Below are 72,089 nucleotides of genomic sequence, written 5' to 3' on the forward strand. Positions count from 1 at the left end.
CCTCAGACTGCGGGATTATCACTATATCTGTTATATTAACTCCAAAAGATAATATTAAGTCTAACGTATGACCTGCTTTATGTGTGGATCCTACAACACACTGATATAACTGCTCATCTTCTGGGATTTTCATGCACAACAGTCTCCAGAGTTTACTCAGAATGGTGCAATAAAGAAAAAACATCCAGTGAGCAGCAGTTCTGCGGACAGAAACACCTTGTTGAGTGTTTCAAGCCGACAGAAAGTCCACAGTAACTGAAATAACCATTCTGTACTATTGTGGTGAGCAGAAAAGCATCTCAGAATGTACAACACGTTGAACCTTGAGGCAGGTGGGCTAAAACAGCAGAAGACCATGTCAGGTTCCAATTCTGTCAGCCAAGAACAGAAAGCTGAGGCTGCAGCTGGCACAGGCTTCTGCCTGGTCCGAAGAATCTTGATCTCTGCTGAGGCACACAGATGGTAGGGTCAGAATTTGGCACAACAGCATGAATCCATGGACCCACCCTGCCTTGTGTTAGCTGTCCAGGCGGTGGAGGTGGTGTAATGGTGTGTGGATTCTATTCTTGGCACATTTTAGGCCAAATAATACCAATCAATCATCACATGAATGCCACAGCCTATTTGAGTATTGTTGCTGACCATGTGCATCCCTTCATGGCCACAATTTACCCAGCTTAATGGCTACTTCCAGCATGATAATGCACCATGTCACAAGTTGTCTCAAACTGGTTTCATGAGCATGACAATGAGTTCAATGTTCTTCAGTGGCCTTCCCACTCATCGGATCTGAATCCAATAGAATACTTTTGGGATGTGGTAGAACAGGAGATTTGCAGCATGAAAATGCACCAGAAAAATCTGCAGGAATTGTGTGATGCAATCGTGTCAACCTGGACCAGAATCTCAAAGGAAAGGAATGCTTTCAACATCTTGTGGAATCCATGTCACAACGAATTGAAGCTGTTTTGTGAGCAAAGGGAGGCCCTACCCAGTATTAGTAGTGTTCCTAATAAAGTGCTCAGTGAATGTATGTGCCAATGATAACATTTTATTTGAGAGTTACAACTGAAAGTATTTTTTGTAACATTCAAATGCATGGTGCTTTCAACCCATTACATGAGTGGCAGCTTGGTAAAACCCAAGAATTTAGATTTTCTATCATATTGCAAACTGCACTGAAATATTTTTCAAGAATCTTTTGGGTTACCCCCAAAAGTGAAAAAGAAGAACATTGCATTTAAAGATTCCATTCCAATTCACAAACAATGGGAGCCACTGGAACCAACCACTATACTAATGTATTTCACTATATTCAGTAGCATTAGATTTCACATAAAATTTAAAATATCTAGTAACACATCATCTGTCTGGAATTCTGAATATCTGGTGCTTGAAATATTTTGTCCAACACCAACACTTGGTGTGTTTTTAGTTTTTGTCTAGATACATCATAGTTTTTGTCTAGATACAACATAATGTTTCATTAAATCTTCCTCTTATTCTTTCGGCTTTTCCCTTCAGGGGTCGCCACAGCGAATCATCACTCTCCACCTATCACTATCTTCTGCATCCTCAACACTTGCACCCACTAGCTTCATATCCTCATTTATTACCTCCATATACCTCCTCTTTGGCCTTCCTCTTTGCCTCCTGCCTGGCAGCTCCATGTCCAACATTCTCCTACCAATATATTCACTCTCTCTCCTCTGAACATGTCCAAAACATCTTAATCTGGCCTCCCTAACTTTGTCACCCAAACGTCCAACATGAGCTGTCCCTCTGATGTACTCGTTCCTAATACTGTCCAACCTTGTCACTCCCAAAGAGAACCTCAACATCTTCAGCTCTGCTACCTCTAGCTCTGACTCCTGTCTCTTCCTCAGTGCCACTGTCTGTAAACCATACAGCATGACCGGTCTCACCGCTGTCTTGTACATCTTCCCTTTGATTCTCGCTGATATTTTTCTATCACACAGAACTCCCGACACCTTTCTCCACCCATTCCAACCTGCCTGCACTCGCTTCTTTACCTCTTTCCCACATTCTCCATTACTCTGGACTGTTGACCCCAAGTACTTAAACTACTGTACCTTCTTCATCTCTTCACCCTGTAATCTTACTGTTCCACTTCCCTCCCTTTCATTCACACACATGTACTCAGTCTTACTACGACTGACTTTCATTCCTCTTCTCTCCAGCGCAAACCTCCACCTCTCCAGGTTTTCCTCCACCTGCTCCCTGCTCTCACTACAGATCACAATGTCATCCGCAAACATCATTGTGTAAACACTCCTGTCTGACCTCCTCTGACAACTGGTCCATCACCATAGCAAACAGGAAAGGGCTCAGAGCCGATCCCTGATGCAGTCCCACCTCCACTTTGAACTCCTCTGTCTGACCTACAGCACACCTCAAAACTGTCCTGCTCCTCTCACACATGTCCTGCACCACTCTGACATTCTTCTCTGCTACTCCTGACTTCCTCATACAGTACCACAGCTCTTCTCTTGGCACCCTGTCATACGCCTTCTCCAAGTCTACAAACACTGACCATCTGACCATCCCTATACTTCTCCATCAAAATTCTCAGAGCAAAAATTGCTCTTTCAGGGCATGAAGCCATACTGCTGCTCACAAATTTCCACTACCTTCCTTAACCTAGCTTCCACAACTCTTTCCCATAGCTTCACTGTATGGCTCATCAACTTTATCCCCCTATAGTTGCTGCAACTCTGCATGTCACCCTTATTCTTAAAGATCGACACTAATACACTACTTCTCCATTCCTCGGGCATCTTCTCACTCTCTAAAACCCTGTTAAACAAACTAGTTAATAATTCCACTGCTGCCTCTCCTAGATACTTCCAGACCTCCACCGGGATGTCATCAGGACCAACTGCCTTACCACTTTTCATCCTCTTCAAAGCCTTCCTGACTTCATCCTTTCTAATCTTATCTACTTTCTGTTCCACAGAGGTCACCCCTTCTACTCTTTTTTCTCTCTCATTTTCCTCATTCATCAGCTCTTCAAAGCACTCCTTCCATCTCCTCTGTACACTCTCCTCACTTGTGAGCACCCTTCCATCTCTATCCTTAATAACTCTAACTTGCTGCACATCCTTCGCATCTTGATCCCTCTGCCTAGCTAGCCTGTATAAGTCCTTCTGTCCTTCTCTAGTGTCTAACCTAGTGTACAACTCGCCATATGCCTCCTGCTTGGCCTTAGACACCTCCCTCTTCACTCTGCGCTGTAGCTCCTTGTATTCCTGTCTATTCTCTTCAGTCCTGTCCATGTCCCACTTCTTCTTGGCTAATGTCTTCCTCTGGATACTATCCTGAAATCCCTCATTCCACCACCAAGTCTCCTTATCTTCTTTCCTCCTTCCAATGACACACCCAGCACCTTTCTTCCTGTCACCCTGATCACTTCTGCTGTAGTTTCCTAGTCATCTGGCAGCACTACCTGACCACCCAGAGCCTGCCTTAACTTCTGTCTAAAGTCCTCACAACAATCCTCCTTTTCCAGCTTCTACCACTTGGTTTTCTTCTCTATCTCTATCTTTGACCTTTTCTTCTTACAGACCATCAAAGTCATCCTACACACCACCATCCTATGCTGTCTGGCTACACTCTCTCCCACTACCACTTTACAGTCACTAATCTCTTTCAGATTGCCTCTTCTACATAGGATGTAGTCTACCTGTATGCTCCTACTCTTGTAAGTCACTCTATGCTCCTCCCTCTTCTGAAAATAAGTGTTAACCACAGCCATGTCCATCCTCTTAGCAAAGTCCACTACCATCTGACCTTCAAGGTTCCTTTCCTTAACTCCAAACTTGCCCATCACCTCCTTATCACCTGTGTTCCCCTCACCAACATGTCCATTAAAATCTGCTCCTATCACCACTCTCTCACCCGTGGGAATATTCTCTATCACCTCATCTAATTCACTCCAGAATCTCTCTTTCTCCTCTAACTCACAACCTACCTGTGGGGCATAACCACTAACAACATTCAACATCACCACTTCAATCTCTAACTTCAGACTCGTCACCCTGTCTGACACTCTCTTCGCCTCCAGAACATTCCTCCCAAACTCCTCCTTCAAGACCACAATTACCCCATTTCCCTTACTATCCACACCATAATAAAACAGCTTGAATCCTGCTCCTATACTACGAGCCTTGCTACCCTTCCACCTGGTCTCCTGTACACACAGTATATCCACCTTCCTTCTCTCCATCATATCAGCCAGCTCTCTACCTTTCCCTGTCAGAGTACCAATATTCAGAGTTCCTATTCTCAGTCCTACACTCTTACCTTTCCTCTTCTCTCTCTGTCTACTCACTCTCCTCCCTCCTCTACTTCTTCGACCTTCAGTAGCCCAATTGACGATTCGCATGTTTAAATTTGGCAATGTTTTATGCCGGATGTCCTTCCTGACGCAACCCTCTCTATTTATCCGGGCTTGGGATAGAAGTCACTGGACTGTGACCCCCATGGCTAGATTATGTTTCATTAAATCAGTACCAATAATCACTTAAACACCCAAATACCAAGGAATATACATACTTCTCGCCAGCTCACAATACACATTCCTGCATCGATTTTTGTTTTTCTACCTGGCAACTCAATTATACTAAATACAGTACATCAAACACACAAATCCACTCTATTACAATCAACAAGCACTCTCCAGTGATTTTCACCTGGAATTGAAATCACTCGCAAAAGACAGTCTCAACACATCATTACTCAAAGATCTGGAAACTCCACCAACATTAATATTAGAAATTGGTAAACCTGTGCTAAGAGGAATAATAATTAGAATTAGAAAGTTTGACGGTAAACAACCCCACAGAAACACCAAAAACAAATTGAAAGTTAAACTCAAACATAATGACCCTGTAAGCAAAAACTTCCCTCAATTCCTACTACAAAGACCCAGGCATGAAAACTTTGAATATAATAATAAATCTGGAAAATTCCTAGCTAAACTTATTACACGAAATAAAGAAAGAACAACAATCATCAAGAACTCAGCAGGAAAGACAATAAAACCCCTGGAGAAAATTATTAGTACATTTGGAACTTTCTATCAAAGCCTAGACTCTTCACATGAGGACCCTGACACAGAAGATATCAACAACTTACTAAACAATATAAATCTACCAAAATTAACTGAGGAAAGAGAAAATTCCATAGACAAACCAGTAGAACCCGAAGAGATCTATAATGTCCTTAACCATATGCCCAATAATAAAGCACCAGGTCCTGGTGGCTTTCTTGCTGAATTGTATAAGCACTTCTGGACTATCCTAGCACCAGTGTTTAATAGATTAATAATCAAAATAAAATAGAACATGAGACTACTTACAGAAATGAATACCACTACTATGTCACTACACCTAAATCCCAACAAAGACTCCACCTTACCCTCTAGTTATCGCCTATTATCACTCATCAACACAGAGACAAAATTATAATCAAGACCCTAGCTACCATAATAGAAATCTTTATATTCCTTCACCAATCCACCCCAGTCAAAAATTGGGGTCAAAAAATTGGGGCTTTATTAAAAACAAACAATCTACCACCAAAATGTGCCGACTTAATACATTATATATCGCATAAAATCTGGTATCAAAAATAGTGACACTTGACACGGAGAAGGCCTTTGACAAAGTCCACTGGAAATTTTTATTTGCCACATTAAATAAATTAGGCTTTGAGGAATAATTTTTCAATAGATTAAAATTCTCTACACTTCACCCAAGGCAACAGTTGTCACTAATGGACTAATGTCACAAAGTTTCACACTGCACAGAGGCACCAGACAATAATGCCCACTCTCCCTGTCCCTATTTGCCATTTTTATCAAACCACTAGCTCAGTTCAATTCAATATTATTTATAATTGACTTTAACAGTAATCATTGACACAAAGCAGCTTTACAGAAATCTGAATATAGATTTAAATTTATCCCTAATAAGCAAGCCAGAGGCGGCAGTGGCAAGGAACCAGACTCAAAAGGGAACCCACATGAGTAGGATAATGCATCAGTCTAGCATATATACATATTTACATATTTACAAACAAAACCATTCATTCTTTCAGTTTCAATCTGATATGATTAAATCCATGTGAATAAAAAAGACACAGTCCTGCTGGGGAGCATTGCATACACACATTCAGTTCACCATCCCAATGAACATTGCACAAAATCTCACCAACACACCATGTTCTCTGTCTCAGAGAGGAGAGCATCAGTAATATGCTCCTGCTCTCCTGCCAAACTCCACTGGCATTAGTAACTTTCCATGAAGAAAAATGCTGGAATAGCACATTTCCGTGACTGTCCACTTTTCCTGCACTATGACAAGGCCTTTTTCACCTACTAAAATAAAAACAGTGTCAACATAGCATTTGAGGATTCCTGTAGTGGAATAACCTTTCCACGGGCCAGAGGAGTGAACTGGCTCCACAGATGTTAAAGGAGACAGGTTGAGTCCATACAATTCCAGTCTTTTTAAACCAAGGCATAAAAGTCTGTAAGTTCTGACAGATGCAGGCTTTCAGTGTCTGTGAAGAAGAACTGTTGATCCAGCCTCATGTCTCTAGCTTCTTCATGTACTGCAGTTGGTATTGAAAAATAATAAGCAGAGAATGAAAAAACAGGAAATCTAACAGTCTAATAAACAGTGCCTGTCTGTCAGCCTCGGAGGCCATGGCACCCTGCACACACACAGCAAATACACCTCACTTATACCTGTGCTTGCACTATCCAGTTGAAGAAAGGAAACAATAAAAAAAAGTAGGAAAGTAGGAAGTTTGTCGAGAAAAATAATAAGCAGAGAATGAAAAAAGTGCTCTCAACGCTTTCCCTCCACACACAACGCATGTGCAGAGAGAGAGAGACAGCAAGATAGCAAGAGAGAGTGACTTTTTTTTACTTTAAAGATGCCTTTAATGCATCAGTCTAACATATTTACTTATTTGCATATTTACATAAACATACAATTCAACTTCCCACCTGAAAACCCAAACTGTATGAAAGACTAATTATCACAGCAAAGCTAAAAGGGAAAGCCAGATGGTAACACAGACATGAGGGCTCCCTGGGACATAAAGCAGCTAGCCACTCCACCGTCAACAAACCTGAGTTGTTCAACCAAAGGTTCACTCAGGTACTGTGTCGAGAGACCATTCAGAGCTTTATAAATCATTAGTAGTATTTTATAATCAATGTGAAATTTTACTGGGAGCCAATCCAGTGTGGATAAGATGGGGGTAATGTGTTCATATCTTCTGGTTCGAATAAGGACTCTGGCTACTGCATTCTGGCTAACTGGAGCTTTTTAGAGAGAAGAAAAGCCTTTACTTGTCACACATAAATCATATTGAAATTCTTTTCTTTACATATCCCAGCTTGTTAGGAAGTTTGGGTCAGAGTGCAAGGTCAGCCATGATATGGCACCCCTGGAGCAGAGAGGGTTATGGGACTCACTCAAGCGCCCAACAATGGCAGCTTCACAGTGCTGGGGGTTGAACCCCCAACCTTTTGATCAGTAACCAGAACCTCAACCATTGATCCACCACTTGCCCAAGCTTGTTTATACACCTACTAGAACATCCAGACAGCAATAGCCCAACTTACAGGTAACAAAAGCATGAACTAGTTTTTCTGCATCATGTAGTGACATTATATTTCTTATCTTGACAATATTTCTGAGATTAAAAAAAAGGCTATCCTAGTATTATTATCTACATGAGCTTCAAATGAAAGACTGGAGTCAATAACCACACCAAGGTCTACTGCTGGACATGATATAACTGAAAGACCATCCACAGTTACTATCTAATCAGAAAGCTTGCTTCTAGCTGCCTGTTGTCCTGTACAGTATTTCCTGTAGAAATACTTCTGTCTTGTCAGAATTAAGTGGCAGGAAGTGGAGGAGGTGTGTCTTATCTGGTTTTGTTGAAACACATAACTGTGTGTCATCACAGTGGACGTTAATACTATGCTTAAGAATAATTGTACCCAGAGGTAGCATTGTGGAACACCAAACTTTAATTTAGTATGTATAGAGAAGTCACCCTTTACATTTACAAATTGATAATGATCAGTCAAATAAGACCTGAGCCTGGCTGAGCCTGACTGGGCCATTCCCTTAACTCTATCAAGGAGATTAGGTCTATCAAGGAGAATATAACGATCGATGGTATCAAAAGCTGCACTGAGGTCAAGCAACACAAGCAACAAGACACAACTCTGATTAGAGGATAGTAGTAGGTCAATTACCACTTTAGCCAGTTCTGTCTCAGTACTGTAATGAGGCCTAAATCCTGACTGATAGATTTCATGAATGTTATTCCTATAGAAGTATAAGCCTAACTATAACCTTTTCTAGGATCTTGGAAATAAAGGGGAGATGGGATATTAGCCTATGGCTGGACAGCTGACAGGGCTCAAGGGTGGGTTTTTAATCAGGGGCTTGATAACTGCTAGTTTAAAGAATTTAGGTACATAGCCAGGGCTAAGGGAAGACCTGATTATTTGTTTTTTTAGGTTCAGTGGCTTGTGTGAGTATCTGTTTGAGGAAATGTGTAGGAAGGGGATCCAGTACACAAGTTGATAATTTTGAAGAGGAAATTAGTTTGGCCTTTTGGAGGGGATTAAAGGATTCTAATCTCTGATCTGATGTGATTATATTGTCATCTACAGGGTTGTTATCAAATTGGCTGATTTTAAGTTAATAGTCGTAATTTTTTCCCGAATAATTTCAATTTTGAATTAATAATTTTCAAAATTCATAAAATCATTGCAATTACTTACTTGTGGTATGTATGCTTCTGTGGAAGTCTTTTCCTAGTTATTTATTAAATAGGAATCTGGGATTATTTTTGTTTGGAAAGGGTGTGGAAAGGGTTAAAACCCCCTGACACAAAGGAAACTCGGAGTCTCATCCAACACATCTCTGCAGGAATCTCATCCAATCCATCTTTGAGAGAGTCCAACACATCGTTGCAAGAGTCTCCATCCACATCTGAAGGAAGTCTCATCAACCAAGAGCTTTAGAAGTTCATCACGAGGAGATCACGCTTGCTCCGAGACTCAGCATCCAGACTGGTTCTTGCAAAGCTTCCAACTCTCGCCTTCGCACCTCTGTGAACCATTCATCAGAGTTTTGCAACCCGTCTACGAGACTCCCCTGGGTTCGCGCCTCACTCTGTTTATCTTCCCCATTGGTCTTTCGAGACACTACATAAGACCAACCAGACCGACGACCAATCAACATCGCCAGAAACTCCTTCCAAACGACAACGCGATGAGGGAATCCCTGGTAACACAAACGCAAGTATAGTACCTCCAGATTTTCGCTGAACTGGTGCATTTAATACAAGTTTAAAGCCCTTCTAAACGAAGCGAATGTTAAATTAAACTGATAAGTTGACGGTTCATTCGGGTCATGGTCTGAGAAACTGCTAGAAACTTGGAATTTCATTCACTATCTTTTCAAAGCCATTTTCACCCCTGTTTACGTGTGTGTGTGTGTGTGTTAGATTAGTTTCTGTGTTTTAGAATAGTAATAAAGTCTCGTCTGATTTTTAAAGGCCAGTGTCCTGTGTCCTGTGTCTCTGTGCTTCAAATTTATTGCCTTAAACTGCCGATCTTGTTACTGTGCTCTTAATATAGTGTTTCACTATATTTAGGATATTGTTGCCGGTGGCCATTAATAAATACACTCGTTTCAACTTATCGCTGGACGAATAGTTGATCAGCTATTAAAATATTAAGTGTACAAATTTCCCCTTCTGAGCTGATCTGCTAATCTCGTACATATTTTGGTGGAGAATACATCAGCATACATTATAAACGATACAATTTTTATTATTATTAACCCCCCCCCCCCCCCCCCCCCCCAGCATACATTATAAACAATACAATTTTTATTATTATTAACACTTTTTTTCTGTAGGTTATTTTATAATATACAGTGTAGGTTATTTATAAATTGAAGAGTGTTGGATTCTAACAGTACACCAACAAGAGCATGAATTGCTTATGTCCTCTCTGATGTCCAGGGAGAGAGCAGAACATAGAACTTCATGTCTTAAAACTGTTCACCATTGCACTGCCAGACAATGTTTGCTATTATTACTCTATACATTCTCAGATAAAGGAGTGATAATAGTGACTGTATGGGGCGGTTAAAATTATATAGTTCCAATTTGTCACATTTTTTCCCCCTCACGCTGAGCACTGCATGCAGAAGCTCTCAGCATGCATAGCACCTTGCAGCCTATGGCGCATACTTCCGGGTTTTCATGTGTCTGTTGTGTCATCGCCTGACCTCCGCCTGTTTACTGTTTACGTCTCCTGACTCATGTTTCAGATTTGTTGGCCAATGCCTTTTAAATAAAAAGCTAAACCGCTTCGGCCTCTCCTTCTTCACAGATTACTTCGCCACTACATGGATGCAGCAGGAAAAACGAGAGGGGATCCCCGTAGACACCCCGGCTACTTTTGAAGTCACTGGATTCCTGCTACAGCCTGGTGAACCCCAAGCCAGAAGAGAGGGAATGGCTGAGGTTCATGTTGTCCCGATACACCAACCAAGCACTTCAATGGGCAAAGAACCTGGTCGTCCAAGGTCACCCGAGTCTGGAAAAGCCTCCTGAGAGGGGTGTTCTGGTGGACCGAGGATGAGCGCCCCCTAGGAGTTTTTGACAGTAGACAGGCAGTTACTCTAGGAGAGCTGGAGAGGGCCGTAGAAGGTCCTTAACCCATCACTGGAATCTGCTCCTTTGTGCAAGGAGGAACAGGATAAGCACTGCCAGAGCCCTACAAAATGACCTCCAGCAGGCCACTGGTGTGAATGTCTCTGACCAAACAATCAGAAACAGACTTCATGAGGGTGGCCTGAGGGCCCAACATCCTCTAGTGGGCCCTGTGCTCACTGCCCGGCACCGTGGAGCTTGATTGGCATTTGCCATTGAACACCAGAATTGGCAGGTCCGCCACTGGTGCCCTGTGCTTTTCACAGATGAGAGCAGGTTCACCCTGAGCACATGTGACAGAAGTGAAAGGGTCTGGAGAAGCCGCGGAGAACGTTATGCTGCCTGTAACATCGTTCAGCATGACCGGTTTGGTGGTGGGTCAGTGATGGTCTGGGGAGGCATATCCATGGAGGGATGCACAGACCTCTACAGGCTAGACAATGGCACCCTGACTGCCATTAGGTATCGGGATGAAATCATTGGACCCATTGTCAGACCCTACGCTGGTGCAGTGGGTCCTGGGTTCCTCCTGGTGCACAACAATGCCCGGCCTCATATGGCGAGAGTATGCAGGCAGTTCCTGGAGGATGAAGGAATTGATACCATTGAATGGCCCCCAACGCTCTCCTGACCTAAATCCAATAGAACACCTCTGGGACATTATGTTTCGGTCCATTCGACGCCGCCAGGTTGCACCTCAGACTGTCCAGGAGCTCAGTGATGCCCTGGTCCAGATCTGGGAGGAAATACCCCAGGACACCATCTGTCGTCTCATTAGGAGCATGCCCCGACATTGTCAGGCATGCATACAAGCACGTGAGGGCCATACAAACTACTGAATACCATTTTGAGTTGCTGCAATGAAATTTCAGCAAAATGGACTAGCCTGCTGCATCATTTTTTCACTTTGATTTTTGGGGTGTCTTCAGGTGAATTCAGCCCTCTGTATGTTGAAAATGTTCATTTCCATCAAATGATGTGGCATCCTTTCGTTCCTAACACATTACCAAGTCCATATCAGTATAGATATCCAGCATGATATTTTTCCCCATTGAGATCTGATGTGTCTTCAAAGTGTTCCTTTAATTTTTTTAACAGTGAATATATATATATATATATATATATATATATATATAATGTGTGTGTGTGTGTGTGTGTGTGTGTGGCAGATATGAGCCTGTGCCCTGGGATCTAGTGATGACAAGATGCAGGAATTGGAATATCGTTCTTTTCGTTAGAGAATTCAATGAGCATGCTTGCCATATGCTCATTGTTTCAGGGGAAGAAGAAAGCAGAGGATAAAAGTGTAAGCAGGTATAAGGCCCTTCAATATGTTCAAAGTCCTGTAAATTACTGTAAAATTACTGTATACAAGTATTTAATGGGGCCAATTTTAGATCAAAGTCATTTGGGCAGAAGAGAAAGATACAGATAACAGAGAGTGAAAGTACGAAACACAGTGGGATATCCAGGCATTGTAAAACTGTGCTATTTTGGCTTGCAATTATAAAACGTTCTAAATGAAAACAGAGGAAATAGGGAAGAACAATGACAAATATTCCCTTACATAATACAGAAAATTGAAATCTGAGCTGCACAGCCAACCACAAATAATTTCCATTAAATTGGATTCATGTTTCATTCACTTTACGAAGCCCAGCTGAAATAGACTGTCTGGGAGGTGTTTGCTTCTTTTCCCCTCAAACTGACTTTGAAGTGATATTTTCTCCCTCAATGGCATGGGCAGGAGGGAGTTACACAGTGGGCATGTGCCATGGAGCAGGGCTGGCATGGGACATGTGCTCTCACCTTGGGCATGGTACAGTCGGTCAGGCTAAAGGGAGCTCCTTTTTCTCTGCTGCTGTCCTGTGCCATCTGGGCTAAGTCAGCCATCCCCCAGGAGGAGCAAACCTGAGCAGGCTCACGCTGAGAGATGCATCCGCCACCCCAGCCCACCAACAATGCAACCACACAATGAAGAGACAGAGTGCATAAGCCAAACCCAAGAACACTGAGAAAAGCCACATAGTACTTACACATGGAGTAAAAAAAAAACCCAATAAGATTAAATATCAAGTTGGTCTCTATTCCATCTGCGTTTCATTAAAAAGTAACAAATTACAATAGCTTAATAGCAACCACCAAACAAATTAATTGTCCCACCCATGGTCTTGCATACTAACATAAATATAACATGACTTTGTCACTGCTTTTGAAATTTATTGAATTTGCATTTGCAAATTAAGCATTCCAATTTATGAATATTTTAGCACATACGCACTCTGTGGGACATTTATCACCAGCATTGCTATTATAAACAGAATAAATGAGCAGTCAAGCTGCCACACAGCCGGACGTTTCTGTGGGCTGATTAATGAGAGTGAGTGAGAGAGAGAGAGTAGTTGTGGGTTGGGTGGAGGATGTGCAGAAAGATCTCAGCTCCTTCCATCACACCTCTCCTCATTAGCAGTCACTCTCCCAGTCAACACCACTGCACCACTACCCCAGAGCTCAAACAAAAAGTCAACAGAATCCAAAGAGAAATTGCTGAGATGATCCAGGGTGACTAAACCAAACTTACTAGAGATGTTTCATTTAAGGCCAGTTCTAGGTCCCATTTCCAGCTGATTTCCTCTGCATGCTTGACAGGCCACTCTGTTCGACTGGCTACTCTTTCCACATATCAATGTGAATCTTTCAACATGGGGCCAAGTCTCTCCATTACAACAATAAGTTGCTGTTTTTAAATGTACAAACTGGGCAGAATGCTCTGATGTTTAGAACATTTATTTGGATGTTCTTGATGGTCCTATGAAATCATACATCATAAATTGCCTGCCACAGATTAACAATATGTCTACACCCAGAGTGTTCATTCAGAATTGCATACCTTGTTTCAAATGCCCCCATCTAGAAAATAGTGAGATCATTTAGTTATGGTTAGTCGTAAGATTCACATCTTGGCTGCTTTCCCAATTCCTGTCTGAGTCTCACCACATGCTCACCACAAGTGTCATCCACTAGGCTGTGTGTCTACAGGGGGACTCAAAGAGAACATAAGAGAAAGAGAGCATTTGGAGGTGATAATTATTTCTGTGGCTGTGTGGCTCTGATCAGCCCTGGAATTACAAGTAGTTTTGAAATCTTATGGCTGTGTTCACTCACCTGGCTTCATACCAGGGCCAAAACACACACACATACATATCAGGGTCTACATTATTGAGCAAGATGAGAATGTCTCTCCATTCATCTGGATCTGCCAGGCTTTTCATAAACACTGGCAGCTGCTGTGGCAATTAGCCATGCACTCTGTATTTTTACAACAATGCAATCCTCCATGATCCCCACAATTAGCTCCTTAATTGGATCTAAACAACCAAGGTGGAACAAATAAATCAAATGGCACAGAGCATGTCAGGGATGGGCTACTGTAGTTTGGAAAGCTGCACATTCTCCCTGTGTAGCCTTTGATATTTTACCATCATGGTTGATGGCAAAGAAAAACTTCAAGGATGAACAAAGGTGAAGTGATGGCTCTAACATCTCATATTCAGACCGAAATTGACAAATCTGTGCCCTTTATTCTATTGCCTAACCATCAATTCTGTGAAATGCTAACATTTGGTGTGACAGTGGGTGGTACATAATGGGACTACTGGGGGCCTTACAGAAGGGCAATATTCAATTCAATTCAATTTTATTTGTATAGCACTTTTAACAATGGACATTGTCACAAAGCAGCTTTACAGAAATAAATGGATTCACAAATATATATATATATATATATATATATATATATATTGTAAATATGTGAATTTATCCCTAATGAGCAAGCCAGAGGCGGCGGTGGCAAGGAAAAACTTCCTGAGATGATATGAGGAAGAAACCTTGAGAGGAACCAGGCTCAAAAAGGAACCCATCCTCATCTGGGCGCAACGGATAGTGCAATTATAAATAAATCTCTTCTATTATTGTATACTATATGTATGTACTATATGTATACAAATAGTGCAATTGTGCAACCAATAAATTCATCACAGTTTTTGCAAGAAGTCCAGTTGGTTAAAATCTATCACCGTCCACTGATGGAGTCCTGAGTACGAAGGTGTTTGTATCAGGATGGGTCAGGCAGCGAGGAGGAGCAGAAGGGGTCAGAATCACTGGCATCTCAGAAGTAGCATGTGTAGCTCGACAGAGAGTGAGGGGGAGATAGAGAAATGGAGAGACAGGGAGAGATTGTTAGGTAAGCTTTTGTCCTCTAATGGTTAAGGTAATGATTACTTTGCGTGCAGAGTGCAAGCTGGGACTCCGGCAGGACTAGCTATGACAGCATAACTAAAAGGGAGAGCCAGAAGCTAACACAGACATGAGGGCACCCTGGGACATAAGTCAGCCAGCCACTCCACCCTCAACAAACCTGAGTGAACGCGTGAGAGTGGGGGGGCGACAGCATCCAAACATCCCAGTTCACCACAACACTCTATGCCTGTGAACCCTCCAGACCTTCCCCTGTACCTAAGAAAACTATTCACTAAAGGCTTGACTAAACAAATATGTTTTCAGCCTAGACTTAAACACTGAGACTCTGTCTGAGCCCTGAACACTAAGTAGAAGGCTGATCCATAACTGTGGGGCTTTGTAAGAGAAAGCTCTACCCCCCAGCTGTAGCACGCACTATTCGAGGTACCAACAAATAGCCTGCACCTTTTGATCTGAGTAGGCGTGGCGGATCTTAAAAGACCAAAAGTTCACTCAGGTACTGTGGCGCGAGACCATTTAGTGCTTTATAGGTCAATAGTAGTATTTTATAATCAATACGAAATTTGATTGGGAGCCAATGCAGTGTCGATAAGATAGGAGTGATGTGGTCATATCTTCTGATTCTAGTAAGGATTCTTGCTGCTGCATTATGGACTAACTGGAGCTTGTTTATGCATCTACTGGAGCATCCAGACAGTAAGGCATTACAATAATCCAACCTAGAGGTAACAAAAGCATGAACTAATTTTTCTGCATTGTGTTTTGACCATATATTTCTTATTTTAGCAATATTTCTGAGATGAAAGAAAGCAATCCTAGTGATATTATCTACATGAGCTTCAAAAGAAAGACTAGAGTCGATAATCACACCAAGGTTTTTTACTGCTGCACACGATGAAACAGAAAGGCCATCCAGAGTTATTATGTAATCAGAAAGCTTACTTCTAGCTGCATGTGTAGTACAAGTACTTCTGTCTTGTCAGAAATAAGTAAGAGAAAGTTAATAAGCATCCAGTTTCTAATGTCTTTTACACATTCCTCAACTTTATTAAGCTGGTGTCTGTCATCTGGCTTTGCTGAAACATACAACTGTGTGTGGAAGCTAATACTATGTTTACAGATAATTTTGCCCAGAGGTAGGCTAAAATAAAGAAAAGAGCAATGGGCCTAAAACAGAACCTTGTGGAACACCAAACTTTACCTTAGTATGTGAAGAGAAGTCGCCATTTACGTTTACAAACTGATAACGATCAGTCAAATAAGACCTCAGCCAGGAAAGGACAGTTCCCTTAATGGCTACTACATTTTCCAGTCTATCGAGGAGAATAGCATGATCAATGGTATCAAAAGCTGCACTAAGGTCAAGCAGCACAAGCAAGGAGACACAACCCTGATCAGAGCCCAGTAGTAAGTCATTTACAACTTTTACCAGTGCTGTCTCTGTGCTATGATGAGGCCTAAATCCTGACTGATACATTTCATGAATGTTATTCCTATGTAAGTATGAGCATAGCTGCTGTGCTACAACCTTTTCTAGGACCTTGGAGATAAAGGGGAGGTTTGATATTGGTCTATAGTTAGACAGCTGACAGGGGTCAAGGTCAGGTTTTTTAATCAAGGGCTTGATAACTGCTAATTTAAAAGATTTAGGTACATAGCCAATGCTAAGGGAAGAATTGATTATCTTTAAAAGAGGTTTAATTATTACAGGAATTATCTGTTTGAGGAAACAAGTAGGTAAAGGATCTAGTATACAGGTTGATGATTTTGATGATGAAATTAGTAAAATTAGTTCAGTCTCTTCAAGGGGAGTAAAAGATTGTAATTGTTGATCTGATATTATTATATTATCATCTACAGGGTTATTTATAAAACTGTCCGGTTTTAAATTAATAGTCTGAATTTCTTGATATTTTCAATTTTACAGCATTTTCTGTTGTCTCAGGAACACCATCACTGTTTTGTTCATTTGGGAGGCAAAGTAGATAGTTTCACTGTTGACCCTCTCTCCCACCACTAACAGTACCTCCTCCACTTGTGCTCCACTGTCTGGCACACACCTGATGCCATGCCTAAGAGACAGCGTCTCCCTGCTGGCCTCTGTGGCCATGGCGTTCCACTCACTCTCACTCGCTCTCAGCTTTTTACAACTTGTGTAGTTCATTTATATCTGTCGTTCACTGTTTTTTAAAGTAAAGGAAAGAACAAAAAACAAGCAGAAGCACAATGCTGGAGAGTGAGAGAGACAAAGTGAGAGAGAGATAGAGAGAGAGAGAGATAGAGAGAGAAAATAGCCTACGTGCTCCAACTACTGCTTTATTTAAACAAAGCCAATGAAAAATTTAGGCTGTAGTGCTTTGGTTAGGATCAATTACCTGAATGCTAATCATGATGGCTTTAGGTGAAGCCTACTAAATGATTATAATACGACTTTAATTGACTAACATCCAGAAAAATAAACACCAAAAAATATATAACATTTTAAAGCCCTGAAATACTACAGTCTCTGTGCGAATTGCCCAACCTCTCAAAGTGATTACAAAGAGAAATCATTAGGCCTATCCAAGTGGTGCTGAGGCAAAACAGAGCATTAAGAATGAGTCTACTGTTTCACTGGTATGTTATACTGTGAGACAAACACAAGCTTGGTGTCTGAATCCCATCCAGCAGACATTAGTAATGCTCTTTTGAAGTCATTCAAAACGGCAGAGATAAATTGCCAGGAAACTTCCAGTGATGTGTTTTCCTAAGTCTGTTTCTGTAAGAGGATCAATGACCAGAGTAGGATTTCACAAGAAAAACAGTAATACTCGGACATCCCACCCCAGACAAATGGAGGTTCATGGAGGTTGCCCTTTCCCGACCCATCCCTGGCCCCTTGAAATTTTAATGAAGCAATGACATTTTATGTAGAACAAAATTATTATTTAAAGACTATCTGTATCTATCTGAATTCTGGCTTTGTTACAGACCATGCTAAATGCACTTTCTACATCAGAATTTGGTAGCGCCAAAAGCAACTTCATCAAATGGCAGAGTTCCCTGAATCTCAACTGCCCTATGCTTGTAGATTTTACTTTGGACAGCTTCCCCAGAATTCATCAATTGGTATACTTTTATAGTTTGGGACAAGTCCCTCAAGGTTAGTTGACAAGTAATCCAAGACTTCCAAATGGAGATGTTCTCTGCATTCTTTCATCATGTTTGGAAATCGTTCAGCCATAGTCACAGTCTGCTCTGGGCTCACTTCTTCTTGGCTCTCTGTATTGACCACTGAAAGATTTTTCAAGATCTGCTCTAAGATTTTTTGAAAGCCTTTCACATAGAGTACTCTGGCATTTTTGAAGAACTGCTGTATCTTGTGAGGGGGATCTCTTGTGCATCCTTGTTTGTTAATTATCCAGCCAGATACCTGATAAAAAGCTTTTCATCTGGGCAGTGAATTTCAGGGTTGCTCATGTCTATCTCCAAATTATTTTGTTCTCTTAAAACCTTTGTGTCAATAAATATTCTCACTATGTTATGCATAAGCTCTCCTATCCCTTCATCCAACCTGTGGAGGACAGATGCCTTGTTTTGAAAAATTAAATTATTATTTGTCAAAACATTGTGTGACATTGTGTGTCTTACTCTTGGTCTCAAAATATGGCAGAAAGGCTGGCCACTGGTGTAGTAAGTGTTTCTATCCTTTGCCTAAAAAAAGTCAGCATTTAGGACAATGTTTTTGTACTCTCTGCTGAGCAACCCTGCAGAACTCTTGAAAAACTTTAAGATCTTTGTTTAGAACTTTGCTCAAAGTAGTAATGTGACTGTGACTATGGCACATTCCTTCTCACACATTATATCATTGCTCTCATATACCATAATTGCTTTTTTTTCGGTACAGATGTACTTGTACAACTATGTGCCTTATTGACTATGGCTGCTGACTATTGGTTGTTGAACAAGCATAGTGTTTGGCTATATCAGAGTTAGGAAACATTTTCCTAAACAGCTTTCCGGTGTGTTTGCACACCTGAAAAGGCAGATTGTGCTCAACAATAAAAGATGTGAAGTGCACCTCTGGTCTTGTCACCTTTTCTGTCAGACTGATGAAAAAACTGTGAAATACTAGAGCACCCTTCCCTGCGCTTGACCTCCCCAGCACACTGTAGTACAAATAACAAACAGCATGCATTGTACCAAGTTGTATTCTTCATTGTCTTGCCTTATGTATAAATATTCGTTCAGTGGTTATTTATTTTATTTTATCAGATGTTTTGTTTCTATAAAGCTCCTTGCATATGCATAAAATGTGTTATTATTATTATTATTATTATTATTATTATTATAGGCACATATTGTAATCATTAGTGTTCCTATTATTATTAGGAGGCCAAGCACCAAAGGTGCATAGGCACCCTATTGTTATTCTATGTTTCTTCTTCTTCTTAATATTATTATGCTTCTTCTTCTTCTTATTATTATTATTATTATTATTCTGCTTCTAGCTCTTGAGTCTATAGCAGCCCATAGAACCATACATAGGAATGTTATGAAATTTGGCACACAGCTAGGGGACAGTCTGAAATGTTACCATAGCAAATTTGGAGCTGCTGTCTCAAACCCTATAGTGCCACCAACAGCTCAAAATTGTTTATGCTAATACCTTTTGAACTGTATGGGCTAGAAACAAAATTCCTTTTTCCGAATACATACCATGGTTTCAATTTCCACCCGATCAGATTTTCTGCCATTTTGAATTTTCTGAAAAGCATACTTATGAAATTCCTCATAGACTATTCGTCCGATTTTCATCAAAATCGATTCAGTTCATCTTCGGACCATGCCGACAAAAAATTATGGATTTCAAGTTGATTAGTCAAACTGTTCTCGTATAATGTGCAAACAAATTCGACAGCGAGTATGCTGAAATAGCTGTGAGGCTATATCTCTGTGACCCTTTAGCATATTCAGACCAAACTTAGTATGTCATGGGCATCATGACTTGAGAGTACCTGCACAGTTTCGGAACAGCATCACCTAGTGCTCATGAGATATGAAGAAAGCATATTTGTGCTTGATATATATATATTTTTTTTTTCCGACAAAGGTTTGCATGTTTTGCTATGATAATCGTTTGTCGTAAAATAATGAAACTGGTCTCTTTAGATTTTGTGGGGCATACAGAATCAAATATGATATGAAATTTTCCTGTGTTGGCCATTTTGGGTGTCTGCCATTTTGAACTTAGAAGTAAAATGCTGTATTTTACGAATGTTTTGGGGTGTCATTATGAAAACCGGTACGTGCCATTGGCACAATTCCCTGAACGTAAAGTTTCAACTCAAAAATTATAATACAATTTCAAAAAAATTTGTAATAGCTTTTTACTAATTTTGCTAATTGTCACGAGCCTGGTCTTAATAAATTCCTTGGGTCATGCCGAGAACAATGATGCCAATTATGCTATGGTTGGCCAAACCTGCTGTCAGCCATTTTGAATTTTCTGAGAAAAAAAAAAAAAAACTACTTTTTCGAATTCCTCCTAGATTTTCATGAAAATCAAAAGCCATCATTTTCAGACCACGCTGATAAAAAGTTATGGAATTCAAGTTGATCAGTGAAACTGTTCTGGAATAATGTGCAAATGAAAATCTCCTTAACGCTTTAGCCTATTCAGACCAAACTTAGTATATGTCATAGCCATTGTAATTTGAAGGTACCTGCACAGTTTCGGAACAGCGCCAAAAATTATAATGCAATTTTAAAAAATGCTAATAGCTTTTGACTCCTTTCGCCTACAGTCATGAGAATGGTCTTAACTGATTCCTTGGGTCTTGCCAAGAACAATGATACCAATTGTGCCATGGTTGGCCAAACCTGCTGTCCGCCATTTTGAATTTTCTGAAAAACATTCTTTTTCAAACTCCTTCTAGTTCATTCGTCTGAATTTTAATGGAAATTAGATCATCTTCAGACCATGCCGACAAAAACTTAACAAAGTAAAGTTGATTAGTCAAACCGTTCTTGAATAACGCGCACACGGAATTGACAGTGAGCACACTGAAATGGACGTGAGGTTATATCTCTGTAACGCTTTAGCCTATTCAAACCAAACTTAGTATGTATCATAGCCTTCAGGACTTGAGGGTACCTGCACAGTTTTGGAACAGCACCACCTAGTGCCTATGAGATATGAAAAAAGCATATTTTTGCTTTTTGGACAGTTCACCAAATTCAATTCAGATCATCTTGTGTCCATGCCAGCAATAAGTTATGGATTTCGTGTTGAAAAAACCTTTTGATATCTCAAACTGCTTCCATATAATGCATCGTCAAAGTTTACATACGCGCCTCATAGTGTTCTATGCAATACACTACTGCCTAATGCACTGAAACTTGATGTGTAAAATCATCTGATAAAATCTCTGATGCTTGCTTAGTTCCTTACTTTCCCTCTGTAGTGTTTGGCCCAATAATTGCTGCTTGCAGCTATATTTATTATTATTATTATTGTTATTATTATTATTATTATTATTATTATTCTGCCCTAAAACTGATCATGCAGACAAACCATAAGTCCTAGAGATCTGAAAATTTGAGGGTTGGTAGTATTCCATCGGTCTACAATGGTGCAAAGCCTCACCCCGATCGGCCATACGGTAGCACTACAGTGTTCAAAACAAACAAAAAAAAGTACAAAAATGGCCATAATTTTTGAACCGCTTGTGACAGACTCAGATTCATTTCCACCATATTAGATTTTTTGCAAAACCTACTTTCGCAAACTAGTCCTAGGCCGTTCGTCCGATTGGCAAAAATATTCTCTGTACATGGCACACAGTATTCATATCATATGTTACATCTCCTCATTCTGAACAACTTGCCTTATGAACCACTGATGTCAATCAAATTGTTCATTAAATATTTGAGATTATTTAAAAAAAACACTAGTCCTAGGTTTTTTACTCAATCACAACAAAACCAGTGTAGTACAATTCTCTGGACTCTCTAGGTCAATAATTAAACAAAAAAAATATGTTGAACTTTTTTATTTAGATAATTTAGGATTTAGGGTTATTTACAAAAATGAGTGTGGCTTAGTGAACCCAAAGGCCAACAACTCCTAAAGGAAAACTCAACAGTGCTGAAATTAATTACGCACATGTAATATTATATAATTCCAGCATTTAAAAGTTAATGGAGTCCATACAATAGATGGCACTACAATTGTCTAAATGTTTAAAAATGCTATTTATTTATGGTAAATTATGGTAAATTAATTTCTTTAAAATTAATCTTGCTTTTTTTCTGATTTAGGTGCTTACAGGCTTGCACAATATTAAGTTATACCTTTTTACGTGTGTCCTTAAAGGCCCTAAAGTCCTTGAACCCTGATAATTGCTGCTTACAGCTACATTTAGATGCAGAAACTCTATTATTTTGCAAGAATTATTATTATTATTATTATTATTATTATTATTATTATTATTATTATTATTATTCCCTAAAACTGATTGTACAGACCAAACTGTAAGGCCTAGAGACATGAAACTTTGAAGGATGGTAGTACTCCACCAGTCTACAATGGTGCAAAGTCTCGCCCTGATCAGCCACATGGTGGCGCTACAGTGATCAAAACAAAAAAAAATTACAAAATTGGCCATAACTTTTGAATCGTTTTTCGCAGACTCAAGTCTTTTATATCATTGGACTCCTTAAGATGAACAAAACATAACTCATTTCTGCCCTGAAAATATTCTGCCATATTGGATTTTTTGCAAAACCTACTTTTGCAAACTAGTCCTAGGCCGTTCTTCCGCTTGGACCCAAACTAGTGCAGAAAGATCTTCTGGAGTCCCATTATCGATAATTATTAAAAAAATGCTGAACTTTTGATTTGACCTCGCGACAGCACTCTTGAACGCAATGAGATATTTTCTCCAAAATTGACACACTTATGTATGGGCCCAATCTGAGAACACGTAAAAAATTACTGAGCAGGGTGGCTCTATAACAGGAAAAAAAAAAAAAAAGAAATTGGCTTTAACTACAGACCCATTGGTCCAATTGACTCGAAAATTTGCATGCAGTGTCTTTGTCAAAGGTCCAATCAATATTTATGAGGACAGTCACATATCTCGAAAAACATGTCTGCCATCGGCCAATTAATTTTCAGCAGCTATTAGACAAGGTTAACAAAAGCTGATCGGAATGAAACTTGGTGGACTTGCTTGACTCTTGGCTCCAGAGGTCGGTGAGAAATTTGAAACTAATTGGCCATTGGGAGGCACTATCAAGTTTTTTTTAATGGATTTATATACTGCAGTGTTTCACACAAACACAGGTAATTCTTCATTCTGGACAGCTTCTCATTCTGAACAACTTTGCCTCAAGAACCATTGGAGACAGTCAAATTGTTCATCAAATATTTGCAATTACTTAAAAAAACATATTTTTGCAAACTAGTCCTAGGTTTTTCGCTCTACTAAAATAAAACCAGTGCAGGACAATCGTTTGGACACCTTAGATCTATAATTATCAAAAAACTTTTGATTCATCGCCATGACAGCATGCAAAAATGTTTGAATAGGGCATGGCCACTTTTACTGAAATGGCTATAACTCTTGAATGGACTGAGATGTGTTCACCAAACTTGGCAAAATTATGTATAGGCTCAATCTTAGGTCATGCACAAAATGGTGGCGCTTTGCCACGTGGTGGTGCTATAACAGGAAAAAACATGAAATCGGAGCTATATATGGAACTATTGGTCCAATCAAAGTGTCTCTGCCCAAGGTCCCATCAGTGTCTATGAGGACAGTTGTGAATCTTGAAAAATCTGGCCACCATCGGCCAATCAGTGTTCAGCAGCTATTAGACAAGGTTAACGCAGGCCGATCAGAACAAAACTTGGTGGGCCTGTTTGACTCCCTGCCCCAGAGGTCCATAAATTTTTTTTTTTTTTAAATTGGCCACCAGGAGATACTATCAGATTGTACATGTGTAAATTATTGAATATTATGTGCACACGGTATTCATATCATGTTAGATCTCTTCATTCTGAACAACTTTGCCTCATGAACCACTAGTGTCAATCAAATTGTTCAGTAAACATTTGAGATTATTTAAAAAATCCACTTTTGTGAACTAGTCCTAGGTTTTTCACTCAATCACAACAAAACCAGTGCAGTGCAATTCTCTGGACTCTCTAGGTCAATAATTAATCAAAAAAATATGTTGAACCTTTTTTATTTAGATAGTTATAACAAGTTATTTACAAAAATTAATGTGGCTTAGTGTACCCAAAAGTCAATAACTTCTGAAGGAAAACTCAACACTGCATGAAATTAAGTAAGCAACATATGTGATTTTTAAGAAGCATGCAAAATTTAATGGAGATCGTACAATAGATGGCGCTACAACAGTTTAATTGTTTAAAAATGCTATTTCTTTATGGTAAATTACCATATATTTCATTAAATTATTCTTGCTTTTTCTCTGATTTAAGTGCTTATAGGCTTGGATTATATTAAGCAATATCCTTTTATGGATGTCCAGAAAGGCCCTAAAGTGCTTGAACCCCGCTAATTGCTGTATTAGATGGATTGGTAATCCACTAGTAATAATAATAATAATAATGATTATTGTTATTGTTATTATTATTATTATTATTATTGTTGTTGTTGTTGTTGTCAGACCAATTAAGTTCTATTGCAACTTGAAGAAGTCTACAGTGGACTGAATAATAAGTAGACTGAATAATATAATAATATTATATATAATAATAAATAATATAATAATGTCTCGTTATATAGACATACGACTATGCGCTGTACCGTGCTGTAGCTCTCTTTGTAGTTTCTCTTTGACAACTCTGTAGAAGCCCACTGGTTTAATTATTAACATTAGCTAGCTATCAGTGATGCGTTTTGAACTCAACTCAACATGTCTTTTGCGGTCATTTAACCAACCAGGGGCTATGGAAAAATCGCTGTTGAAAATGGCGCAACGAGCAACATTTTTATTTTATTTTATTTTACTACCGCAACAAGACATGGGTGCACTTTTGCATAGTCTGACGAAAGGTGTGCTTTATATTTTAGGTTTTTTGACATCTCCGCAACTGCGCAGCGCAACAACCACTAACCGAGCCTTTAACCAAGAGAATGACAGAGGTTGAACGTGTAAAGCCCGCCCAGAAAGGAAACTTGCAGGTTGCGTTAGGCTATAATAGAATGAATATTCATCACAAAATGATGGACATGAGCCTTGTTCAAGGATAGGCTACGATCTCGTCTAATCTCGCGAGTAGATGCGAACTTGGTGCGGACCAATCAGAAACGTGAAATCGTACGTCGCGTTAAAACATGGCCGCGCGGCGAGAGAATGTTTATACCGCAACAAAGCTAGATAGCTCATTAAATAATAAGTAAAAACGTAAAGCAAAAGCTTGAACTCAATGAATCGAATGTTTATTATTAATATTGTGCAGTGTATGTCTAATAAATAAGCATGACAGACAAGAATGCCATCGATACCCGACCTACAGCAGATGAGACCAAAGAAATTCGGAGCCGAGTTTCTAAGGTTTCGCAGAACAAATTCAAAACAAATAATAAATATAGACGAAAACAAACACGCTCTCCATCATTGAGTGCCTCGCTGTGTTATGGAAAAGGTAAGCTGAAATTATTATTATTATTTTTTTCCAATGGGCGTTTAAAATTCAGCTAGCCAGTTTACAAATGATCTGATTACAACGCCATTATGGCTGCACTTTTGAGCCTAACTCCAAAGTAACTGCATTTTATAGTCTCTTAAAGGAAATTTAAATGATGTGCGTGTGTGAGTGTCAATCCCAGACCTGGACTGCCAAAACCCTATAGATATGTGTGTTTTACCACTTTGCACTTGATTTTCAGGCCTTGTAATTTGTTGATACGATCGTAAACTCGGCAGTAATTGTTTTCTTTTTGTGTAGGATGGCTTAAAAAGGCTTGAATGTCCTCTGATGTCGATACCTAATACAGCTTACGATTGCATGCATTAAAATCAGTGCATTTCCATAGCGAAATGAAATCTACACATGAAGCACACTTGTTGAGTCACACTTGACTATTTCAGTTCTCTCTTTACTAACAGATGTGGGAACCCCAAAACATAAATCAAGGATAAGATTTAATGGTTGCAGCAATAGTGATTCCCCAAGTGAGGCAGAAGCTCTGCAGGACATCATCTGGGATCCTGCTTCACCACCTCCAATGAGGGATGGTGAGTATCTTAGAACTTGTTTACAGCTGACCATTTCATTGGTCTGGTATTTGGATTGCATCTTGATAACATTGTAAATACATCCATTTACACACAGCCAAACGTCTCTCCACAGTTTGTTTATTGTGTACACCAAATATGGGTATCTTCAATGATTTTGGATTTTTTTTAACCGTATTCTCTGGAGGTATGGGAGATTACTTTTATCTCCATTCCCACATACATGTCATGAAATTCCCAGACTGGAACCACAAAATTACTGGTACATAGACACATGACATATCGAAACACTTGGCTGACTGAGGAGAATTGAGTTATCTGTATTTTAGTGACGTTATGTGTGTATCACGTGCACGTCAACCCCCAAAATAAGTGGAATCACGAAACTACCGCAACATAGAAACGCTTGGCTCAATGACGTGCATGTGCATTGCTTATCTGGGGAAGAGTTAACACCAGGGTGCATTATGGGAAGAAGGCAAGCCAGCGGAGGCAGTGTGATGCTCTGGGCAATGTTCTGTTGGGAAACCTTGGGCCCTTTCATTCATATAGATGTTACTTTGACACATATCACCTACCTAAACATTGTTGCAGACCAAGCACCCCTTCATGGCAATGGTATTGCCTAATTGTAGTGGCCTCTTTCAGCAGGATAATGCACCCTGCCACGCTGCAGCAATTGTTCAGGAATGGTTTGAGGAACATGACAAAGTGTTAAAGGTGTTGACTTGGTCTCTACATTCCCCAGATCTCAATCTGATTGAGCATCTGTGGGATGTGGTAGACAAACAAGTCCGATCCATGGATGCCCCACCTCGCACCTTAAAGGACTTAAAGGATCTGCTGCTAATTTCTTGGTGCCGGAAACCACAGCACACCATCAGAGGTCTTGTGGAGTCCATGCCTTGAAAGGTCAGAGCTGTTTTGGCAGCACAAGGGTGACCTACACAAGGCTGGTGGTTTTAATGGTATGGCTGATAGGTGTATGGTCAAACATATGTGGACATCTGGCCATCACACCTATATGAGGTTGTTGGACATCCCATTCCAAAACCATGGGCATTAGTATGGAGTTGACCCTGCCTTTGCAGCCATAATTTTCTTCACTCTTCTAGGAAGGCTTTCTACAAGATCTTGTGTGTCTGTGGGAATTTATGCCCATTCAGTCAAAAGAGCATTTGTGAGGTCAGGCAGTGATGTTGGACAAGAAGGCCTGGCTCGCAATCAGTGTTCTAATTTCATCCCAAAGGTGCTCAGTAGGGTTGAGGTCAGGGCTCTGTGCAGACCACTGGAGTTCCTTCACACCGCTTTATGGACCTTGCTTTGTGCACAGGAGCACAGTCCTGCTGGAACAGGAAAGGACCTTCCCGAAAAACTGATGCCACAAAAGTTGTAAGGATACAGTTGTCTAAAATGTCTTTGTATGCTGTAACATTAACATTATCCTTCACCAGAACTAAGGGGCCTAGCCCAAACCCTGAAAAACCGCACCAGACCATTATCCTGCCTTCACCAAACTTTACTGTTGGCCCATTGCATTCCGGTAGGTAGCATTCTGCTGGCATCCGCCAAACCCAGATTCATCCATCAGACTGCCAGATAGTGATGTGTGATGTCTTCACTCCATCAAACATATTTCCACTGGTCCAAATTCCAATGATGGCTTGCTTTCCACCACTCCAGCTGACGCTTGGCATTACGCACAGTGATCTTAGGCTTGTGTGCAGCTGCTTGGCCATGGAAACCTGTTTCATGAAGTTCTAGATGCACAGTTCTTGTACAGATGTTGCTTCCAGAGGCAGTTTGCAACTGTAGTGAGTGATGCAACAGAGGATAGGTGATTTTTATGCAGAGGTGGCATGCTATGACAGTACCACATTTAAATTCACTGAGATCTTCAGTATGACACATTCTTCTGCTAATTTTTGTCTGTGGAGATTGCATGACTATGTGGTTGCTTTTATGCACCTGTTAGCAATGGGTGTGGCTGAAACACCTCAATAATCAGGAGGGATGTCCACATACTTTTGGCCACATAGTGTACAGTCCCCTCCAAACGTTTTGGAATGGCAAGGCCATATATTTTGTTTTTGCTATACACTGAAGACATTTGGGTTTGAAATCAAAAGATAAACATGAGACGATTTATCAGAATTTCATCTTTCTTTTCCTGATATTTACATTTAGATGTGTTAAACACCTTTTGTTTGAACCTGTCCATTTTTTAAGTGGTGAAAAATATTGGAACATGTGACTGACAGGTGACAATGACAATTAATATCTCTGAATGTCTGCTCTTGATTTGAGCCCTGGGTTTTGCCTTTGAAGACTGCATTTGTTGTTGAAAAGGATAAAACAACTTGAAGACCAGAGAGCTGCATGTGAGAGAAAACAAGTCATTTTGAATCTGAGAATAGTGGGAAAATCTGTCAGAGCCATGGCACAAGCATTGGGCATAGCCAATACAACAATTTGGAATGTCCTGAAAAAGAAAAAAACCACTGGTGTACTAACAACCGGACATTGAACAGGTTGGGTAGGAGCAGTTGATGACAAAAACATTGTGAAAGAAGAAAAACCCAAAAACAACAGTCAGTTGTTTTCAACAGCAACCTCCACATGAACAGCAACCTCCAGGGGGCAGGGGTGGAGGGATCACAATCCTCTGTTTGAAGAAGACTTTGAGAGCAGAAATATAGAGGCCATACCACAAGATGCAAGCCACTCACCAGCAGTAAGAATCAGAAGGCCAGATTGGAATTTGCAAACAAATGCAGAGATGAGCCACAAAAGTTCTGGAACCAAGATTAACCTCTACCACAGTGATGGAAAGGCCAAAGTGTGGAGAAAGAAAGGATCTGCTCATGATCCAAAACATATGAGCTCATCAGTCAAGCACAGTGGCTCACTAATCTTTATTGATTATGTAAATCATGATGGTAGCAGCAGAATAAATTCAGAAGATTACAGAAACATCCTGCCTGTCAACTGACAGGGAAATGTATACAGTCTTATTTGGTGGGCCTTCATAATGTAGCAAGACAATGACCCAAAACACACTGTCAACACAACAAAGGACTTCATCAGGGGAAAAATGTGAGAGGTTTTAGACTGGCCAACTCAGTTGCCAGATCTTAACCCAAATGAGCTTGTATTTCACCTCCTGCAGAGGAGACTGAAGGGAAAAGCCTCCAAAACCAACAACAACTGAAAGAAGCTGCGGTGCAAACCTGGAAAAGCATCACAAAAGAAGATTGCAAGAGTGTGGTGATGTCATTGGGTTGCTGTTGTAATGCACTTATTACAAGCAAGGTATTTGCAAACGAATATTAGCTTCAACATTTATTTACTTATTTACTTTAAGACTGTCTAATCCAATATTTTTGCTTACCAAATAAATGGGTGGTCGGTCACCAGAGGTGCCATGTTCTAAGTTGTTTAACAGATGTAAATATCAGGAAATGCAAGCTGAAATTCCTATATGTTGTCAAATTCCACAGTCACTTTTATTATCCATCAGTTTCAGCTCCTAATACATGTAAATGTAGATGATGAATAAAATGATTCATATTCTGAATAGTTCGCAAAAGTAGGCTTTGCATGTTATGCAAATCATAACAAATTTAGCAGGCAGAACTAAAGGGACAAAAAAGCAGGTTTTTTTTGAGTGTGTGAGCAAAAACATTATCCTAAAAAAAGAATATTCACTGTACACCATTTTTCCAAGAGATGTGCTTGTTTTTGTGTGCACAAACATGAATTGCGCCCCCTACACACACACCCCAAAGTGGCCAATTTCAATGAGATTGCATCACATAGTAGTGGGTCCTTATCCGAACCTACCATTCAAGTTTTGTGACAATAGCTCAGAGGTAACCCTGTCAAATGCATGCTGAAATCTGATTGGCAAATGGTAGGTATGTTTTTAGGCAACAAAGTCAGTATCAAAAATCCACCTACACATTACCACATAGACTTGTCATACCATTTTAGCTGAATCTTCTGACCTAAGGTTCCTGAGAAAGAGCTTTGACTTAGCCCCACCCCCTTTGTATGTCCACACCCCAAACTTTGCACTTAACCTCAGAATCCTGTCTTGTACATGCCTGTCAAGTTTTGTGCAAATGGTCCTGACCATTTATGTGTTACAGCTGTTTGAGTAAATTAGGCTCTGCCTCATTAGAATTGATTGAAGTGTGGAGGCTATATTATTTACAAATATTTACAATCAAGATTTTTTTTGATAACTATTGAGACTCGCACTCTGCTGAGGAAATTAGTTGCCAGGGTTTGTCTTAATCCAGGGAATAAGAGGAAAAAAGAATTTTGACTATGTCTCCTGGTTCTCTAGATGTAGGCAAAAATGTAAAGCTACAAAGAGATGCAATTTGGTCATTTCCTTTTGGTGAGTTGTGGTTGACATACTGCATTTACCTATCAAGTTTAGATAGATACTTAAACTAGTTCTAATATGCTTTACAGTTTAGGCTGTAGGATTCTTAGGTTGAGTTCTTAGACATAAGCATGAAAAGTCACTAGACCCTGACCTGAGTGAACCATCAATATATCAGCATTAACTTGTGAATTGGTTAGAGAGTTTTTTTTTAGTGTTACTGCACCAGCTTAATGAAGTTGGGAGGTATTACTACTTGCTTTGCTTGGGTGGTGAATGGAAGTAGTTGGTGTTGGTCAGCAGGTTCTAGTGGGACTGGAGTTGGAGGATCTTAGAGAAGTTATTGATCATTGTTGGAGAGGGAGGATGGAGTCTGGACGGCTGGGCAAAGGATTGAGTTGAGCGATGTTCGATGATGAAAGCCTTGGGATCTTCTGGTGCGGGTTCTCTTTCTGTTCCAGGTCTGTTCCGGTTCTAGCTCAGTTCCAGTTCCAGCTCACTTACTTGCTTGGGCATGAGGTTTTTATGCTAGTTTGGATGAGCCGGCCTCCTAAGGTCTTCAACAAAACCACAGGTCGGCTTGGAGATGATTGGAGAGCGACTTGTCTGGCCCTCCAGCTAATTTGCACGTGACCCCTCCCGGGTCGCATCCTTCTCAATGTCCATTGTAATGTGGCTTTATTTGCCTTTAATACTTATAATAATTGTGTGATATGAGATACTGAGAATTGCAAACCATCAACAGCTTCAGCACATGGAAACAAACATGTAGATACCAAACACTACATACATATGTGTGACCATTAGCTTCTGGATATAATGATGTGTTTACAGAGTGACACAGGTCTAATATTATGTAATTTCATTAACAGTTGGGTTGTGTTATAATGTCGGATTGAATACATTTCGGAGGTAGCGCCAGGCTTCCCACCATGTGAGAAGTTGCCGTAACTGAGTTGTAAGTTAACCTGAGACTCTTGCCCTCCTGTTTGATACAGCATGTGGTGAGGGCACGTTCCCTATATAAACTTAATACACAAACCAGGGACTATATTGAAATAGGAGGAGACATAACACAAGAAAGAAGCAACACTTTTGAAGTTGAGAAGCATTGGAGTTCTTTTTGCTGACTCAGAACAAAGGTCATTCCAAACTCAGGAGGATGTAGAGTTGGGTGGACTGGGAGAAGCTCAAGCAGACACTTAATCCAAACAGAAGGCCACTTTAAGTGTTGGTCAACTCAAGGTCAGCTCCCCTGAGGGGTAGTTTACACCCTTTAATTGGGGTGTTCCTGCATTCTGATGACCATTAGCATCCCCTAATGTTTGACAATCGGTCATTTAACCTAGACGGGCTGGAGCCATCTTAGGTCTTTGTTGTAAAGGAACGTCTTTGTTTGTCCTGTGTGTGGTGACAGTCAATTTCTTCAGTTTGATGATCTCTGAGTTCCTACAAAACCATCGTCAGAATGTTTCCCAACCAGAAGCCATGTGTAGATAAAACCAGTTGCGACTCTCCGAGATCTTGCACCACTGCCTATAATGCGGGGCTCGCCACCGCCATCAGAGCAGAGCGGTGAAGGAGGTGAAGCGGCAGTACAGGAGACAAGTAGAGTCACAGATCCAGCAGGGTGGCCCTAGGAACCTGTGGCAGGGCCTGAGAATGATAACAGACTATAAAACAGCATCCTTTAGAAAGGTGAATGCAGACGCTTCTCTGGCAGACAAGCTGAACACTTTTTTTAAGCTCGCCTCGAAGCTGCAGCTAAAAGCGGTAATTTTGCATATGAGGTTAGGTCCTTAGAGCCTGTGCTGACCAGCTAGCACCAGTGTTCACAGAAATATTTGGTCTCTCTCTGGCATAGCTGGTAATCCCCACATGCTTCAAACAGTCTATTATCATTCCTGTCCCAAAGAAACCCCAGCCTACCTGCCTCAAGGACTATCACCCAGTAGCCCTGACCACAGTTGTGATGAACTGCTTTGAAAGGCTAGCCAGAGACTTCATCACCTCTTCATTACCTGTCACCCAGGACCCATTACAATTTGCATACTGTCCCAATCGCTCTACAGAGGAAGCCATCACACAGCCCTGAGCCATCTGGACATCAGGAAGGGAAATTATGTTAAAATGCTGTTTGTTGACTGCAGTTCAGCATTGAAGTTGGAGAACCTGGGACTTAGCCCATCCCTCTGTCAGTGGATCTCCAACTTCCTGACAGACAGACCACAAGCAGTCATTTCTTTCCCTCTCTTACCCTCAGCACTGGAGCCCCCCAGAGTTGTGTCCTGAGCCCTCTGCTGTATTACTGTACCCTTATAATTGTGTGGCCACTTCCAACCATTGTCAAGTTTGCTGACAACACTGTTGTGGTGGCCCTGATATCTGATAATGACAAGAAGGCCTACCTAGAGGAGATTAAAAGCCTGGAAGACTGATGCCAGGAGAACTACCTTCTCCTGAATGTCAGCAAGACAAAGGAGTTGATGGTGGACTTCTGCATGAAGAAGGAGAAGAGCTACCACCCGCTTAAGTTCAACGGGGCCCCAGTGGAGAGAGTGGACAATTTCCGATACCTTGGTGTTCACATCACGTAGGACCTGTCATGGTCCTGTCACATTAACACCCTGGCAAAGAAGACCCGTCAGCATCTTTACCACTTTAGATGCTTAAGGGACTTTAAACTTCCCTCTAAGGTGCTAAGAAACTTTTACACCTGCACCACTGAGAGCATCCTGATGGGAGGCATCACAGCCTGGTTTGGGAACAGCACCAAGAACCAACCACACTGTGCTCCCTCACCTGCAGTCTATCTACAGCCAGCAGTGCTGGACCAAGGCCAGGAAGATAGTGACGGACCTCAGCCATCTGAACAATGGACTCTTCTCTCTGTTGCGGTCAGGGAAGTGCTTCCTCTCCCTGAAGGCCAACACTGAGAGAATGAGGAGGAGCTTCTTCCCACAGGCCATTCGGGCTCTCTGCCAGGACAACACATAAGACTAGAGCTTGGACTTGTTTGCACAACATCCACTATCTCAGCCTGATGTTGCACAGCATATATTGCACAAAAAACTGCTCATATCTGCACCTTATTCAAAATACAGTCATGCTGTTTCTGCCACCGAGCTTTGTATCCCTTATATCATATTTTTATATTTTTTACATTTTTCCTTTCCTTCCCTTCCTATATTGAGCTAATTATAGTTTAGGTAACTTCTATTTTTATGTCACGGACAGCCGAAAAAAGCATTTCACTGCACGTCGTACTGTACTATATTTGTATATGTGACCAATAAATATTTCTCTGTAGGACATTTTTTCCAAAAGATATGCTTGTTTTTGAGTGCACAATAGTGCCCCCAATGGCCAATTAGTGAGATTGCACCAGATAGTCGTGGGTAACTACCCGAACTTACCATTCAAGGTTTGTGAAGATAGCTCAGGTGGTGGGAGATATGAGCACATTTTTAGCGAAGCCCTGTGATCACAAATAAATGGAAACAGGCATGATTGAATATGTATTTGTCTCATTATTTCATTTGAAATATCAGTATCTACCAATTTGATTTTGCGTGTTTGATGTGTACTCCTGAGAGAAATTAAGAAATTATTGTCACTGTAACCGTTTTCAATCAGTGGTCAGATATCGAAGCTAGAGTCCTTAGTTCTTCTAATGATTTACACTTTGTCAAGATTAAATAAGATTATCTTGGAAATAGCTTGCAGTGAATGTAGACAACAATAATCAACAGTTAAGAGGTTAACGTTGCTTACCTCAAGTGATGATGTGTCCTCAAACTGCCATTGTGTCTTGGATGCAGCTAGGTGGTTCCAGTGCGTGTGTCAGCATGTGCGTGTACAGCAAGTGAGAGGGGAGCGGTCTGAGTGACGTGGAGTGAGAGATGCTTTGCCGAGGCAATGGTGCAAAACAGGTCTTTTATGTTATGAGAAGAGTAAAAATATTTTCAGTTCATTATGAAACTATGGCGGGACAAATCAGGCAATTAATGGGGAACACCCTTTAAGTTTCGAATGTACAGTTCTTGAGAAACAGTTATTTGGCCTTAACTCCACCCCAAACTTTGCACATGACCTCAGAATCTTGTTATGTATATGTTTTAAACTTCATGCAAATCCATGCAAAAAGTCATGAGTTTGGGTTGTTTAACTAAATTATGCTCCACCTCATTAGAATTGATTGGCATGTTGCAGCCATATTGTTTGCAAATGTCAATATGTTTTGCTAATTATTGATCATCACATTCTGCTAGTTCTGCTAGTAGTTTGACACCAAAATTGTGAAGATAGGACAAAAATGCTAAGACAAGTTCTCAAAAGTAGGTTTTTTCATATTATGCAAATTAGCAAAAAAAATCTAAGTGGATGGAGCTAAATGCTTTTTGAGGCGTTTTTGTTTGTGAGAACGCAAGGAATAAGTAGCAAAAAGAATTTTCACTGTTGAGATATAAGCCAAAACCTATAACACTTTGTGCTCATCTCTCTTGCCTGAGTAGCAGGATAGAGTACTACACACTGACCAAGTTTCAAGTCTGTAGGACCTAAGGTTTGGTTTACACGATCAGTTTTAAAAAATCCTAACGAAAACAACAGGAAACAATAAATATAGCCTTAAATGGCGATCTGCGGGGTCCAAGCAGTCTTAGCAGACTTGGACCCCAGTGGCCAACCTTGCCAGTGTACATAGAACAGTAAAGAGACCGTACATTAACTTACTTGCTGAGTTTTGTGACAATAGCTCAATGCTAGTAGTGTGAAATGCTTGCTGAAAGCTGATTGGCTGAAGGTCTGAAGGTGGCCATGTTTCTTTTAAGTAATTCAGTGGTGATTAAAAATCCAGTCACAGATTAGCACACTGATGCACGATTGGACTTTTGGTTTCTGAGAGATAGCTATTTCAACTTTGCCCCTTTTCAGTGGTTATGCTCCAAAATTATGCATGCATGCATGCATGCCATGTTTTGCATAATTTCTGCAGGCAAACGGCTGAAGTACAGCTGTTTGAGTCAGACAACTGGTGGTGGCCATGCTATTTACAAATTTCAACATGTTTTTTGATATGTATTATGGTTCACACTCTCCTGAGTATTTTGACACCAAATATGTGACAATCTGACAAAAATCCTAGAACTAGTTTGCAAAAGTAGGTTTTTGCATATTATGCAAATTATTTTAAATTGGAATGGGTGGAGCTAAATGATTCAAATGGCCTTTATTCCTTTATTAGTAACACTTGTACACCTGCACATTCATGAAGTTATCTAATCAGCCAATTGTGGCAGCAGCACAATGCAAAAAATTCAGATGTGGAGGTCAAGAGCTTCAGATAATGTGCACATCAAACATCAGAATGAAGAAAAAGTATGACCTCTGTGACTTTAACCATGGCATGGTTGATGGTACCAGAAGGGCTGGTTTGAGCATTTCATAATCTGCTGATCTCCTGGGAATCTCACACACAACAGTCTCTAGATTTATACAGAATGGTGTGAAAAAGAAAAAAAAAAATGAGTGAGTGACAGTTCTGTTGGTGGTAACACCTTGTTTATAAGATAGGTCAGAGGAAAATGGCCAGATTGGTTCAAGCTGCCAGGAAGGATATTGTAACTCAAATAATCACTCTTTACAACCGTTGTGAGCAGAAAAACATCTCACACACCTCTCTCACATGCATCATCATCAAAACTTGAGGTGGATGAACTAGATTAGAAAAAAAATCACCTGGTCTTTTTCTGGTCTTCAACTGTCCAGTTTTGATGAGTCTGTGCCCATGGTGACCTCAGATTGTTGTTCTTGGCTGAGAGGAGTGGAAACTGATTTGGTTTTCTATTGCTGTAGCCCATCCACCTCAAGGTTTGATGTGTTGTGTATTCTGAGATGCTTTTCTGCTCAGTTGTAAAGAGTGCTTATTTGAGTTACTACCGAACTAATGTCAGCCCAAACCAGGCTGGTCATTCTCCTCTGATCTCTTTCATCAACATGGTGTTTCAGCCTGCAGACCCTCTGCTCACAGGATTTTTTTGTTTTGTTTTTTTCCAAATACTCAAACCAACCATATATATATATATATATATATATATATATATATATATATATATATATATATATATATATATACATATATATATATATATATATATATATATATATATACACACACACACACACACACACACACTCGGAAGTATATGGACAATGATGGAGTTTTTGTGATTTTGCCTTCATACACCACCACAATGGATTTGAATACAATCAAGATGTGATCAAAGTGTAGATTTTCATCTTTATTTTAAGAGGTTCCACAGAATATGGCATTTACCGTTTAGGAATTACAACCATTTTAAGCAAAGTACTTCCAGGAATTACAGCCATTTTAAGCAAAGTACTTCCATTTTCAGGGGCTCAAAGATATTTGCACAATTGACTGACAGGAAGTTAATTGACCAGGTGCGGTCTATTCCCACATTCAAGACATATGAAGCAGATAAAAGGTCTGGAGTTGATGTCAGGTATTGAGGTGGCATTTGGTAGCTGTTCGACTGGAGCTACCAATATGAAGTTCAAGGAGATCTCAATGCAAGTGAAGGAGGCCATCATTAGGCTGAAGAAACAGTTGGGTGCATTCTTAAAAAGAAAGAAAGCACTGGTGAGCTCAACAACAACATTGAAACACCTGGAAGACCACGGAAGACAGCTAAAGTGGATGATCGCAGAATCCTTTCCTTGGTGAAGAAAAACCCCTTCACAACATCAACAGAAGTCAAGAATACTCTGGAGAAGGTAGGAGTATCATTGTCAAAATCTGCAATCAAGAGACGCCTTCATGAATGTAAATACAGTGGGTTTACAACAAGGTGCAAACCATTGGTAACATTCAAGAACAGGAAAGCCAGATTAGACTTTGCCAGAAAACATCTAAAAAAGCCTCCCATGTTCTAGAATAAGATTCTTTGGATTGATGAAGCCCAGATTAACTTGTACCAGAATGATGGGAAGAGAAAAGTATGGTGAAAGAAAGGAACAGCTCATGATCCAAAGTATACCACATGTGTCATGTGTCAAACATGGTGGAAGAAGTGTTATGGCATGGGCATGTATGGCTGCCAATGGAACGGGCTCACTGGTGTTTATTGATGATGTGACTGCAGACAGAAGTAGCAAGATGAATTCTGAGGTGCATAGGCCTATACTCTCTGCTCACATTTAGCCAAATGCTACAAAACTGATAAGATGCCGCTTCACAGTGCAGGTGGATAATGACCCTAAACATACTGCGAACGCAACTCAAGACTTTTTGAAGGCAAAGAAATGGAATATTCTTCAATGGCCAAGTCAGTCGCCTGATCTCAACCCAATAGAGCATGTCATTTAGTCTTATAGATTTAAGAAGACAAGACTGAAGGCAGAAAGACCCACAAACATGCAGCAACTGAAGGTGGCTGCAGTGAAGGCCTGGCAAAGCATCTCCAGGGAGGAAACTCAGAATTTGGTGATGTCCATGGGCTCCAGACTTCAGGCAGTCAAAGAATTTTCATCCAAGTATTAAAATTATGGTTATATTTACAATTATGTCACTTTGTCCAAATACCTTTGAGCCCCTGATAATGGGGGTACTTTGTTGAAAATTCTTGCAATTTCTAAATGGTAAATGCCATATTTTTGTGGAACCTCTTAAAATAAAGCTGAAAGTCTACAGTTCAATCACATCTTGATTGTTTTATTTCAACTCAATTGTGGTGGTGTATGAAGGCAAAATCACAAAAACTGTCATTGTCCAAATACTTCTGGCCCCAACTGTATATATGTATGTATGTGTGTGTATGCATATATATATATATATAAATGCGGAAAATACAATTTTAATTAATGCCATGACTAATTTTTCATAAATTCTCAACTAGCCCACCTAAATAAAGTCCAAATTAGTCAACGCTACATGCATGCAGTTAACGCTTTTAAGCACATGTGCATCCAGCGTTTTGTACATTGCTGCAATGGCTAAACAAACAATATTGATTGACTGTGGAATTAAAAAGGATGTATGATAACTTGTACAATAAGAATCCACACGATGACAGTACAGATACTAATGCAGCCGAACCCAAACAAAAGAAAAGCAGAAAGTTCATCAAAGCTTGGGCAGCTACGTATCCCATCTACAACATGTACCTCCATCAGTGAGAAAACAAGTTAGCTCTTGTTAATCCCTGAGCCTTAAACCAATTGAGCATGCATTTCACCTCCTGAAGGGGAGACTCAAGGGAGAAACCCCCAAAACAATCAACAACTGAAGAAGCTGCAATACAAGCACCACAAAAAAGAATCCAACAGTTTGGTGATGTTAGTGGGCTTGATTCTCTTTTTGCAAGCAAGGGGTATGCAACCAAACATTAAGTGTTATTTACTTTAATTTACTTTAAAACTATCTGTTCATATACTTTTGCTCAGCTGAAAATTGGGTGGTCTGCTATCATAGGTGCCATGTTTTAAGTTGTTTACCACATCTAGATGTAAATATCAAGAAAAGAAAGCTGAAATTCTGATCTATTGTATCATATTTGTCTTTTGATCTCAAATCCAGATGTCTTCTGAAAACAAATTAATTGGCCTTGCTGTTCCAATACTTCTGGAGGGGACTGTACAATGAGGATAATTCCTCATGCTCTGAAGTGATTTTGTCATTGTCGTCTGTTTCATATTCTTCTTCCTCTATTCCACTATCAGCACATTATTTTGTAAATCATGGCCATCTTCTTGCTCAGTGATATCATGCATTTCATAGACTGTGACCTCCTTTTAACCATTATTCTTGCAGCAGATAGGTAGATAGAAATACGCAGAGAGAACTGTGTGTGAGAGAGAGAGAAACCTTACAAATTGTAATAAGTTTATCTGCACTCTGATTCTCCTCTTTGCCAACTACAGGGTCAAATTTGATGCTGAGCACTATCTTTGTACCCAAATGGTACAAAAACATCAAATTGGTCATCTTCGTTTTTACACATTCATATAGTCACTGTTGAGAAAGTTTCATGAAAAAAATTATAAAGTGTTATGGTATTTCGAACAGGCATGTCCATACAAGGGCTTATTAATAGCACCATTTGGAAGATGAACGATAACAATTCAGACAATCCTGATAACATTTCAACACCATTTATTACATTCTCAAAAATGAAGATCCCTTGAAATGAAGAAATGAAGAACGGCTCTGATCTGATGTGACCAGCTATAGGTCTGATCAGGCTTGCAGAAGGTTTATTTTAATTTAGTCTACAAAATTAATAGTATTCATATTTTTCCATTAGTGAATCTGTGCTACATATATAGGCTGAAAAAATACGGCAGCCATATTGTCATATTTTGGCAACTCTCAGCATTCATATCATTTTTCCAACACTTTGTAGAATACATGCCATGACGAACTGAGGCTGTTCTGAGAACAAAGGGAGATACCACCCAGTATTAGTGCGGTGTTCCTAATAAATTGACTGGTGAGTGTATAGGTAATGGGTTTTACTGTCAACATGGACATGAATTGTACTCAGCTCAACTGAGTAATTTGCATAGAAGAGACACCGTGTAGCTTTGACCTGGATGTGATGTCTTTGGCAGACAGGCTATTCAAAGAAACTAGGATATTACTAATTTTTTTTTTTTTAATTCAGGTTACTAAATAATATCATAGCAACACTAAAATTCACTCAATGTGATTTTATGCATATTGGTTGAATTATTTATTTTGTTGTTTTATTTATGTGAACTAAGAATTTGTTCAGAATGGAAACTTGGCTAACCTATATTTATAAGTGAAGTACTAAAATGAAAAATACTAACCTATAAATTTCATGTAAAAATCACATAACTACATGCTTATGTGTATGTAAAATAATTTAATTGTTTACTCACTTTTGGCCTTGAATATATCTATAACAAACAACCTTGTAGTCCCCTTTGAAAGCATTGGAACAGCGAGGCCAGTAGATGTTTGGGTTTGAGATCAAAAGATGAATTTCAGGTTTTATTTCCTGACATCTAGATGAGTTAAACAACTTAAAACATTGCTACCTTTTGTAGCAGACCACCCATTTTTAGGTGAGCAAAAGTATAGGAACAAATCCGTCTTAAAGTAACACTTAATATATACACATAGACATCACCAAACTGTTGCGTTCTTCTTTTGTGGCGCTTTTTCAGGTTTGTACCGCAGCTCCTTTCAGATGTTGTTTGTGTTGGGGGGTTTCTCCCTTCAGTCTCTACAGTCTCTTCAGTCCCTTGAGAGTTGAAATGCATGCTCAATTGAGTTAAGGTCTGGTGATCGACTTGGCTTTTTTCACTCGCAAGTTCCTCCCAATTAGATTGGATGCATTTCTCTGTAAATTGGCAGACAATGTTGCAGTAGACTTCTGAAATCATCCTGCCACTAACATCATGAGTTACTAAAGATAAAGATTAGTGATAAAGATAAATAGATAAATATTAGATAAAGATTAGATATAATTAGATAAAGATTACTAAAGATTAGTGAGCCCGTTCCAGAAGTAGCCATGCAAGCCCAAGCCATGACACTACCTCCACCGTGCTTGACTGATGGGCTCATATGTTTTGGATCATGAGCCTATCTTTTCTTTCTCCACACTTTGGCCTTTCTGTCACTTTGGTAGAGGTTAATCCTGGTCTCAGCAGTCCATAAAACTCTGTTCCTGAACTTTTTTGCTCCTCTCTGTATTTCTTTGCGAATTCCAATCTGACCTTCTGATTTTTACTGCTGATGAGTGGTTTGAATCTTGTAGTATGGCCTCTGTATTTTTGCTCTCAAAGTTTTCTTTAAATGGTGGATTGTGATACCTTCTCCCCTGCCCTGTGGAGGATGTTGAGGTTACTGACCGTGGTTTTGGGGTCATACCAAGAGCAGACATTCAGAGCTATTAATTGTTTAAACAATCAATCAAAAAAGGCACACCTGGGCAAGAAGAAACACCTGTCATTCACATATTTTTGATCACTTGAAAAATTGGGGGTTCAGACAAAGGGTGCCATGTTCTGAGTTGTTGAACACATGTAGTTGTAAATATAAGGAAATGAAAGCTGAAATTCTGATCTTTTGATCTCATCTTTTGATCTCAATCCCAAATGACTTCAGTGTGCAGCAAAAACAAAAGAATTGGCCTTACCATTTCAGTACTTTCAAAGGGGCCTGTATATGCCTGCATGATGTCATTAATTTCAGGATTACAAAAGACAAACCTCTTGAGCCACCCTTTTCTCAGTGGAAATTGGATTAATGGCTCATGTAATCTTATTCCATATTTTCATTTTATGTGCTCCATTTATGCCACTCTTCTATGGGAATGTGTCTTTATTTGCAACAACCATACTAACAAGCACAGAGGTGGCTTAGGTAAATTGCCATGTCAGTCAGGAGCTACTGTGTGGGAGCTTGTTTACATGTTAACCACGCTGGTTTTGATGCTGTACAAGGTTTGCTAGTACATCATTTCTTGTGCTCTGAATATTAATAACAGGAAAAGGAGCAGGAGAAAGTGTCAGAGACGTGGAGATATCTGAGATTGTCAACAGAATTGCGCCAAAAGTAAGTAGCAACTCTTTGAAAAGAAAATTCCACCGTGTCTACCATTTTGTCTACCATATTGATATAAGACCATGTTGTTTGATGTCAAAGGATGAGAAGCCTATGGATAATGATTCAGTGCTTCAGTGGATTGGAGATACTGCTGTTCCCTGCACTCCGGAGATTCAGCGATCCAGAGTTCGGCGATTCTCAGAACGGTCAGTATACATTACGGGTGTGAATCTGCCTCTTTCAGATGAAGTGGTATACACCTCAATACATAGTATATGCTAAGTTACAAAAAAGCTACAGTTAAACAAGTAACAATACACTTCAGTTCACTACTGATCCATTATAGTTTTATAAATTTGATTCAGAAATTTAACATGCATTAATTTGTCCTGGTTTTGATTCTGTAAGGAACAACAATTTCAAAACATTTCCTCACTGTCTTTATTTTGTCTTAGAATGGGTACTACTTTACCCATCTGTAGTATATTTATTCTCTCATCTTCATTTTTTTCATACACTGCAGGGGTGCATATTTCGATAAAATGCTACCAACTTTGTGTTGAGTATTTGGCTTCCACCGAAGCTATTGTGTCTGAATCCAACATTTTCTGTAATGCTATAGGAGTGCATGTCTTTGCAAATAAAGTAAGTGATTATTTGGTTATTGCGTTCAACCCACTAGAATTGTGGGGTAGCTCTGAAAGAAAAGGATAACACTAGTGGTACCAGTTGCATCTTTAGCTACAGCCAGGCTCCTCTTCAGTTAACATTACCCCATGCTGCTTTTGAAGGTGTGTAGCAAGGTTTGTGGCGCTACGATTGTATAATAACAGTTCTTTTGTTGAGACTTCCTGCTGAGCTGTTGAGTTAGACGTATTTCCAAAGTATTGATTTAATACTTATGATGCATGCTCCCTCTCTCTCTCTCTCATTCGCATGTGTGAATTATGGGATATCTATTGCTTTTCGATGATAATAATGGTTTTTAACCACTTTCCTTTTCAAAATGGAGCTAGACTTGTAAATCAATGTTGCCGTATCAGAGACTGTTGGTCTGATTTTCCAATAGTTTTTTTAAAACTCCTAGTATTAATGTAAGAAATTAATGTATATTTATGGAAATTTGTATGCTTGTAGTGACTGATTTACCAACTGACATTCTTATTAATTTGTCAAGCCGGCAAAGTAACAATGTTGAGGACCTGATGAAACTCGCCAAGCAATTTGACCTTAACATGACCCGCCAACACAAAGAAAGGAATCTTGAGAGGCTGCAGAATAGTGAGGGAACAAATTGTAAGGACTTGCACAAGCTCAACAAACTCACTGCCACACACCCAGAATCGGACAGTAATGGAGCTTCAGTTGTAGAAGCCCAAGGACTAAGCCATGAGGAGGAGCTGCATGCTCTGTTTGATGGACCGACCCAGCACTTGAGTGGGAGACTAAGCCCTCCATCTGCTAACTGTTCTCAGGAGAGCGGGACTGAAAACACAGCTACTCATGAAATGAGACCAGCCGCTTCAGGCAAAAAGAATCTCCCTGAAGATGCTCAGGTGTCAAAACCAGACTTTGATGATGACTGGGAGAATGATGATCTTTTCAGTGAATTGTCTGTGCTGGAGGTGACTCAGAACCCTTGGCTTCTGAGCTCCTGTACAGCAAAGACCACTAGTCAGACAGGGTTTGCTGCTTCCAGAAAATGTGAACCTACAACGGCAGCCAGTTCCTCTGGATCAAGCAGCAGAGCTGGTTGCCTTCAGTCTCACCAGATTACCAGTCAGTACACTAGGATCTCATCAAAAACTTGCACCAATCCTAGTACTTTCAGGTGTGATGGTCCTGTCCAGTCCGGTGCAATTAAGCAACTTCCAAAAACCCGCCCTGATATGGTCAGCACAGAATCAGAATATCAGAAAGCACATGCACTGGGTAGAAAGCAGCAGATGATTATGAACAATGTTGGCCCAGGAGCAAAAGATTTAGCCAGTTCAGCTGTAGCATCAGGGAAAAACTTGGACTCTCTGTGGGGTGATGGAGATGATTATGATGATGATGATGATCTGCTTTATCAGGCCTGTGATGACCTGGAACAAATCTCAGCCAGTCAAGAGCAGCAAAGAGAGAAGAATTCAACCAAGCCCTCACATTCCTCACCTGTAGTACTTTCATCCATCATCACTACTAGTTCTTCAAGCATGAGTAGGAACAGCAGAACTGTTCAATCTCAGCATCCCACAGACCACAAACAGCCTGTATGTGTTTTCGCACGCTCACATTCAATACCAGGTGCTTCAGGTATTCATGGAAACAAGCTAAACTTGTCTGAATCAGCTAGCACTTCAAAAGTAAGCCACTATCCTCAGAACAGCGGGCAACAGCACCATTTCATTCAGCTGAGGCATGCTACAGGACCTTCTGGAGAAAACTCCCACCGTTCCACATTCAAGAGGCATCTGTCTGACCCAGAGGCACTGAGGAACAAAGGTAAGTTTTTTTTACCACTAATAACTTTACAGTGGATTACTGAAAAACATTCACTGTCCACTTTATTAGGAACACCTGGACATTCATGCAGTTATCTGTTCATTCAATCATGTGACAGCAGCACGATGCATAAAATTATGCAGATACCAGACTGGTTTGAGCTGACAGGAAGTCTATATAATAACCATGGTGAGCTGAAAAGCATCTCAGAACACAGAACCACATCAAAACTTGAGGTGGATGGGCTACAACAGCAGAAGACCACATCAGGTTCCACTCCTGTCAGCCAAGAACAAAAATCTGAGGCTATCATGGGCACAGACTCACCGATACTAGACAGTTGAAGACTGGAAGAAGACCAGGTGATTTTTCTTTTTTTTTTTTTTTAAATTTTCAATTGTCCAGTTTGGGTGAGCCTGTGCCCATGATAGCCTCAAATTCCTCTTCTTGGCTGACAGGAGTGGAACCCAGCGTGGTCTTCTGTTGTTGTAGCCCATTCATCTCTGATGTTTTGTGCATGCTGAGATTTTCTGTATCAATAAGGCGTTTCCACCCACAGAACTGTCGCTCACTCAGTGTTTTTTGTTTTTCGCACCATTCCCTGTAAACTCTAGAGACTGTTGTGTCTGAAAATGAGATCAGCAGTTTCTGAAATACTGAAACCAGCCCATTTGTTACCAACATCCATGCTACGATCAAAGTTCCAGAGATCATGCTTTTTCTTCAGGCTGATGTTTGATGTGAACATTACCTGAGGCTTTTGACCTGTATCTGTATGATTTTTTGCACTGTGCTGCTGCCACAAGATTGACTGATTAGATAACTGCATGAATGTTTGCTTCTGTAGTGTTTATCGCAGTGCAGCCAGCAGTGAAGTGCTCTGCTGCTGAGATTGAGAGGAAGAAGCGGGAGGCTATGGCAAGGAGGAGATTGCGACTGCAAGCCACTCAGAAGTCTGGTGCTACCACATAGCCCACCACAGAGGAGCCTGACTTCTTAAAATGAGTGCTATCTGCTCTCTGACATCTAATGGAATAAGTTAAGGTCTTTGAGTCTGATTTCTGCCTACTGACCTTTTTTCAATTATTTAAATTTCATCTAGCTGCCACCATAAACCACCAGCATACTTCCTCAATATAAGTTGCTAGTTTGTGTCAAAACACTTATCAACCTTTTTTTTTTTTTTTTTTAATTTTAATTAATGTTTTATAAAATGTTCTCTAATTTCTTGTCCCGATATTTTCAAACATAATGAGAGAAAAGAGCAGTTCTGCATCATTAAGAATTACCTTGGAGAGGAATGTATATAGTTTCTCTCCTGGAATTGTTCATCACTGTGGTTCCACCTTTAGTGGCAGTAGAACCCTATGTCTGTCCTTGTGATCTGCACATTGAACTTTTCGTATTTAGTTTTTCTGTTGTCTGTTTTGTTTTCCATCACTTACCAGTGGCTGTTTACTCTGTGGGTTGCCTGTGCAAAACTGTAAATTTGATTGAGATTGCCATGATAAAGCATGCATAATGTTATTGTCTTCTGTTCTTGGGAAAGGCAAACTGCATTTTCAGTTCAAAAAGAGACTATTGCCATGCTAACAGCAGGTTGAGTTCAGGCTGTGAGAGCCTATGAAAGAAGTGCCATTCCACATGTTTCCATAAACATGATGTGAAATTAAGCAAATATGTATGTACAAGTGCAGCTCATAGAAGGTATTTAATCCAATTTGTCTTGTTTTTGTTTGTCTGTATTTTTCTTTGTCTTTCTGAACTGTGCCTTTCAGGTGTAACCAAACTTCTTCTCAATTTAAGTTCTTAGAAACATTCTAAATTGAAAATTAAGGTTTTCTTTGCACATTAAATGAAAAGCCCTCTGTCTGTCTCCAGCACACCTGTGTACATGCCACAGTGTTATTCATTGTTTGCCCAGGGGAATGCCTGTGTATTACTCAGGTCTGGGCCACAGCCATTTTCAGGTGTAGGATACGCAGGTATGTGCCTGTGTGTTTGTGCACTCTGAGTCATGACTTCCATGCACAGTATCCTCTTCCTCCATCTGCTCAATGACTGTAAATCAAATGGCACAGTAATTTGGCATAGGGGATGAAGGCTTTTTTTATTACTGGGATTATGGTTACGATGATGACTACAATTTATTCCAAGCAGAGGATGAAAAAAAACAGGGCCCAACAGGTGTTGAGTTGCTATAATATACAAGTTGGTGAAGGATTTTCAGTAATGTGGCATTATCAGACTGCCAGTAGACAGTGTAATGAATTCTTCAAAACTTTTTTTTTTTCCTGAAAACCAGAGGGCAATTGCTGATTATTGCGATTAACCTGTGCCATACAAAGTCAGCTCTTGTGCTTGCCGTGTGATCATCTGAAGAAGCATACTCTATTATCAAGCTGTAGTAATTATGGCAAATTATTATATGTTGCTGCCAGAGCTAATTTACGTTTCATTGTCATTGTTGAGGTATGTTTTCTGAGGTAAGGGAACATCATTTGGAATACTATTTTACTTAGAAACCTGGTGATGTTTTTGATTGATCTGAATGTGTTCTTAACAAAAATAAGTGTACCTTGCTTAAGAATCAAGCCAGGCTGGCAATCCATCTTTCATTTTACTCAAGAAAAGTGGTTGTACCTTTCTTGTAAGAATCATTTTGTATAAAAGCAGGCCAACGTCAATCATTTAACTTTCGACAGAACATGATGTATCTTGCATATATAATGGTAGGTTAATTGATAGAAAGTTAAACATTTCAAAGGAAATGTTGAAGTTCAATTCAAACTTCTCAAATGAGCTCTTCTTCTCCCATATTGTACACATCTGTTTTAAATAACACCTCACAAACCGAAAGTACTCCCATGCATTAAACAATGTTTCCACAGCATTACCTGCAGGTTATTGCCCAAAGGTATGACTAATGCAGAAAATAGTCAGGTGAGGGGGCAGAGGGGGCTGCAGTTGTCATCAAGTTAAATGAACTGTGAATATTTATAGTGTGTGTCATTAGCAGCTTAGATTTGTTTCAGCAAGGCTTACCTGAGGGCTCCATTCATAGGCCCCCAGGTATGAACAGGCAAATACACACTCAAAACCTGAGCACGTGTGTGCGTGCGTTGAAGAATGTTCTAATGGAGAATACATGCTCAGTGATGTTCCTTAGCAGATTAGCTCATGTACACAAGAATAATGTGCAACTGGTAGTAATATATACTAACTGGTAGTAATATATAAGAGTCTTTCCAGTACCAGTTGGTTGAGGAAAACTCAAGGAAGCAAGATGAATTAGTAACTGATACAAGCAATGTTCTACCACCTACAGGATATGCATTTTCAATGCATTTTGTTCTAAGTCTTTTTAGTATGTATTTTTTGTATTATACTAGCTTTTGGCATGAAACTGCTTCTCTCAGCTGTAATCTTTGTAGCTGATGGTTTTCCCCTTTTGCCATATCTGTTCTCTCATCTAGCTGTTAATTCATTCAGCTCTGGTAGGTGTGCTGATAATACCCCATAGACTTTTTTTTTTTTTTTTTTTTTTTTAAAATAAAATTAAACAGAACTCAATGCAATGAACTTTCTCCAAATAACTCTTCGGTTACATTCCTTAAGTCTATAGCTGCCAGCACCTTCTTGCTACAATGGTTTGCTTTTTTTGCCCCCCACCTTTGTATCACATAATATGGTGGTGGGGACTGTAATGGTGTGTTGACAGATTTAGGCTGAGGTACATTTGTGAGAGCAAGTTTGTGAAACCTTTGGAATTATCTAGTTTTCTGCAAGAAAGATGCCATGATCAAATCTTCATGTAAATCATAATAAAACAACAGCTTTAGAAAAACACATGTACATAAAATATTACATTGCCACTGTGAACATGTTTCTCACCCAGAGACAGAAAAAGAAGAAAAATATGTCTCCCTTTTCCAGTGTCCAAATTTTCGGGCTATTTTCAGGTCTTTTTGTGACTTGCTTTTTAGTTCTGAAAAGAACTATAGGTGATTGATGCTTTGACCACCTGAGTGGCGATTATCTTAAGTCAACAGGCTACTGTTTTTATAACTCATAGCAACTTAACATGTGTTAGCCTACCTCTTCGTAGTCCAGACACTAGCTAGCTAGTTAAAGCTAACGTTTTCCATTTCAGTTACATCAATAAGTGGAAGCAAGAAAGAGGAAAACTGACTAAATTTAAATAACTAGCATTAGTTTCTTACCGGTGTTTTGGATAGATTTGAACTTCTCATAATTGCTGCTTCTTTGTGATTTTCTGGCATTAGTTACATTAGTTAACTAATTTCGTAACATAACATCTCGTAACATTGCAGCTTAAGTTCTTTACATTCACCACAAGGGGGTACCTATGACTGCCTTATACATAAACTTTCACTAAATAGTAATAGGAAGGGTCCTTTTTTTGCATACTACTTCTTTAAGAATGATGGGTCCCCCTGGTGGTTCAGGGGTCCTAAGTGACCCCTAAGGATCTGAGCATCTTTGTCAAGGGCCAAATTGTGATGGCTAGATGACTGTGTCAGAGCATCTCCAAAACGGCAGGTCTTGTGGGTATTCCCAGTATGCAGTGGTTAATGCCTACCAAAAGTGATGAGAATCAGAACTGGACCATGGAGCAATGGAAGAAGGTGGCTTGGTCAGTGTGTATATATACAGTTGTGGTCATGAGTTTACATATGCCTTGCAGAATCTGCAAAATTTTAATAATTAAAAAAAAAAACAACAATAAGCGGGGTCATAAAAATTGCATTTTGTTTTTTATTTAGTACTGCTCTGATGAAGCTATTTCACATAACAGATGTTTACATGTAGTCCACAAGACAAAAAAATAACCGAATTTACACAAATGAACCAGTTCAAAAGTTTACATACACATTATTAAGAATCAAGTGTATTGTTACCTGGATAATCAAAGGTTTTTGTTTTTATGTTTTGTGTGAGTCCTTTGTTTGTCCTGAGCAGTTAAACTTCCCACTCTTCTTAAGAAAAATCTTCCAGGTACTGCACATTATTTGTTTTCTTCAGCATCTTCTGCATGTTTGACCCCTTTGCAACAGTGGCTATATGATTTTGAGATCCAACTTTTCACGCTTAGGACAACTGAGAGACTCATACACAACTTATGCAAAAGATGCAAACATTCATTGATTCTCAATAAAGGCAACACAATACATTAAGACCCAGGGGGTGTAAAATTTTGAACAGGATGATCGGTGTAAATTGTTGTTATATTGTTATTTAAATATCTTTTTTTTTTTTTTTCATTTAGTATTGCCCTTCAGAAGCTACATAAGATATTTACATGTTGCCCAGAAGATAAAATATCATCAATTTACACTGTGTGTGTATATATATATATATATATATGCATACACGCACGCACACACACACACAGTGCTTTGCAAAAGTATTCATACCCACTGAACCACATTTTGTCACGTTACAACCTCAAACAAAAATATATTTTATTGGGATTTTATGTGATAGACCGATGTGATGGCACGTAATTGTGAAGTGGAAGGAAAATGATAAATGGTGTCAAATTTTTTACAAATAAATATCTGAAAAGTGTGGCGTGCATTTGTATTCAGCCCCTCTGAGTCAATACTTTGTAGAACCACCTTTCGCTGCAAGTCTTTTGGGGTATGTCTCTACCAGCTTTGCACATCTAGAGAGTGAAATTTTTGCCCATTCTTCTTAGCAAAATAGATCAAGCTTAGTCAGGTTGGATGGAGAGCGTCTGTGAACAGCAATTTTCAAGTCTCGCCACAGATTATCAATTGTATTTAGGTCTGGACTTTGATTGGGCCATTCTAACACATGAATATGCTTTGATCTAAACCATTCCATTGTAGCTCTGACTGTATGTTTAGGGTCGTTGTCCTGCTGGAAGGTGAACCTTTGCCCCAGTCTCAAGTCTTTTGCAGACTCTAACAGGTTTTCATCTAAGATTGCCCTGTATTTGGCTCCATTCATCTTCCCATCAACTCTGACCAGCTTCCCTGTCCCTGCTGAAGAAAAGCATCCCCTCAACATGATGCTGCCACCACCATGTTTCACGACGGGGATGGTGTGTTCAGGATGATGTGCAGTGTTAGGTTTCCGCCACACATAGCGTTTTGCATTTAGGCCAAAAAGTTAAATTTTGGTCTCATCTGACCAGAGCACCTTCTTCCACGTTTGCTGTGTCCCCCACATGGCTTGTCGCAAACTGCAAACGGGACTACTTATGGCTTTCTTTCAACAATGGCTTTCTTCTTGCCACTCTTCCATAAAGGCCAGATTTGTGGAGTGCACGACTAATAGTTGTCCTGTGGACAGATTCTCCCACCTGAGCTGTGGATTTCTGCAGCTCCTCCAGAGTTACCATGGGCCTCTTGGCTGCTTCTCTGATTAATGCTCTCCTTGCCCGGCCTGTCAGTTTAGGTGGACGGCCATGTCTTGGTAGGTTTGCAGTTGTGCCATACTCTTTCCATTTTCGGATGATGGATTCTACAGTGCTCCGTGAGATGTTCAAGGCTTGGGATATTGTTTTATAACCTAACCCTGCTTTAGACTTCTCCACAACTTTATTCCTGACCTGTCTGGTGTGTTCCTTGGTCTTCATGATGCTGTTTGTTCACTAATGTTCTCTAACAAATCTCTGAGGGCTTCACAGAACAGCTGTATTTATACTGAGATTAAATTACACACAGGTGGACTCTATTTACTAATTAGGTGACTTCTGAAGGCAATTGGTTCCACTCGATTTTAGTTAGGGGTATCAGAGTAAAGGGGGCTGAATACAAATGCACGTCACACTTTTCAGATATTTATTTGTAAAAAAATTTGAACACCATTTATCATTTTCCTTCCACTTCACAATTATGTGCCACTTTGTGTTGGTCTATCACATAAAATCCCAATAAAATACGTTTTTGTTTGTGGTTGTAACGTGACAAAATGTGGAAAAGTTCAGTGGGTATGAATACTTTTGCAAGGCACTGTATATATTTCCGGATGCCACCATTCAGCTAGACAGGCTAGCCTTGTTTTGTGCCGACAGACACACAGCTCTGTGCGATAAGGCTTGCGGCGGTGGCTTGTGTGTTTACATCAACATGGAATGGTGCAAGAACTCAGTGCTAGTTTCTAGTTACTGCTCATCACTGGTAGAGTTTGTGAATGTTAGATGCAGACCATTTTATTTACCATGAGAATTCATCATGTCTTTATAATCGGACTATACATTCCCCCCAGTGCTAATGCTAAGGATGCACTTTGTGAACTGTATGGGGCTATTAGCGAGCTGCAAAATTTACACCCTGACAGACTGTTTATTGTTGCCGGAGATTTCAACCATGCAAATCTCGAGTTATTGCTCCCTAAATTCCATCAGTATGTGGACTTTGCAACGAGAGGGAAGAACGCGCTGGATCTTGTTTACACAACCATCCCTGGCGCATACCGGGTGGAGCCCCGCCCCCACCTCAGCTACTCAGACCACATCTCTGTTATGCTAATCCCAGCATACAGACTGCTCGTCAGACGCTCCAAACCGGTTCTGAAGCACGTGAAAACCTGGCCAGCAGGAGCCATCTCTGCTCTTCAGGACTGTTTTGAGCACACTGACTGGCAAATGTTCAGGGAAGCGGCAACTGAGGGCGACTTCACCAACTTGGAGGAATACACAGCATAAGTGACCAGCTATATCAGCAAGTGCATTGATGACGTCACTGTCTCCAAGATCATCACCACACGTTCCAACCAGAAGCCTTGGATGACCGCAGAGGTGCATGTGCTGCTGAGGACCTGAGACTCCGCCTTCAGAGCAGGCGACAGGGTGGTCCTAAGAACAGGGAGGACCAAACTGTCCCGGGCCATCAGAGAGGCAAAGCACACACACGCACAGAGAAACCACATCCACTTCAAGGCCAGCAGAGACACGCAGTGCATGTGGCAGGGCATCCAGGCCATCACGAACTACATTACAACACCACCTGTCTGTGACAGTGATGCCTCCCTTCCAGATGCGCTGAACAACTTCTATGCTCGGTTTGAGCCACAGAATGGCCTGACGGTGAGGAAGACCACCCCTCCTCTCAATGACCAGGTGCTGTGTCTTACCACAGCTGATGTGAGGAATACTCTATGCAGAGTTAACCCACAGAAGGCTGCTGGACCAGACAACATTCCTGGCAGAGTGCACTGAGGGTGTGCAGACCAGCTGGCGAACGTGCTTCAAGGCCACCACCATCGTCCCCATGCCGAAGACGTCTCCAGTGTCCTGCCTCAAGGACTACCGTCCCGTTGCACTCACACCCATCATCATGAAGTGCTTCGAGAGGCTCGTCATGAGGCACATCAAGACCCTGCTGCCTCCCTCACTGGATCCCATGCAATTCGCATATCGTCCCAACCGCTCTACGAATGACGCCATCACCACCACCCTACATCTAGCCCTCATCCACCTGGACAAAAAAGACACATGTTCGAATGCTGTTCATAGACTTCAGTTCAGCATTCAACACAATCATTCCTTAGCGCCTGATTAGAAAGCTGAACCTGCTGGGCCTGAGCACCTCCGTCTGCAACTGGATCCTGGACTTCCTGACTGGGAGACCACAGTCAGTCCGGATCGGGAACAGCATCTCCAACACTACCACACTGAGCACTGGGGCTCCCCGGGCTGTGTGCTCAGTCCACTGCTGTTCACTCTGCTGACTCACAACTGTGTAGCAATGCACAGCTCGAATCACATCAAGTTCAATCAATGACACGACCGTGGTGGGTCTCATCAGCAAGAACGACGAGTCAACATACAGAGAGGAGGTACAGCAGCTAACGGACTGGTGCGGAGCCAACAACCTGTCTCTGAATGTAGACAAAACTAAAGAGATGATTGTTGACTTGTTGCTGAACATCGACGGCTCCTCTGTGGAGATCGTCAAGAGCACCAAATTTCTTGGTGTTCACCTGGTAGAGGACCTCACCTGGTCCCTCAACACTAGCTCCATAACAAAGAAAGCCCAGCAGCGTCTCTACTTCCTGCAAAGACTGAGGAAAGCCCATCTCTCATGCCCATCCTCACCATGTTCTACAGAGGGATTATCGAGACCGTCAAGGATCACAAGACCCTGTAGCGGATAGGATAGCCAAGAACATCATCTGGGTCTCTCTACCCTCCATCACAGACATTTACACCACACGCTGCATCCGCAAAGTCACCAGCATTGTGGATGACCCCACACACCCCTCACATAAACTCTTCACACTCCTGCCGTCTGGCAAACGGTACCGAAGCATTCGGGCCCTTACGGCCAGACTGTGCAACAGTTTCTTCCCCCAAGCCATCAGAATCCTCAACACTCAGGGACTGGACTGAAAACACACACACTCAACTGAGCATCACCCCATCCTCTTTGCAATTTTTTGCACACACCTGTATTCAATTTCTGCTGCTATACATATTTATTATATACTGTATATTTATACTCTCCACCTGGCTGCTACTCCTTATGTTTACTTTCAGCAACTTATGTTGTCAATCTTTTGCACTACTGTCATAAGATTCACTTTTTTTATTAGTACTATGTGCTAGTCGGCACTGCACTGTAACTCACTGTGCCCATTGTCTTGTTTTGATAGTTTTTGTACTGTCTTGTGCCTTCTGCACATGTTTGCACTGTGCACTTTATGTAAAGATATGTAATGTCTACTGTAGTTTTGTGTTTTGTTTTATGTAGCACTTTGTTCCTAGAGGAACATTGTTTTGTTTCACTGTGTACTACCTAGCTGTATATGGTTGAAAAATACAATAAAGCCACTTGACTTGATATGGGTATTTTCCCCTGATTTTCAAATTTAGTCTTGGCACCCACCAAGTCTCCCTTATCGTACGATATCTATTCGAAATGTTGGCAGCATAACACACTTGGAGGAAAGTGCTATCCACCCCCTTCCAGATGCATGAGCTCACAGATGCCCATAATTGGCTAGTGACAAACTTAACCTGGTTGTATGTGTGATTAACTAATATTTGCTTAAAAAACAGCACTCATTCTTTTTGGATAAGAGTCTACCAACTTAGCACACCTTCATTTGTCAATTGTATTCATTTACATTTACATTTCTGCCATTTGGCTGACGCCCTTATCCAGAGCAACTTACAGTAGTGCTTTGAAGTCTATCAAAAATACATTCTGATATTGGCTCACTAGGTCACAAACTAGGAATACCATCAGTCCAAAACTCTGTTGGGGATTTTTTTTTTTTTGGTGAAAGTGCTAACTTAAGTACTTTATGAAGAGGTAAGTCTTTAGATGTCGTTTGAAGACTGCCAGTGACTCAGCTGTTCGGACATCTAGGGGAAGTTCATTCCACCACCTTGGTGCCAGAACAGAGAAGAATCTCGATACATGCCTTCCTTGTACCCTGAGAGATGGTGGGACCAGTCGAGCAGTGCTAGAGGATCGGAGGGAGTATGGTGCCGTGCGAGGTGTGATAAGTGCTTTGAGATAAGTGGGTGCTGGTCCGTTTTTGGCTTTGTAGGCAAGCATCAGTGTTTTAAATCTGATGCGGGCAGCTACAGGAAGCCAGTGGAGGGAGCGCAGCAATGGGGTGGTAAGGGAAAATTTTGGGAAGGTTGAAAACCAATCGTGCAGCTGCATTCTGGATCTGTTGCAGAGGACGAATGGCGCTCAGAGGCAGACCTGGCAGGAGTGAGTTGCACATGAGCGTGTCAGATTAGCAATGTGAGAGGAGAAGGACAGTTGATGGTCCAAGGTTGCATGCAGTAACTGAAGGAGAGATCAGAGAATTGTCTAGGGAGATTGTAAGATCCTGAGATGGGGATGAATCACCTGGGATGAACAGCAGTTCAGTTTTAGTGGGATTAAGTTTCAGCTGATGAGCTGTCATCCATGATGAAATGTCTGCCAGACATGCTGATATCCGAGCAACATGAGTGTCTGAGGGAGGGAAGGAGAGGATGAGTTCTATTCCAATTATTGCAAAAATGCTCCAGGTCTATTAAATTGTGAAGGGATCTCCTGTGCCCAACTTGAAGTCATTCCACAGGTTTTTGTTAGGATTTAGATCCGTGAGACTGGGCCATTCCAAAATAGTGGTGATGATCTACAGTCCAAGTTCCTTTGACTTGACTTGGATTTGTGCTTTGGGCCATGCTGGAAGGTGGAATTTTTCTTCATCTTCAGCTGCTTAAAAGAGTGCCAAAATAGATTGATATTTGGTCCTATCCATGATTCCCTTTATCTTGAGTAGAGTCCCAGATGAAGAGAAGCAGCCCCAAAGCATTCTGGTGCCACCATCATGCTTCACCTTGGGGAGAGTGTTCTTTTGGTTCTTTTGGGTTTTTTTTTTGTGAACATATCTTTTACAATTATGTTCGAAAAGTTCCACCTTGGTCTCATCAGATCATAACACATTTTTCCTCATAGTTTGGGGTAATTTAGGCAGGCTTTTTCAGGGCTTACCACAAGCCAGTCTCCCTCATAGAACAGACGTGAAAAATATGAGATTGCCGTCACATGCAAAGAGTGACCAGTACTTGCCAGTTATTCCTGCAGCTACTTTAAAGTAGCCTTAGGTCTTTTGGCAGCCTCCCTGATAAGTTTTCTTCTTGTCGTTTTGTCTATTTTGCAGGGACATCCTGTTTCTGCTTCATCAAGAAAATTGTACAGAAACAGCTAATCTTTATTTGGGGTTAATCAGAATCACTTAATTGATAGGTGTGTGATAATTAATTTTGAACATGTGTTTGAATGTGATTGGTTAATTTTGAGCAAAGTCATTTGCCCCATTAGAAGAAGAAACAGCCTTTATTAGTCTCATATACATTACAGCACAGTGAAATTCTTTTCTTAACATATTCCAGCTTGTTAGGAAGAATAGGGTTCAGAGCACATCCATGATACGGTGCCCCTGGAGCAGCCCCTGGCAAGGGCAGGGGTGGACTTAGTGATTTGGGGGCTCTAAGCAATTCCCTCTCTCTCTCTCTCTCAAAGCACTCAACCTTTTTTTTTTTCTCCTAGAGTTTACCCCAAGGTAAAGTGACAGCCCAGCAAACATGCCCCTGTGGGCCCAACCGTGGGCAGGTGTAAGTTTACTGTGGGACAGTGTGGGCAGGGCAAACCCACACTAATCCCACACGGGCCCCCTGTGGGTTAGCCCATGTGGGGCCCAGAACACTTTTGCCCTTTGGGCCCACCATGGAGGTTTACTATGGGCAACCCCCAGTGTCAACAGAAGAGGACAGATAAAACGTTTTAACATTAGATTCCAGGAGTACTCAAACTTTTTTTTTATTTATGATCCATATGAGAATGTTGCATAAAGTTAGAGGTCTGCAACAATGACAGTAAAATGTAAACAATAAGTTGTCCATGGCATAACAAAAACATCATACATTCAACAGCAAACCTGTTTAGTATGAAATTCCCTCTTTTTGTTTCACTGGCAGATGCAGGGGTGGGGCCAGAGGGGCACTGGCTGTAGCTGAAATCTGAGTGGCTCCTGAAGTGCCCAATCCTGTCACTCTACTGCTGATCTACGTCAAAGCAGTACACTGGCTGAGTCGGTTCCTTTGAAATTCAACCCGCGTAACCTTTTTTTTTCTTTCTACCGCATCTCGTAATGGATGCTGTTCAGACAGTGCGTTTGCATCGTTCACATCCACTTAAGCTTCAATGATAAGTACCTATTCAACACTTTAACTGTGTCGCAAAGGACATGAGTGTTGCTGTCACTTAACTTCTCTTTGTCTAAGGAAGCTAGTTAGCTACAACACCACACTAGTTTATTAGCTAGCTACCTAGGCTAAGCAATGTTGGATGGTAGCTAGCTGGCTGACTAATTAGTTAGTAATTAATTAGTTAGCCAGCTAACTAGCTAGCTTCCATCCAACATTGCTTACAGAGCAGCTGGCACATAAAACCTTTAATGTTTGGTCATGCCACACAACCAGTCATTAATTGTCGTAAATAAAAGTAATGCTGCGTCCTGTATAAGTTGCAGCTGGGAAGTGCACAGAGACTTTGACACGGAGTTCTGACTTGCATGGAACGCAGCAAAGCACTAACACTAATCATTGAAGCTCGTTTTCAAAATGAGCATTCTTGTGTTAACTACAATGTTTGGCAGAGATAGAAAACATGAATAGAGCGGATGAAAGAGATATTCTATGGTTTCTGACCAAAAAGAAGCCCAGCCTGCCTGTCGCTCATAGCGACAGCGGTCAGGGAGAAAATGAGGGAGAGTCAAGCTGCCAGAAAAAAAGGAGACCAAAATGTATGTATAATCAAATGAGGAAGTAAGGCTTTTTTTTTTTTTTTTAAGTAAAAGTAATAATGCAACTTTGTAAAAACAAGTAACAAGTTAAAGTCCTGCATTCAAAATTATATTAAAATATTGGATTATTATTATTATTGCATCAATGTATGGGTGGGTCAGTCAGGTGATGGGGAAAGGAAGGAAAGTCAGAGGGGATCTAGTGGACAGCTCGAGGATGGCAGGTCTGGGGAGTTGGAGGAAAGTACATGACCTGGGAGAAGTGAGGGCTGGAGACAGGGACAGAGAGCAATGCAGAGTGCTGGGGGAGTGAGGAGCACATTGTGATAGACTAAGTGCTTCTGTGAATATGCAAGGGGGTGTATCCCCATAGTGAGACATCGAAAAGAATGCTCTCTTAAAATAAGTTAGAAAATCAGTTGTAGTGCAGAAGAGTGAGAAACTAGTAGCTATAGCTGTTAAACAAATGTAGTAGTTGAGTAAAAAGTACAATATTTCTCTCTGAAATGTAGTAAAGTAGAGGTAGCATGAAATGAAAATACTCAAGTACCTTAAAATTGTACTTGAAGTAAATGTACTTAGTTACATTCTGTGTGTCTAAAACTAATTAACATTGTGCTTACGTAATTTTACAATCAGTAACATACATATGTATAAAAAGATATTTCATTATTGTGAAATTTTTTTGCAACATTTTATATTTTTATTTACACTAGACCAAACTCATGGTACCCAGAATGCTAGTCTTCTGAAGAAGACGACATAATCAAACCTTATACCTCTCCCACCAGCTCCACCAGCCTCTTCTATACTCGACTCAAGAAGGCTGACAATTTCTCAGAAGCATTGGTTTTAGGCTTTCATGTATCACTGTAATGAAGTTGATATTGTTGCATTAGTTGCACAAGTAAACAAATTACGTTACACAATTGAAGTACAATACACAACTGTAAATAAACTGTAATTAATAGGCACTCATGTTTTTATGTTACATTTTTCCAAAAGATTATATTCTCAGTTTTGTACTCAATTTTCTATATTTTCCTCATTTTTTTAATCTGGATGTGAATACATGTAAGTATTCAAAACATAGTTTTAGTTAGTCTTACTTTATTACTGCTACTTTTAGCAAGTGCAATTATTCTGCATATAAATTAATAGTAATGTTGTGGTATACTGCATGTACAAAGTAGGACCAAACTAATTTTGTTATTTGTTAAGGACCCACAGAGCATGCCAACAGGGCGTACTGTGGGCCCAGATCTATTTAATTCAATTCAATTCAATTTTATTCGTATAGCGCTTTTAACAATGGACATTGTCACAAAGCAGCTTTACAGAAATAAATGGATTCACAAAAAATATATTGTAAATATGTGAATTTATCCCTAATGAGCAACCCAGAGGTGACGGTGGCAAGGAAAAACTCCCTGAGATGATATGAGGAAGAAACCTTGAGAGGAACCAGGCTCAAAAGGGGACCCATCCTCATCTGGGTGCAACAATAAATTCATCACAGTTTTTGCAAGAAGTCCGGTTGGTTAAAATCTGTCCACTGTCCACTGATGGAGTCCTGAGTACGAAGCTGCTCGTGGCAACTGCAGCCCCAAAGCCACTACAGCAATCGCAGTCCCAAGCCATTACAGTACAGCTCCATATATGTGATCCCCAAGCCATCTCCACAGCCCCCAGGTGGGACTATCCCCAGCAAACCAAATGGTTCTTCAGACCATCCATATGGAGCCGCCCCCAGCAGCAGCGAGCGAACTCAACCGATGAGAACTCCAACCAGAAGTAGGGCATCAGGATTGGTCAAGCAGCGAGGAGGAGCAGAAGGGGCATCAGGATGGGTCAGGCAGCGAGGAGGAGCAGAAGGGGTCAGGATCACTGGCATCTCAGAAGTAGCATGTGTAGCTTGACAGAGAGTGAGGGAGAGATAGAGAGATGGAGAGAGAGGGAGAGATTGTTAGGTAAGCTTTTGTCCTCTAATGGTTAAGGACAATGTACTTTGCATGCAGAGTGCAAGCAGGGACTCCGGCAAGAATAGCTATGACAGCATAACTAAAAGGGAGAGCCAGAAGCTAACACAGACATGAGGACCACCCTGGGACATAAGTCAGCCAGCCACTCCACCGTCGACCAACCTGAGTGAACGCGAGAGTGTGTGTGTGTGGGGGGGGGGGGGGGGGCGACAGCATCCAAACATTCCAGTTCATCATAACACTCTATGCCTGTGAACCCTCCAGACCTGCCCCTGTACCTAAGAAAACTATTCATTAAAGGCTTGACTAAACAAATATGTTTTGAGCCTAGACTTAAACACTGAGACTGTGTCTGAGCCCTGAACACTAAGTGGAAGCTAATACCATGCTTACAGATAATTTTGCCCAGAGGTAGCATATATAGAGAAAAGAGCAGTGGGCCTAAAACAGAGCCTTGCAGGACACCAAACTTTACCTTAGTATGAGAAGAGAAGTCACCATTTACATTTACAAACTGATAACGATCGGTCAAATAAGACCTGAGCCAGGAGAGGGCTGTTGCCTTAATGCCTACTACATTTTCCAGTCTATCGAGGAGAATAGCATGATCAATGGTATCAAAAGCAGCACTAAGGTCAAGCAGCACAAGCAAGGAGACACAACCCTGATCAGAGGCCAGTAGTAAGTCATTTACAACTTTTACCAGTGCTGTCTCTGTGCTACGATGAGGCCTAAATCCTGACTGATACATTTCATGAATGTTATTCCTATGTAAGTATGAGCATAGCTGCTGTGCTACAACCTTTTCTGGGACCTTGGAGATAAAGGGGAGGTTTGATATTGGTCTATAGTTAGTTTTTAGTTTTTTAATCAAGGGCTTGATAAGTGCTAATTTAAAAGATTTAGGTACATAGCCAATGCTAAGGGAAGAACTGATTATCTTTAAAAGAGGTTTAATCATTTCAGGAATTATCTGTTTGAGGAAACAAGTAGGTAAATGATCTAGTATACAGGTTGATGATTTTGATGATGAAATTAGTGAAATTAGTTCAGTCTCCTCAAGGGGAGTAAAACATTGTAATTGTTGATCTGATATTATTATATTATCGTCTACAGGGTTAGTTATAAAACTGTCCGGTTTTAAATTAATAGTCTGAATTTCTTGCCTGATATTTTCAATTTTACCACTGAAAAAATTCATGAAGTCATCACTGCTATATAATGATTGTGTGCGTGTTTCTATTGTGGCCTTATTCCTAGTTAATTTTGCTACAATAGGGTGGAGAGATACACTGATCTAGCACTAGGAGCTTTCTTATAGCTCAAAAGGCTCTCCTTCCATGCTATTTGAAATACTACCGATTTAGTTTGACGCCATTTATGTTCTAGTTTTCGAGTGGTCTGTTTTAAAGTTCGTGTGTGATCGCTATACCAGGGTGCTAGCGTTTTCTCCCTAATTATTTTTCTTTTAAGTGGAGCTACCTTATCTAGCGAGTTGCAGAACGATGATTCTAAGCATTCAGTTGCCTGGTCAAGTTCTTTGGGATCAGACGGTGATCCAATCATGGTTAGTAAATCTGGGAGATTACTGATAAAACTCTGTGCAGTTGTTGACGTGAAAGTACGTTTGACATGGTGACGTGGCAAGGTGCATATATTATAATTAAGACACATTTTAAATGAGATGAGGTAATGATCTGAGATAGCTTCAGACTGTGGAAATAAGACTATATTTTCGATATTTAATCCGAATGTTAGTATTAAATCAAGAGTGTGACAACCACTATGAGTGAGTCCTATTACATTCTGATTAACCCTTACTGAATCAAGCATGGACACAACTGCTGTTCTCAGAGGGTCTTCTGGATTATCGAAGTGAATATTAAAGTCTCCAACAATTAATGCTTTGTCTAAAGAAACAACCAGGTTAGAGATGAAATCCGCAAATTCACATAGGAATTCCGAATATGGCCTAGATTATCATTATAGATGACTGCGACGCCTCCTCCTTTGCCAGTTAGACGGGGCTGATGTATGTAACTGTACCCAAGAGGACTAGCTTCATTTAATGCTACAAAGTCGTTTGGTTTAATCCACATTTCTGTTAAACACAGCACATCAAACTCCTGATCAGTAATGGTTTCATTAACAATAAGCGCTTTAGCTGCAAGAGATCTAATATTCAACAGTCCTAGCTTCAGATCAATGGTGCTGGCTATGCATTTGGTTTGATTTAATTTTATGTTAATTAGGTTACTAAAACAAACTAACTGAGTATGTCTATAATTCTGTTTAGCTTGGGGAACAGACACAGTCTCAATACGGTGGAACCTAAGTGACAACTCAGTGCAGCTAGCAGATGGTCGGTTTAGCCTGCTTGTCTGCTCCCTGGCCTTGGCTCTGTATTGTCACCGATTAACTAGGCCTGTTCTGAGACTATGTGCTATGCTGCAAGAAATGAGAGCAGCACCTTCCCGAGTGGGATGGACACCATCCCGTCCTAATAGGCCAGCCTTGCCCTCAAAGATAGTCCAACTATCTATAAAGCCCACATTGTTTTCGGAGCACCACATGGACATCCAGCAGGTCAGCGACCATAACCTGCTGTAAGCTACATCGCCACGCCGCATTGGGATGGGGCCAGAGCATATTACAGCATCGCCTTCGCTAATTTACACACCTCTACCATGTTACTCTTAGTAACCTCAGACTGACGAAGGCATATATCATTAGCACCTACATGAATAACTATCTTTGAAAACCTGTGCTTGCCTAAGACCCTAAGATTACCTGCTATGTCCGGCGCCCTGGCTCCCGGTATACACCTAACTAAAGCAGCTGGTGCCCCTAAAGGCCTAGCTAATTTCACGTGCCGCAAGATAGAGTCACCTATAACCAGAGCTCTTTCAGGTTTCCCAGCGGGTGCTTCACTGAGGAGAGCAAACCTGTTGGACACGTGAAGTGGAGAGGAGTGGTGCTCCCGTGGGCGAGCCTTAGCGTTAGCTTTGGCTTTGCGATTATGCCGCCGAGTCGTCACCCATTCGCCCCGCTGTGAGGGCTCTAATGCCAGAGTTGGGGGATTGCTAACTCCGCCTAAGGCATCCAGACTTTCCCCTACAGAAACTACACTGCTTTCACTCTCACTAACCCTCTCTAGGGTCTGGATGCGCACCTCTAATGCTGTAATCTTCTCCGTCAGAGAGCTAACTAACATGCATTTATCACAAATAAAGCTATTACTAATAGCTGCACTCAACACACTGAACAAGCTGAATGTTAGACATGTTTAACGCACCTTAGTTGAGGATTTGTTGATGTTATTTTAGATGGCGTGGACGGCCTCCACTCGCTGTCTTGACAAAATACAAAAGCGCTCTTCGAGAGAAAGAAAAATGAAAATACGGTAGAAGAGAACGTGAAAAATACAACAGATGAAAACGATAGCGAAAAATTATTGATTTAGAAAAGAAAGAAACAGTATAGTTAAGATGCCGACGCAGGCAGGAAACTCCCGGCAAAACAATTCGAAAACAGGAAGTGACGTCAGTACTGTGTCATCTATACCCACGGTATGCCAATACACAGGCCCACAATGGCCCCACACAGGTTTTGGGGCCCACAGTATGCCCACACTTTGGGCTGGGTGTGGGCTCTCCCCATTATGGGCCAGCTGTATGCACACAGTGTGGGGCCACTATGGGCAGCCCCACTGGTGCCCCCACTAGTACCCATTATGGGCCTGCTGAATGTCTGGTGTGAAATGCGGGGCACATGTGGGGACCCCAGGGGAACAGCCCACACCCAGACCAAAGTGGTCTGTGGGCATGTTGTGGGCCCACAATGGGTCCCACTGGGGGCCCACTTTACTTAGTGTGGGCAGCCCACACTCAGGCCACAATTTTGGGCTGTCCCACTGGGGCACCACCTGGGCCCCATAGTGTGGGCTCCACACATGCATTTCACATCGGTAACAGGGCTGCTCACACGGGCCCCAATTTTTTTGCCCACAGTGACCCCACACGGGCCCCAAAGAGGCATGTTTGCTGAGAGGGGAACAGCTATATTAGCACACTATAAAAGCACACTATTATATCATTGTTTACACTGTACATTAGCCACGATCGGCTAATCTTTTCCCCATTTTTCATATTAATAAAATAGTTGTGTGTGAATTGATGGCCATCACTGTTAACTGGGAATCGTTTATCTTTGATTTGAACTGGCCCTCTCCTAACAAGCTCACAGCACTCTTTGTGTGACAGGTGTTTTGGCCAGAAAGCAGGGTCATCATTCCTTAACACTACCTGTGTGCTCTTTGTGTCTGTTGTGTTGTTTGTGGCCTACACTCACCGGCATATTGTAATTTTCCAGGGCAGGGAGAGAGGTAGAACTCAACCCTGTGTCATCCCTGCGGCAGAGGGACTGCTGCAGCCACTGTGGGAGCAGCGCTGACTGTGCTGGCAGACAGCGGTGGAGTTTGTGTGAAAAAAAGACTTTGGGGAGTTTGGCTACTTTTGTGTCTCTTCTTTTTTCCTCCTTTTTTCTGCTCTTCTGGGGTAGGTGTGTTTCATTGTTAATTTATTTCCTTGCAGCTTTAACTTTGACTTTGCTCTGCTGCTAATGTGCTACTAGCGCTCACTCTAGTTCTACTGACTGCTGTAACTTTCTATAGGGGGGCCACGTATTTGTGCAGATGTAATAATAATGTTAAAACTTTAATGATGATATCCTGACCAAACAAAATGTGATAGAAAATTAATGTTATATATGATTTTTTTTATATAGGCATCTGGGTATTTGTTGGGGCCTTCTGATTCCCTGTGGCCCTAAGCAGCTGCTTACCTCAGTTATTGGTTAAATCTGCCCCGCTCAAGGGACCAAAAGTGGCAGCTTTTGAACCCCAAGCTCCTGATGAGTAACTGTTGAGCCACCACTGCCCCTATTTTATGCCCCTAAATCACTCGCTGCTGCCAAGGATGGCCCCACATGCACGTTCTGAAGATCACTGAGATTATTGAGGATGGTATCACATAAAAAACCATGAAGATGGCTTTGGACCACAATTCATAAGAACAGTTGTGAATGCAACTGCATATTTCTCTCTGTCACTCGCTCACACACACAATCATATTCGCTCACACACACAATCAGACACAAGTCTTCTGACACCCCCCTCCCCCTCATCAAGTAAACCAGTAAAAAGTATGTGACTATGATCAATTTTTACTGCTCTTGGCACTTTGTGATAAGTTTTCTTACCTGGATATAGCGAATTAATCCAGACCGGGGAGAGGCGTAGAGCAGTTCGTATATGGAGATGAAGTTGGCACTGAAGTGGAGAGAAGAGTAATGTAGACTCAGCTCTAGGCTGAGGAGACCACAGCACACAGCACAAGAGAGAAAAATATGGTCCAACCTGGATCACGGCTTTACAGGCAAACTGGGAGTCCCCAGTCAAATTACACAAGCTGTTTGCACATTTAAAACAATGTAGCATCAAACAAATGGGCTTGAAAATTCAAATGTATGCTAGTTCAATTAGAAACTTTTTAGATCACCTGATGGTTTTTCTTTCCCTCAAGACAGCTCAGAAATTATATGTTTTTGGATGAGGTTTTGAAAGCTTTAAGGGCACACTGTTTATCATTAACATTTTGGATGTACACATACTTTGCAGTCCACAGGGTCAATTTACGCATCTAGTGTTCTAACAGTTTTTCTTGATGTGAAACAAGAGAATGTAAGTGCTAGTAAGAGCATTACTAGTTGTATTTCAGTCTGACAGAGTCCTTTCATCATTGTAATTAGGGTTATAAATTATTCGCCCAGCCAGGGTGACACAGTATTTTTGAGAGTCATTATCACAAAACCTTCGGCTACACAATGCTGTTATTAATTTTATTATACACATAAAATAAGTAAGTAATCCTTATCCTGCACTACCAATGCCCATCATCGCTGCTCCCCCAAATGAAGAAAATCAAAGAGCGTGAGAGACAAAGAGACAGACAGAGAGAAAGAGAGAGACCTGGAATTATTTTGTTAGTGGTAATGTTAAAGTGTAACTACTTCAGTGTTAAAGTGGAAGTTACTTACAAAGTGAGATGTATAATTTATAACGTCATTCCCTAAGGTATATTTCAAAGACAGTAAAATGTTTTATGGGGCATTATTAAATTGACATATTGCCTCATACAGAAACGTATTAATGGTGAATAAACTCATCATATTTTTGTATTTTGCTGGAATTCAGTATAAAATGCCTAATTCAATAAGTCTCATCATTTAGACTAGCGCACTGCCTTTCTTTTACCTCAGATTTATGTTACAGATCCATTTGTTAAACCAGTCTTCCTTTATTTACCATGCCTTCAAAAAAGCAAATCATCTCAGCTGTCAAATATACCAAGCAGGAGATTTATATACGTCAGCACTTTCAATCACCCACATGACAGTGTCCAATCACATACATCTGCAGTTGAACATGCACAAAATTTCTAAATACAAACTTAGCTCTTCTATGTACAGTTAGGTCCGGAAGTATTTGGACAATGATGGAGTTTTTGTGATTTTCCCTTTATACACCAACAAAATGGATTTGAAATAAAACAATCAAGATGTGCTCGAACTGTAGACTTTCAGCTTTATTTTAAGAGGTTCCACAAAAATATGGCATTTACCATTTAGGAATTACAGCCATTTTCAACAAAGTACCTCCGTTTTCAGGGGCTCAAAGGTATTTGGACAAAGTGACATAATTGTATATATAACCATAATTTTAATACTTGGATGAAAATTCTTTGCAGTCAATGACTGCCTGAAGTCTGAAGCCCATGTTCTCAAAACTCAAATTCTGAGTTTCCTCCCTGGAGATGCTTTGCCAGACCTTCAGTTGCTGCTTGTTTGTGGGTCTTTCTGCCTTCAGTCTTGTCTTCAGTAAGTGAAAAACATGCTCTATTTGGTTGAGATCAGGCGACTGACTTGGCCATTGAAGAATATTCCATTTCTTTGCCTTCAAAAAGTCTTGAGTTGCTTTCGCAGTATGTTTAGGGTCATTATCCACCTGCACTGTGAAGCGGCGTCCTATCAGTTTTGTAGCATTTGGCTGAATCTGAGCAAAGAGTATAGCCCTATACACCTCAAAATTCATCTTGCTACTTCTGTCAGCAGTCACATCATCAATAAACACCAGTGAGCCCGTTCCATTGGCAGCCACACATGCCTATGCCATAACACTGCCTCCACCATGTTTGACACGATGTGGTATACTTTGGATCATGAGCTGTTCCTTTCCTTCACCATACTTTTTTCTTCCCATCATTCTGGTACAAGTTAATCTTGGTTTCATGAATCCAAAGAATCTTATTCTAGAACTTGGAAGGCTTTTTTAGATGTTTCTGGCAAAGTCTAAGCTGGCTTTCCTGTTCTTGAATGTTACCAGTGGTTTGCACCTTGATGTAAACCCTCTGTATTTACATTCAAGGCGTCTCTTGATTGTAGATTTTGACAATGATACGCCTACCTTCTCCAGAGTATTCTTGACGTCTGTTGATGTTGTGAAGGGGTTTTTCTTCACCAACAAAAGTATTCTGCGATCATCCACTTTAGATGTCTTCCGTGGTCTTCGATGTTGTTGAGCTCACCAGTGCTTTCTTTCTTTTTAAGAATGTACCCAACTGATGATTTGGCCACGCCTAAGGTTTTTGCTATCTCTCTCATAGATTTATGCTGTTTTTTCAGCTTAATGATGGCCTCCTTCACTTGCTCCAGTCGAACAGCTACCAAATGCCAACTCAATACCTGATGTCAACTCCAGACCTTTTATCTGCTTCACTTGTCTTGAATGAGGGAATGGACCACACCTGGTCAATTAACTTCTTGTCAGTCAATTGTCCAAATACAATAACTTTCCACTATTCACTCCCAGTTTTTATTTAGAGTTAAATTACTCCCTAGGAAAACTCCTAGGTACTTAATCCTGTCCTAGGTACTTAATTTTTTTTTAGACCACTGTTTCGAGCTATTGCCACCATTGATTTTCAGTACACTTTTAACGTCACTACAAAGCACCTTGATCATGGCACTAAAACCAGGGGAGAAACCAAACGCCTGAAGGACTAGAGATGTCCAAATAGTCTCAAATCAATTAAATATTATGCTTAATTTATTTACCAGGAATACAACATGATTGATCGCTATGCACAACTTGATCAATTGCTTTTCTTTTTGCCAGTGTCTTTGACGGGATTTTATAGTCAGTACACAGCAGACTAACTGGTCTCCAGTTCTTGACTTCACACAGGTCCCCTTTTTTCGGTAGTAAAGTCAGCACTGCCCTCCTGCAGCTTAACGGCAAGGTCCCTCTGATCATGCTGTCATTGATCAGAGATAACAGATCCTCTCCTAGAGTGGACCAAAATGCCTTACAAAACTCCACTGGAAGACCATTGATGCCTGGAGCTTTTCCATTTGCCATTTCCTGATGTTCCCCCTCTAGCTCTTGTAACATCAGTTGATGCTCCAGTTCCTCATTTGTCTTCTGTGAAACTTGTGTTAATCCACTCAGAAAATGTTGTTCACCTGACAGTACTCACACTGTCTTCAGACTGTATTCACATGTGTAGAGTTCCAAAAAGAAATCCACAGCTCTTTTGAAAATTGAAAATATCAGGCAAAAAATTCAGACTATTAATTTAAAATCGGACAGTTTTATTCAATTCAGTTCAATTCAATTTTATTTGTATAGTGCTTTTAACAATGGACATTGTCACAAAGCAGCTTTACAGAAATAAATGGATTCACAAAAATATATTGTAAATATTTGAATTTATCACTGTGAATTTATCCATAATGAGCAAGCCAGTGGCGACGGTGGCAAGGAAAAACTCCCTGAGATGATATGAGGAAGAAACCTTGAGAGGAACCAGGCTCAAAAGGGAACCCATCCTCATCTGGGTGCAATGGATAGTGCGATTATAAATAAATCCCTTCTATTACTGTGTACTATAAGGACAAATAGTGCAATTGTGCAACCAATAAATTCATCACAGTTTTCGCACGAGGTCCGGTTGGTTAAAATCTGTCCACTGTCCACTGGTGGAGTCCTGAGTACGAAGCTGCTCGTGGCAACTGCAGCCGAAAAATGCCACTACAGCAATTGCAGTCCCAAGCCATTACAGTACAGCTCCCCATATGTGATCCCCATGCCATCTCCACAGCCCCCAGGTGGCACCATCCCCAGCAATCCAAACAGTTCTTCAGGCCATCCATATGGGGCCACCCCCAGCAGCAGCAAGCGAACTCAACCGATGAGAACTCCAACCAGAAGTAGGGCATCAGGATGGGTCAAGCAGCGAGGAGGAGCAGAAGGTGCATCAGGATGGGTCAGGCAGCGAGGAGGAGCAGAAGGGGTCAGAATCACTGGCATCTCAGAAGTAGCATGTGTAGCTCGACAGAGAGTGAGGGAGATAGAGAGATGGAGAGAGAGGAAGAGATTATTAGGTAAGCTTTTGTCCTCTAATGGTTAAGCACAATGTACTTTGCATGCAGAGTGCAAGCAGGGACTCCGGCAAGACTAGCTATGACAGCATAACTAAAAGGGAGAGCCAGAAGCTAACACAGACATGAGGGCACCCTGGGACATAAAGCAGCCAGCCACTCCACTCCTAGATCCTTTACCTACTAGTTTCTTCAAACATATAATTCCTGCAATAATTAAACTTCTTTTAATGATAATCAGTTCTTCCCTTAGCACTGGCTACGTACCTAAATCTTTTAAATTAGCAGTTATCAAGCCCTTGATTAAAAAACCTGACCTTGACCCCTGTCAGCTGTCTAACTATAGACCAATATCAAACCTCCCCTTTATCTCCAAGGTCCTAGAAAAGGTTGTAGCACAGCAGCTATGCTCATACTTACATTTCATGAATGTTATTCCTATGTATCAGTCAGGATTTAGGCCTCATCATAGCACAGAGACAGCACTGGTTAAAGTGGTAAATGACTTACTGCTGGCCTCTGATCAGGGTTGTGTCTCCTTGCTTGTGCTGCTTGACCTTAGTGCAGCTTTTGATACCATTGATCATGCTATTCTCCTTGATAGACTAGAAAATGTAGTAGGCATTAAGGGAAAGGCCCTTTCCTGGCTCAGGTCTTATTTGACTGATCGTTATCAGTTTGTAAACGTAAATGGTGACTTCTCTTCCCACTGCTCTTTTCTTTATATATGCTACCTCTGGGCAAAATTATTCCTAAACATGGTATTAGCTTCCACTGTTACGCTGATGACACACGGTTGTATGTTTCAGCAAAGCCAGATGACAGACACCAGCTTAATAAAGTTGAGGAATGGGTAAAAGACATTAAAAACTGGATGCTTATTAACTTTCTCTTACTTATTTCTGACAAGACAAGACTTATTTCTGTACTAGGACCTTATGCAATTAGAAATAAGCTTTCTGATTACATAATAACTCTGGATGGCCTTTCTGTTTCATCGTGTGCAGCAGTAAAAGACCTTGGTGTGATTATCGACTCTAGATTTTCTTTTGAAGCTCATGTAGATAATATCACTAGGATTGCTTTCTTTCATCTCAGAAATATTGCTAACATAAGAAATATATTGTCACTACACGATGCAGAAAAATTAGTTTATTCTTTTGTTACCTCTAGTTTGGATTATTGTAATGCCGTACTGTCTGGATGTTCCAGTAGATGCATAAACAAGCTCCAGTTAGTCCAGAATGCAGCAGCAAGAGTCCTTACTAGAATCAGAAGATATGACCACATCACCCCTATCTTATCCACACTGCATTGGCTCCCAATCAAATTTTGTATTGATTATAAAATACTACTATTGACCTATAAAGACTTATAAATAGTCTATAGACCTATAATTGACTTTTGGTCTTTTATGATCCGCCACGCCTACTTAGATCAAAAGGTGCAGGCTATTTGTTGGTACCTCGAATAGTGAGGGCTACAACTGGGGGTAGAGCTTTCTCTTACAAAGCCCCACAGTTATGGAACAGCCTTCCACTTAGTGTTTGGGACTCAGACACAGTCTCAGTGTTTGTCTAGGCTGAAAACATATTTGTTTAGTCAAGCCTTTTGTGAATAGTTTTTTTCTTAGGTACAGGGGCAGGGTCTGGAGGGTTCACAGGCATAGAGTGTTGTGGTGAACTGGGATGTTTGGATGCTGTCGCCCCCCCACTCTCACGCGTTCACTCAGGTTTGTCGACGGTGGAGTGGCTGGCTGCCTTATGTCCCATGGCCTCATGTCTGTGTTAGCTTCTGGCTCTCCCTTTTAGTTATGCTGTCGTAGCTAGTCTTGGCGGAGTCCCTGCTTACACTCTGCACGCAAAGTACATTGTCCTTAACCATTAGAGGACAAAAGCTTACCTAACAATCTCTCCTAATCTATCCTAACAAGCTTACCTAATCTCTCCCTCTCTCTCCATCTCTCTATCTCTCCCTCACTCTCTGTCGAGCTACACATGCTACTTCTGAGATGCCAGTGATCCTGACCCCTTCTGCTCCTCGAACCTGCCTGACCCATCCCAATGCCCTTCTTCTGGTTGGAGTTCTCTTTGGTTGAGTTCGCTCGCTGCTGCTGGGGGTGGCTCCATATGGACGGCCAGAAGAACCATTTGGATTGCTGGGGATAGTGCCACCTGGGGGCTGTGGAGATGGCTTGGAGATCACATATGTGGAGCTGTACTGTAATGGCTTGGGACTTCGATTGCTGTAGTAGCTTTGGGGCTGCAGTTGTCATGAGCACCTTCATACTCGGGGACTCCTTCAGTGGACAGTGGATAGATTTTCACCAACCAGACTTCTTGCAAAAACTGTGATGGATTTACTGGTTGCACAATAGCACTATTTGTCCATATAGCAAACAATAATAGAAGGGATTTATTTATAAGTGCACTATCCATTGCACCCAGATGAGGATGGGTTCTCTTTTGAGCCTGGTTCCTCTCAAGGTTTCTTCTTCATATTGTCTCAGGGAGTTCCT

The 72,089-nt window shown here is 40.8% G+C and overlaps 1 protein-coding gene across 1 annotated transcript; it reads left to right on the plus strand.

The window, feature by feature from the left end:
- The first annotated feature begins 25,359 nt into the window (after window positions 1–25,359).
- etaa1b (ETAA1 activator of ATR kinase b) lies at window positions 25,360–46,651 on the plus strand. The gene is made up of 6 exons (XM_026939527.3): window positions 25,360–25,708; window positions 26,173–26,301; window positions 42,238–42,305; window positions 42,396–42,502; window positions 43,474–44,783; window positions 45,631–46,651. The coding sequence occupies exons 1-6, from the start codon at window positions 25,543–25,545 to the stop codon at window positions 45,753–45,755; spliced, it is 1,905 nt and encodes a 634-aa protein (XP_026795328.3). The 5' UTR covers window positions 25,360–25,542; the 3' UTR covers window positions 45,756–46,651.
- The last annotated feature ends 25,438 nt before the right edge of the window (window positions 46,652–72,089 follow it).

This window comes from Pangasianodon hypophthalmus, chromosome 3 (assembly GCF_027358585.1).
Source record: "Pangasianodon hypophthalmus isolate fPanHyp1 chromosome 3, fPanHyp1.pri, whole genome shotgun sequence".
NCBI classification, from domain to species: Eukaryota; Metazoa; Chordata; class Actinopteri; order Siluriformes; family Pangasiidae; genus Pangasianodon; species Pangasianodon hypophthalmus.

What these genes read in the sequence shown, in the direction of transcription:
- etaa1b (XM_026939527.3), top strand. Translation starts at nt 25,543, where the DNA reads ATGACAGACAAGAATGCCATCGATACCCGACCTACAGCAGATGAGACC. An exon ending in TCAACAGAATTGCGCCAAAA is followed by an intron (nt 42,306 to 42,395) that starts GTAAGTAGCAAC and finishes TTGATGTCAAAG; the next exon opens with GATGAGAAGCCTATGGATAA. An exon ending in GTTCGGCGATTCTCAGAACG is followed by an intron (nt 42,503 to 43,473) that starts GTCAGTATACAT and finishes TAATTTGTCAAG; the next exon opens with CCGGCAAAGTAACAATGTTG.